General features: G+C 43.0%; 3 protein-coding genes across 3 annotated transcripts; all 3 read right to left on the bottom strand.

Moving 5' to 3' along the window:
• Window positions 1-10,696: 10,696 nt before the first annotated feature.
• LOC308076884 (uncharacterized protein) lies at window positions 10,697-18,601 on the bottom strand (the record flags this gene model as incomplete). Its single annotated transcript, XM_080417403.1, has 11 exons — window positions 10,697-10,706; window positions 10,829-10,953; window positions 12,127-12,273; window positions 12,471-12,550; window positions 13,454-13,523; window positions 13,780-13,920; window positions 14,073-14,161; window positions 17,480-17,600; window positions 18,032-18,181; window positions 18,348-18,421; window positions 18,586-18,601. The coding sequence occupies 11 exons, from the start codon at window positions 18,599-18,601 to the stop codon at window positions 10,697-10,699; spliced, it is 1,023 nt and encodes a 340-aa protein (XP_080273529.1).
• A 22,390-nt stretch (window positions 18,602-40,991) lies between these two features.
• Window positions 40,992-67,483, bottom strand: LOC308076883 (uncharacterized protein; the record flags this gene model as incomplete). Its single annotated transcript, XM_080417402.1, has 21 exons — window positions 40,992-41,671; window positions 41,933-42,098; window positions 43,271-43,367; window positions 43,612-43,660; window positions 44,252-44,365; window positions 44,546-44,658; window positions 46,139-46,253; window positions 46,990-47,079; window positions 48,669-48,767; window positions 49,826-49,999; window positions 52,128-52,334; window positions 52,588-52,773; window positions 53,696-54,028; window positions 54,626-54,898; window positions 57,496-57,632; window positions 58,573-58,724; window positions 59,933-60,074; window positions 64,533-64,649; window positions 65,250-66,293; window positions 66,559-66,748; window positions 67,448-67,483. 21 exons carry the CDS (start codon window positions 67,481-67,483, stop codon window positions 41,624-41,626), a joined length of 3,882 nt encoding a protein of 1,293 aa, XP_080273528.1. The 3' UTR covers window positions 40,992-41,623.
• On the bottom strand, window positions 61,157-64,349 carry LOC308077541 (uncharacterized protein; the record flags this gene model as incomplete). Its single annotated transcript, XM_080418290.1, has 4 exons — window positions 61,157-61,168; window positions 62,867-63,382; window positions 63,578-63,829; window positions 64,338-64,349. 4 exons carry the CDS (start codon window positions 64,347-64,349, stop codon window positions 61,157-61,159), a joined length of 792 nt encoding a protein of 263 aa, XP_080274416.1.
• Window positions 67,484-72,089: the final 4,606 nt, after the last annotated feature.

Here is a 72,089-nt window from a genome sequence, read left to right as displayed (position 1 = left end):
TGTATTAACAATACCTCTGAAATTCGGCCTGATGAAAGGCTTCAACTGCAAAACATTAGTTCTCTGTTTCAGCTGAACGCCCTTCATGCTCGACAGAGTCGCCACACCCTTTGTAGAAATGGAGTTGACAACATACGGTCCAAACCGATTGCCCTCCAGTCGCCCTCCTCTTCGGCCTTCCTTCCTCTTATTTGCTTTGAGGACCTCTTCGCCAACTTTAACGGAGAACGATTTCACGTTTCTGCCTTTTCTTTTCTCAAACGACTTCTTTTGAATGTCCTGTGCACTCTTAATGTTCTGGTAGATCTGAAAAAGAAAAAAGAAAATGCTTATAATTAACACCAAATGTGGCATTGTGCAGGACAGCAGATATACGCACATCACAAAAATGCAGGTGCAAGACTGTCAAAAAGCAACATAGGACAAAAATAGGTAGTGCCTGCACACTGCTCCATGACGCAATTTATAATTTTGCCATTTCACCATCATCACCTTTGCATGCATATCTGAAACTTCTTTCATCTTGGTCTCCAGCTGCTCCTCCGTCTCATCTATCACATCATAGACAGAGTTCCCTTCGTCCTCTTTTTGTGTGGCGTTAATGACACCAGGGACGCGAGGGTGTCGTCCAAACAGTGCACAATAAGGAGTATGCTTGGTTGACCTCTGTGTAAAAAAAAAGAACAATAATTTGATTTTACAGTTTCTCCATCTCTGTTAAATATAAAGTACCGGTAGTTTCCATCTGCTGTAGTTAGAATATGACCTGTTTTGATGTGTTGATGGCTGCCACAATGCCCCTTAAATGGACATCCCAGTCATTTTGATCATCCCCGCAGTATTTTGACACAGCATCCTTGATGTTCTGGTTGGTTCTCTCATTCTGTCCATTGGACTGTGGATGGTAGGCTGATGTGATGCAGTCTTTAACACCCAGAGCCTCCAAAACGCCACGGTTGAGCTGCAGACATATTCATATATGCAAATAACATTGACGGATACGTCATGATTTGATAACAGTCATTCACTATCACACATACACTTTAAATACTTACTTCATTTACAAACTCGCGTCCTTGGTCTGTAATTATCCGCTGTACCAGGCCTAGGTCCAGGAGAATGTTTACTATCTTCCTGGACACCTCAGCTGCTGTTTCTGTGTACAGGGATTTCGCCACAACCCACTTTGTGAATAGATCTGTGGCTGTCAGAATGAATCTGCAACACAATAAATCATACATACATGTAAATAAATGCTACATTCCTGACGGTCACTTTTTAATCCAAAGAAATGCATTTAAAAAAGGAACAGTTCACCCAAAAATCATGTCATCATCTACTCACCCTCATGCCAATTAAAATACAGGTGCAGTTTGTCCATAACACACAGAGGGAGGTTACCAGCACTACTGGAGAGCAAGTGGGTCTCCATTGACTTTAGTACAGTACATAATATAAAGTCAATGTAGACCCACTTGCTCTCGACCAGTGATGTAACCCCTCTTGTGTTTTATGGACAAACTGCACCGGTGTTTTAACTAGCATGAGGGTGAGCAGATGACAGAATTTTCATTTTTGGGTGAACTGTTCCTTCAAAGAGGGTTACAACACCAACACTTCACACAATATGATGATACCTCTTCCCCTTTGCGGTTGTGGGAAGCGGACCGATCAGATCCACCCCAAGGACACTCCACGCTTCTTTGACACAGATTGGATTTGGATGAAGGACAGGTGCGACTGTCTTGATCTTTTCATGGTGCTGGCAGCGATCACACTCATCAACCTTTAAAACAGGGTATTAAAAGTAATTTTTTAACAAGTATACTTGTTATACGTGGAGCGATGTGAGGACTGTGAGGAAAATTCCGTGAATACATCACTATTTTTGTAAAACTTTAAGGCATCTGATCGAACGGGGAGCATACAAATTACAATGAATAAAGCAACTACATTTCTTTCAGAAGCAAAGCTTACTCCATCAAAATCTCTCACCCATTTATCTACATCCGCCTTCAAGGTTTGCCAGTGGTATGACGTAGAAACCTTTTCATACGTTCTACGTCTCCCTGGATGCCCCCCCGTACCAATGTTGTCATGACACTCCTTCAGCACCTGACAGACCTCATCTTTGGTGAACACCACCAGGCGGAGTTTTCCCTGCTGTTTGTAGAACAGCTTTTCATCTGATGAAGTAGGAAAACACAACATTCATTCAGTGTGTATGTGAGTCATTCTTACAATTCGGTGCCGTTTCAGCCTAGTAACTTTCTTCAAAACTAAATTTGACAGGATTTTTACATTTTCCCTGAAAGAGGGGATGTTCAGCTGTCAGGAAAACATATTTACCTAAATGAATGAATTATTCCATAATATGCATGACCAAATTCATCACACATGAAGTGGGACAAATGTCCTCCTGTACATACACAAGTGTGTGTGTGTGTGTGTGTGTGTGTGTGTGTGTGTGTGTGTGTGTGTGTGTGTGTGTGTGTGTGTGTGTGTGTGTGTGTGTGCACCTGAGTGTGTGTGTGTGTGTGTGTGTGTGTGTGTGTGTGTGTGTGTGTGTGTGTGTGTGTGCGTGCGCGCACACACACACACACACACACACACACACACACACACACATATAAAAGTGTTTTCAATGCATAATTATTATAATATTCACATCTTTAAAGAGATCAGATGTCTATTCACATGACTATTCCTCTAGTCATGTGACTAGAGGAATAGTCATTGGACATGTACAGGTGGATTGGTCTAATCAGGGACACACATTGATTTGAAGGTGTTAAGCAGTAAAAAATAAATCACAATTGGTGAGAAACATTTAGAACCAATACTATATCATAATAATGAGATATCTTGATTTTGTTTTACTTTTATCTGTAACTGAAGCTTAAAACATGATTGGGACATAGCATTTTAGCTACTTCTACTCAAATAAAAGTGATTATTTTATTTTAAACATTGAGGTACTGTGGTAGAGAGGCTTTAACAGTGTGAGATAAGCTTCATGGAATTATTGTTTTAGCATTTTTTTCAGTGGTGTAAAGTAACTACATTTACTCAAATACTGTACAATTTTGAGGTACCTTAAATTTACTTGACTATTTCAAATTGTCTATACTTTTACTTCTACTCCACTACATCTCAGAGGCAAACATTGTACTTTTACTCCACTACAATTATTTGAAAACTTTAGTTACTACTTACTTTGCAGATATAAATTACTACAATATAAAAAACTAGGCCATTTGAAAATAGCAGATCTACAAGCTCACAACAAGTCGCATCGCGGGGCGTTGTGAGCTTGTAGATCTGCTAGTTTAAAACATTTTAGTACTTTTGGTACTTTAAGTTCGTTTTTATACCAATACTTTTGCTCTTTTACTCAAGTAAATTTTGAATTCGGGACTTTTACATGTAATAGAGTACTTCTACATTGCAGTATTGATACTTTTACTTAAGTAAAACATTTGAGTACCTTTTCCACCACTGCATATTTTACACAAGATATGCTGTTGCAAGTGGGTGGAATATAACATCTACTATCACTTATAGTACTTACATTCACTTGAATCAAAGAAAACAACAACGGGGATGGTTGAAACTAGCCGACTGTACTTAAGCTAAGCTAAGCTAAGCCTAAAGCTCCCGATAGACCCAGTTTAACTTACCTTTCATCATATATGTTTTGGCCGCCTTCCGAATGACAGCCTTTCGGCTCTCCGGATTGGCATGGTCACGCGTGGAGCTATGGTACGCAGAATTTATCAGATAATATCTGATTTCTTCCTGATAAGTAGCCATGATAACACGATGTGATGTCTTTCTTATCTTCGCTGGGACTGGGAGAGAACGAGGTTAGTATTTTCCAGTATATAAGCCCAAAGCCAATCACAATGTGTAAGACCATAGGCCACCAGCGCCAGCTGTGGTGCTTGCTTGCTTGTTAATAAATACAGCTTCTATACAAAAACCTGTCTTGAATTAACCTCGCATCACCAGTCTTTCCACCTCGGAGGAAAGCCTGGTCTGCGTTACTAAAGACCCATATGATCCGGTCTGGGCCACGCCTACTGAAATCCTCTTTCCGGATTCTGCCCATCCGGTTTTGCGGTGCCGCTTTGTTTTGGTTCCCCAATCCCTATTTAAATGGAATAGAATTTCCCCGTGGGATAATACCTATGGATAATACAGACGCTAAATAGTCTCCGGATAGTGCACGCACATTTACATTTTTAAAAATAAGCTAAACTATGCCGCATCAAGGATTTTATTAGGACGGACCTATTTTGGGGTGAGACGTCTTTCCGGTTCTGCCCATCCGGCCACTTTTTTTTTTTTTTTTACTTCCGCTCCCGACCGGATCATATACCCGAAAAGGAATGCTGCCCAGGCTAGTCTTGAATGCTGTGCTTCAACTTTGAGGACAGAAATGTGGTTGTTTGGTGCCCTCTGTTGGTCAATACACTGCATGGGCATTGATTAGAGCACATGAGTTTATTCAAGAGAAACAGAGAAACATGTTTAGGCAATAATCATATGCTAGATGGTTCTCTGCCACTCATGAATACAAAAAGGACTCAAAGGTGGAATGCCTGGTGTTGTAGGCTACTCCATTGTTCAGACCACCGAAACATGAATATGTTGTTTAAGTAACATGCAAAAAGAAAATAACCCATAACTTTGAGTGTACATGATGGAGCCTGAACCTTGAAAAACTACAAATGTACCCATGTCTCCACATGAAGAACTGTTCTATAAAGCAAAACTGTGGCAGGGATCATTATAGCTATATTGCTGAGCTTCCCACACCAGTTGTTCTCAAAGTGGGGTCTGGGGACCCCCAAGGTTCCTTGAGGGTGTTCCAGGGAGTCCCTATAGAAAAATGAACATTTTAACTATTAAGCCCTATTTTATACTTAATCAAAAATAGATAAAATAGCCAATCTATTGGATCATACTGTGATCTATACTGTCGATAGGCTATTTTCCTATATGCATAAATGCCTATATGCATAAAATGCATATAGGCATTCTATGCCTATATGGCATGGCCAAAACAGGAATGCCAGATTAAAGCGGTTAATTTAAGTCTTAATGAGAGACTATATAAGAATGAATGCCTATTCAGATTATATGTTTCACCATAAAGAGTTGAATAATTCTTTATCTAATCTACCAACAAAAATCTTGTTTTATGGGGGTCCCTGGCACAAAATCTCCTCAAATGCGGGTCCATGGCCTAATACGTATCGCTTTGGGGATTCTTGACATTAAAATGTTTGAGAACCACGCCAATCACTAATCCTCCAATCATATCCTCTGATTTACAAATAATTTGATTTATGGTACTTTAATTCTTTCTATAGATTGATAAGACCCTAGAGTCCCTATAGCAACGTTTACTATGGGAATATAAAGCTATTTAACCCTTATTTTAACAAGGTGGACAAAAATGACCAAAGAATTCAACTACATCACTAGTTTGCTACCCAGAGGAAGTTTGGTGTAGGACTGGACGGGACCGTACCTATGTTCCCCAGGTTCTATGTTCCCCAGGTTCTATGTTCCCCACAAAAAAGGTTGTTGTTCCCCACTTACCAAAAAAGGTTCTATGTTCCCTGGGTTCTATGTTCCCCTTTTACCTAAAAAAAAGGTTGTTCCCCGTTTACCCCAAAAAAGGTTCTATGTTCCCCATTAACAAAAAAAAGGTTCTATGTTCCCCGCTCACCCAAAAATGCAGGAAACATACATTTCTAATTTCCAATTATTAATAACATCTCTGAACACACACAACTGAACATAATGGGGAGAAATTACTATCAGAAACTTGCCCGCCCCTTTCCCCTGGTGGCCATCTTGGTGATATAGAGCACCTTGTAGCAACTCATAATGTAATATCATGGTCTCATCATGTATCATTGTCAGTATCATGTCAGTACCATGTCAATATCATGTCAGTATCATGGTAGTATCATGGTAGTATCATGGTCAGTATCATGGTCAGTATCATGTTAGTATCATGGTCAGTATCATGGTCAGTATCATGGTCAGTATCATGTCAATGTCATGTCAGTATCATGGTAGTATCATGGTCAGTATCATGGTCAGTATCATGGTCAGTATTAGGGGTGTCACGATACGCCTAATCCACGATTCGATTCGACTTTCGATATTAAGATCACGATTCGATTCGATTTTCGATACGATATATATTTTTAAAACTTCCTTTTTTTCAGCTTTGAGGGCTATATGATTATTACTTTAGGCTATTGTCTTGATTTGTAAAGAAAAACACATGTTTCTCAATAAGTCCCTTTTATTTGAATAATATCAAATGAGAATGAGAATAACAAAAAGGGTTTTATGCCCTTACAACAACTGTCATTTTCAGATTCTTCTTTAAGGTGAGTTAACAACAAGAAGCTCTATAACTAAATAAAATCTAAATACAAAGTTGAACATGTAAGAAAAAAGGATCCAAAGACAACTGTTATTTGGCTACATGTTCTTAAACATCTTAAAGTATGTTCACATTGTTTGAACAGGTAAGAGCTTTAACAAACAAGAAATGTGAATAATAAGCTACGCCAGGGGTCTTCAACAGGTTTTTTTTTTTTACCTTAACCCCATCCCTTTTCTGAGGTGAACTTTAGCCAAAAATAGCAGATCTACAAGCTCACAACACCTCGCGCTGTGAGGCGTTGTGAGCTTGTAGATCGGCGATGTTTGGCCGTGAGGTATAGGTGTAGAGGGGAAAAAGAGAAGACGGAGCAACTATCAATGTGAGTCAGTCAACAACAACAACAAAAGCAAAACAACACCAGAACTATACTAAAATTGAAGAAATTCCAGTAAAAATTTTAAGATATGCCTATCAAATTTGGCAAAATAAAAAATGTACACGGTCTAGCCCATGTAAATGATACGGCTGACAGCCCTCCAGTATGAAGGCAGATCTCTGTGGCCCTGATTGTATTGCGGTTAAACATGAGGTATCATGTCAGTATCATGTCAGTATCATGGTCAGTAACATGTCAGTATCATGTCAGTATCATGTCAGTATCATGGTCAGTATCATGGTCAGTATCATGTCAGTATCATGTCAGTATCATGTCAGTATCGTGTTCAGTATCATGGTCAGTATCATGTCAGTATCATGTGTCATGTCAGTATCATGGTCAGTATCATGTCAGTATCATGGTCATATGATATGACCATGTGATCATGGTCATATAGAAAGGCATGGCGAGAGAGTATGTTTTACCCCCTGTACGTCCGTTCGTCCGTCCGTCCGTCTGTGTGTCCTGTCCGTGTGTTACCAGCTAATCTCCGGCACCATTGGCCCGCTTGCTGCGAAACTGTGCACACACACTCCCTCGATACCAATTCAGAACCTCTGCCCCACATTTTTCACATGGGCCTGTTATAGCGCCACCAGGAGGCCAATTTGTGCAAAACCCATTTTTTGACATTACTCCTACAGATTTTATCCAAACGTCATGCAAATCGGTACATAGTATCTCTATAGTCATGTGATCAACCCGGATTTGTCCGATTTCCTGTAAAGGTTGGCTTCCAAAGTTTGCAGGATTGGTCCGTTTTGAACAAAATGCCTCGAATCATGAACGCAGCTTGCAATTTCCGTGAAATTTCACACGCACATTCCCACTAGGCCGAGGAAGAAATGCCACCCATTTCACATTGGCCTGTTATAGCGCCACCAGCAGGTCTAATTTAGCAAAACACATTTTTGGAACAAAATGCCACAAATCATAAATGCAGTGTCCGATTGCCGTGAAAGGCCTAGGAAGAAATGGCACCCTTTTCACATTGGCCTATTATACCGCCACCAGGAGGCTACAATAACGTACCTGACCTGGCGTAGACCTGTGCTCCGGGGAGCACTTTTTCTAGTAACTTTTTTTATATGCTTTATAAATTAAGCACTTTGAAACTGAAGATGATGGCCAATGTTGATGATAGCAAAAATGATAATATCGTATCGATATTGTGAGCCCAATATCGTGTATCGTATCATATGTACCGTGAAATTAATGTATCGTGACACCCCTAAATAGATTTTGAGTCATGTCAAAGAAGTTTTCAAAACATGTTATTTTGACACTTTAAAAACTGAAAAATTACAAATAACTAATGGGTATAAATACATGTATTTAAACCTTTTTAATTGTCTCACCATTTCCTGCATTTTTGGGTGAGCGGGGAACATAGAACCTTTTTTTGGTTGAGTGGGGAACATAGAACCTTTTTTAGAACCTTTTTTGGTTGAGTGGGGAACATAGAACCTTTTTTTGGATGAGTGGGGAACATAGAACCCTTTTTTGGTTGAGCGGGGAACATAGAACCTTTTTTTGGGGGGGGAGGGGAACATAGAACCTGGGGAACATAGGTACGGTCCCGACTGGACCTACTTACCTGTATGTGCACAGTTGTGTTGATGAGTTGGAAGTGCCTGGAATAACCTGGTACATTCATCTCTTTGTACAGCAATCAATATACAACACAATGAAACTGCAGATAACGACTGGAAAATCGTATTGCGTGGAATAATTGCCATTACAACACTAATAATTAACTTTTTTTATTCATTCCCTTCCACGGAACATGACAGCCTTGAAAATGAAATGTCAAATATGTAATTCTTATGTCCCTTAATTGGAGTCTTTCACAGTCTCCCATAGATCGACCGCACCCGTGCACACCAAACTGCTACTGTATAAGGACTGTGTAAATACATGATCAAACCATTATTGAATTTATACATGTTTCACATGCCAAAATGTTCATAATGAAGGTATAATTTGTGAAAACTAACAGAGGAATACAGAGGAGCTCATCTGACCTTGTTCCCCCAAAATTCCGCTCAAACATGGGGAAAAATGCATTCTACTGTGGTGCCACCAAAATGTGGAATGCCTTATCAAAAGGCATTAAAGATCTCAACTCCCTACCCAAACTCAAAACTAACCTAAAGGAATGTCTGTCCAAATTAAAGCAGATCAGTCAGTCTATGAAATTGGCTCAAACTAAATTGAGAAGCATGAATTGACCAGTCATCTACATGTGTGTGTTGTGTTTTGCACTCCATGCAACTGTGCACTTGCACTTCCTAGAGGGTCCTCAGAGTTACTACAGGGGGCGGGGGACCACATTATTGTGAGATAGGAAGATTGTTCCCCCCCCCAAAAATTGGAATGTCTGAAATCCGCATGAACAGAGATAAGATGGGGATCCTAATAAACTCAATAAACATTGATGAGACAATCAGCTAAATATGGTGAGCTAGCTTTGAAAGCCTCTTATCAAGTTGCATGGAAGGCTTTCAACAACAACAAAACAGTTTTATACAACACAATTTTATTCAGCACATGTAGTGGGGGTCCCTGCTTCATTTCTCTATCAGCTAAGGCAGTGGTTCTCAACCTTTTCAGGCCATGACCCCCCAAAATAATCATATTTCAACTGGGGACCCCCCACCCTGATAAGCACTTGGAATGTAGGAGTTGAGGCATTGCATTTAGTTTGACTCGGTTCCACAGATAAATATTGTGAAAATAGTCGATCTACAAGCTCACAACGCCTCGCAACATCTATTTCTTATATTATTTGACAATTTGCTATCTATAAACTATAATTATTGGTTGGCAATAAATAAATAAATAAATAAAATTCCCTCCGGCCCATGGACTGACAAGCCCACCAGGAAATTTCCCGAACTTCTCGATGGCAAGTCCGTGCCTGGTTCTGACCATTCATCAAGTGACTTTTAAAACAAACACATGTTTACATTGTTAGAATACGAACAGTTAAAACATTTTGTTGGCTCTATAACATCTTCCCTTTGTTGTCCACGAGTGCAGTAGCTGTTGGATCTCATCTCCCGTAGAGAGTTTACATCTCACAGCCTGAGAAGATGTATCCAAAACTCAACAGATGTCAACTCATATGTCACCCGTAAAAAAAAGGCTGAAAGAAAAAAGAAAGGAAACTTCCAGAAAGGATACTCTTTTTGTGTCCTTATACTCCAAAAACTTGGGGAGCATCCTCTCTCCTCGAGAAGCAAATTATGAATTGGAGTGTCCTTTAAGGTTGTGGAATGCGTCGAGTTCCGGGTCAGCTGGAGGACGGAGGAGGCGGAAAAATAAGAATCCCAATTTGGCCATGGTCTTTACTACCTGTTCTTATAGTCCATAGGCTCCTGTAAAAGGAAACGTTTGGTCACAACATTAGTGTTTGCGTGTAGATGCATGGAGTGCACTAGAAAGGTTTCCAACACTCTGCCAAGCAGCATCAACTACTACAACAACCTCAAAGGGAGCTCCTTGCAACACTGTGACAAACATTTGGCAATTAACCCATTAAGGCCTGGAACGCATCTGTGTCACTTTAGATTTCTTTGGCTATTCAAAAATAGCAGATATACAAGCTCATAGTGCGGCACCGCACATTTCTTTTGGTCTTTTTTCAAAAAACTGTTAGAATTTAGATTTTTTTTTAAAGAATCGTCTCAAATGGTTTGTAAAAATAGTAAAAAAAAAAAAAACTGTGTGTGTGTGTGTGTGTGTGTGTGTGTGTGTGTGTGAGTCATTGACCTGCAGGGTTCTGCATCCCGTTAATCATCTGATTGGCTCTGGTGGTTCGGCTAATGTAGGGGTCAGCGCCGTTAGGAACACCTGACAGAGAGTTAACAACATAGCAAGTGAAGGGGTGACAAAGTGAGCCTCTTGTCTTGATCAACAAAAACAGATCAAGTGAATATAACGTTTGTGTGTGTTTACCTGGCGGTTGTCTGGACGCCATGGGCTGATGATGGCCCATGGCGGAGTGGCCCTGTGGCAGCCCTGAGAGAGGCATGCCAGGCTGGATGGGCATCATGCCCTGCTTCTGGAGTTGCATCCGCCTGACCTCCTCCATTTTATTCTGAAAGTGAGGTAAAGATTGGCAATGTTTCAGTCACCTTAACCATCGCTAATTTGATTCCTATAGGCATCTTAATTGATGACAAATCCAGCTGGAGTCCTCACATAAAAGACATTTAATCTAAAATTGCCAACAAATACTGCAATTTTAAGTTAACTTCATTACATGCTTGGCAAAGCACGGTTTTACCTTAAATGAAATACTGGGAAATCATTTGGGCCAGCACTCATACTGTACTAAACTGCACTGTATATTTCTTCAAAAACAGATTCTCTCTTCAAGAAATCAGCTATACTCAACAATCTATCACGCAAATATCCTTCACACAGCACAATTTGACTTCAAATTAAATAATCAGTCAAATCAGAGTAAAATCATAACAACACATAATGCAAGCACCAATTTCTTGTCTCACACTAGAACAGCCAAAGCCCAGTTCAGTCTTCACTTTAAAGGAGCAATCGTTTTTAATAAGCTTCCACCTATACTTTGACCTCAAAGATCTCAAAATCTGTAGTCTAAGAACACTAATTGTTTCTTTAAGTTTTGTTTTATATGCATGCATATTTTTGGTCTATTTGCATTTACAATGTGATCATTCCAATGCATCCATGACAAATTATGTATTTTTTTCTCCCTTTTTTTTTAACTCAGTCTGCCTGGTATCTACATAAAATCTGTATTTTACTGAGGCTGTCTTGAAGCTGGTGGGAAGAAAACTGAAGAAAAGCTGGATTAAAAGCACGAATTTTGGCTAAGCTTCATTTTTTACAAAATGATAGTGTTGTCACCTACAAAATCTACACATTGTGGTAGTGCCTTTTCTTCCGTCCGTTGCAGCAGTAGTGAGTCATTGAGACATTTTCAATATTCTATTATCCGTCCTTAGGAACAGTAGATTATTCAAAAAGGATTTGGGTCGGTCATGCATATCTCTTGGCCTGGTAAACCATCCCGGTCGCGTGAATTCACATTTCCATGTGTCTTCTGCATAATAGTAAAAAAAAAAAATCTGGAATAAACAAAGACGTCACAACTTCCTCCAACATGGAAAAAATGCTGGAAGTGGATTTGTAAAGTTTAGTGCAGAAGGAGAACAGCAGTCTGAGAGGAAGCTGCTCAGACTGGGGAAGCTGCAATGACAGCAATGACAGCATTCTATCTGGTTCTTACATGTGCCATGCCCCCATGTGCTCCTGGCTGGTTCACACCAACAGGACCAGAAACAACACTGGACCCATAAAACTGGCCTGGAGGGAGGTACTGGTTCTGTAACTGGACAACGTTGTGCTGACCCACCCTCCCTGCTCCCATGCCCATCTGGAGACCACACAACACAAGAATATGTGAGAGATTAGATTTTACGATGCTCACTCTACAATCAGGGCAACGCTGGGTTATCTGATTGGTGACTTGGCATTGTGAATGCATAAAGATTTTTTTAACAAAGTTATTAATCCATTATTTTTGGATATACAGAGACCTTTAATACAGTTTCCAATTGTAGTAAAACTGACCTGGTTCATTGGAGCGCCAAGGGGAACAGGAGGTGTCGATCTCTGACCCATAGACTGCTTATGAACAGACTGATTCATCACTACAGAAGAACAAACATAGATTCATTAGTATATGGAAGACATTAGGTCTGGTTAAACTTGTTCTCAGTGCTTACATAGAGATGTATCGTGTGTGTGTGTGTGTGTGTGTGTGTGTGTGTGTGTGTGTGTGTGTGTGTGTGTGTGTGTGTGTGTGTGTGTGTGTGTGTGTGTGTGTGTGCGGGCGCGCGCACGTGTGTGTGTGTGTGTGTGTGTGTGTGTGTGTGTGTTCAAGTGTTGAAAGTTCCAGTCACTAGGTGTGCTAAGTGTTAACATAATTGTCCCCAAAACTTCAGTGGTCCTCAAACTTTTTGATGTCAAGGACACCCAAAATGATATGTATTTGGCCGCCGAGCGCCGACCCCCATCTCAAAATATTTAGTTCCAGAAGCAATAATTTGAGTTACAAATGTTCGCTTTAAAAATATACATATTCAAAGATTTGCACACATTTTCACGATTTTTCAAAAATAGCAGATCTACAAGCTCGTAGCGCGGCACTCCGCGCTATGAGCTTGTAGATCTGCTATTTTTGAATAGCCAAAAGTGTAAAATATGGCTTTTTAGCTCAAATCTAAAAATGACACAGATGCGTCCCAGGTCTATAATGGGTTAAAATGATTTTGCAGTTAGCATGGTCTAACTAGCTACAGTGTGTTAGTTATCATCAGAGACAATTTCACCAAAATAACTACTGGAAGTTATAGCTTCAGTATCTAGCTAAGCAACAGCTCACCAATGAGATGGTGGTTTCTGTTGTGTTTTTTTTGTTGTTGTTTTATTTGGTATCCAGGACAGAGAACAGAAGATCACATGAGTTGAAGAGTTGGCTGTCGTTATTAAACTCTCATATACTCATACGTATTAGTGTGTCTTTTTAAGTAGTTAAAAGTATGTGTGTTTACTTGGGGGGTGCCCAGGGGTCATCATGCCCTGCTTCTGGAGTTGCATCCGCCTGCCCTCCTCCATTTTATTCTGAAAGTCAGGTAGACAATGTTTCAATGAACGTAACCTCATTAATTAGATTCCTAGGCATCTTAATTGATTACAAATCAAGACGGAATCCTCACATTAAATAAGAGAATTAATCTAAAAAAACAAAAACAAAAAAAACATAGCTAGCACTCATCATCACACTAAACTCTTCAAGAAATGTAACCAACATTTACAACAATAATAATAATAGATAAGTGACACAGGAGCATTCTATCTAACCTAATCTGGTTCTTACATGAGCCATGCCTCCGTGTGCTCCTGGCTGGTTCATACCAACAAGACCAGGAACAAGACCTGAACTGGACCCAGGAAACTGGCCTGGAGGGAGGTACTGGACAACGTTGGGCGGACCCATCCTCCCTGCTCCCATGCCCATCTGGAGACCACAGAACACAAGAACATGTGAGAGATTTGATTTTACAATCATGTGATTTTATGTGAACATGAATTAATCATTAAGATTAATCCATTAAGCATTTTCCTCAAAAACAGAGACCTTTAATAAAGTTTCTAATGAGTAAAACTGACCTGGTTCATTGGAGCGCCAAGAGGAAGGCCATGTGTCGATCTCTGACCCAGCATGGGCTGCATCCCCATATGAACAGAATGGTTCAACACTACAGATTAATGAAACAACAAACATTCATTATACATGAGTACAACAGGAATGAAGTCTGGTCCATTGTTTTGTGACTGTACTTAACCCATGATCTGTGTCACTTTTTGACTTGAGCTAAAAAGCATTATTTTACACTTATTTTACACTTTGGCTATTCAAATCTACAAGCTCATAGCGCGGCACTCTGTGCCGCGCTATGAGCTTGTATATCTGCTATTTTTGAAAAATTGTGAAAATGTGTGCAAATCTTTGAATATATTTTTAAATCTTCTGGGGGTCCGGAACAAAATATTTTCAGATGGGAGTCCACGGCCAAATACATATAATTTTGGAGGTCCTTGACATGAAACAAGATTGAGCACCACTGATATAGAAACGTACGTTTTTCAGAATACTGTTGGGATTTAGGAGACATGTAGAATCGGCTTCAGGTCTTAATGGGTTAAGGCCATTGTGCTCTTACTTCATACTTTGAAGTGCGAAGTAAGTTTTAATGTGTATGTGCAGAGAGAGCGAGAGAGAGAGAGAGAGAGAGAGAGTGAGAGAGAGAGCGAGCGAGAGAGAGTTTGCTCTCGTGCACAATGGGTCTGGCCTAAAGCTCCACTTAAAGTTGCCTTTTGCCCAGTCCTGCACCTGAAATGATTTTGACACCTCTGCTGCTATGTGAACTATTTAAGCAGTATAAGAAACATTGTGTTGGCTGACTTTGTCCATGTTGATTACAGGTAGGGTAAGTGATATTTTCTTGTTAAAACAAAAAGTATTTTGTAAAAAAGTTAAAGCTCTATATTCTGATAGTAATTGTTCCTAGTGTGTTAGTCCAGCAACAGGGGTGTCCTGTGTCTCCAGCTCTTTTGTGAACAGAAAATACATTTTCAGGTGGGTTGCCCATTTCAACCAATCAGGAGAGAGTACAGCCAGTTATCAGCTTAGATTTTATACTGTTCCAGTTTCAATTTGTCTGCTCATTTCTTTGTGTCATCACTTCCAATTTCACTTATTGTCTCCGCCGAAGGTGGAGAATATGTTTTCGCTTCGTCCCGCCGTGTGTGAGCAAACATTGTTAGCCAAGCTAACATTGGGCAAGCTCCACGTGACACGTGTCAATTTGTTGACACCAATGCCTCTGATTGGCTAGAGGGACGCGTGACGAAATAAAATTCTATAAATAGGTGTGTCACTTCAAAAAGCCTCTACTTTTTGAAGTGAGGTAAAACAGGATCAATCAGACTTGATTGGAACAGTACCTTCAGTAAGTCCAAATCACCCGTCTGTGCGTGTGTGTTTCCCTCTGAGAACACCTAACATTGGTCAAGCAAAGGCGCAGAAGGCCAAAGCTAAGAAAGCATACTCATCTACAATTGTAACACAGAAGAGGACTAGAGTTGAAATGATCCCACAACAAAGCTGAAGTCTTAATACGTGTCAATATGTTGACATCAATGTCTCTGATTGGCTAGAGGGACGCATGACGAAATACAATCCTATAAATAGGTGTGTCACTTCAAAAAGCCGTTTACATTTTTGAAGCGAGGTAAGACAGGATCAATCAGTCTTGATTGGAACAGTATCTTCTAGTCCAAATCACCCGTCCGTGCGTGTGTGTGTCCCTCTGAGAACACCTAACATTGGTCAAGCAAAGGTGCAGAAGGCCAAAGCTAAGAAAGCATACTCATCTACAACAGTAACACAGAAGAGGACTAGAGTTGAATTGATCCCACAACAAGGCCGAAGTCTTAATACGTGTTAATATGTTGACACCAATGCCTTTTATTGGCTAGAGGGATGCATGAGGGATGCATGACGAAATACAATTCTATAAATAGGTGTGTCAACTGACCGCTTCTAAGGATGAGAACGCCATCAGTAAATCTGAAAGACACTACATATTCAGTCGCCCCTGCAGAACACCAAAAACCACGCGCATTCTATCTAGACGACAAGTTTGAAGAATTGGCAAATCCATCAAAGTACCCTTATGGCCGTGGTGGTTTAAAAACAGAAAGAGAAAAAGACATCACACAGAGAAAATATTTTAACCAACGCCTTTTGCATTATGATGATGATATTATGAAATTAGAACATTCCTAGAGAACTATGGTTAAAGATAGGGTAGGTGATTTCATTTGATTAAAATAGCACGGGTCCGCTGGCGGAGACTTGTGCTCCGAGGAGCACATTTTCTAGTTTATCCTGTGGTCCCTGTGTTAGTTCTCTCTTCTGATAAAATTGGTATCCCACCCTGATAGTACATGTTCTGTTCACTAATGAGTGACAGGGACAGCCCCTGTTACTGAATAAACATCCTTAGCAATAATAATCAGAATAGAGCTATTAATTTAACACTCGTTTTAACATTAGAAAATCACTTACTGCACCTTTAAGTACAGTATGTGTGTATGAGTCTTTAGATGGATTTATCCAAATGTTCTCACGTTGCTAAGAGACAAAACCCTTGGACACATGAAGTTGGCTGTATAGGTTGGTTCATATTATTTTGTAGTTACATAGTGAAACTCTAAGTTATTATCACTCAGTTAGCATAACATTATTAGCTAACAATAGCAGGTGCTGGGCAGAAAGAAGCCCATATGACAATTTCATTTAATCTCACCAAAATAATGCCTGGATGAGGATGTTATAGCTAGCTAGCTGCGCTTACGGCTGACCAATGAGAGTGAGACACATTTTTATTTGGTATCCAGGACTCAGAATGGAAGCTCACGTGGGTTAAAGAGTTGACTATTGTTATTGTCAGTTGAAACTGTCTATCAGTGGTGTAAAGTAACTAAGTACATTTACTCAGTACTGTACTTAAGTACAATTTTGACATATTTTTTACTTTACTTGAGTATTTCCAATTTTCAATACTTTTACTTCTACTTCACTACATTTCAGAGGGAAATATTATACTTTTACTCCACCACAATTCTGTGAAAACTTTCGTTACTTTGTAGATTTTTTATTATTATTACAAAATATACATTAATCACTTCAGCACAATTTCGGCCATTTGAAAATAGCAGATCTACAAGCTCACAATGTGTCGCGCTGCGACGCATTGTGAGCTTGTAGATCTGCTATTTTCAAAGTATTTTTATGAATCTTATACATTTGAAAACTTGTGGAATGGGACATTCTGCACAATGAGTACTTTTACTTTTGATACTTTAAGTACATTTTGATACAAATACTTTTGTACTTTTACTCAAGTACATTTTGAATTCCAAACGTTTACTTGTAACAGAGTAATCCACCACGGCTGCCTATATATTTTTTTGTTTCATTAAGTGGTTCAAAGTGTGCGTGTGTTTACTTGGGGGTTGTCCGGGGGCCATGGCCAGATGCCCCATACTGGAGTGGCCCTGTGGTATGCCAGAGGAAGTCATCATGCCCTGCTTCTGAAGCTGCATCCGCCTGACCTCCTCCATTTGTTTCTGAATGTGAGGTAAAGATTGGCAATGTTTCAATGAACTAATTAAACACATTCATTAGATTCCTAAGCATCTCAATTGATGACAGATGTAGCTTGAATCCTCCCATTAAAGAGAGTTCATCTCAAATTGCCAAACAAATACTGGCATTCTAAGTAAACTTTGTTAAATGCTTGACAAAAAAACATCACAGAAATGGTATTACTCTATGGTTTCCCCTTACAATAGTGTAAAATCATAATATAATTTGAACCAGCAATCATCATACTAAACTGCACTGTATCTATCTTCTTCAAAAACATTGCACTCAAAGCATACGATAAGGAGATTACACAGCTCACACCCTTTCTTCATGAAATTAGCAATACTCAATATTTATAATAATAACAACAACAACAACAGCAAATACGCTCCAATTACACAAGCGTTCTTACATGTGCCATGCCTCCGTGTGCTCCTGGCTGGTTCACACCAACAGGACCAGAAACAACACTGGACCCATGAAACTGGCCTGGAGGGAGGTACTGGTTCTGTAACTGATGGACAACGTTGTGCTGACCCATCCTCCCTGCTCCCATGCCCATCTGGAGACCACACAGCAACCAACCATACAACAACATGTGAGAGATTTGATCGTTTTAGAATCAGGACTACATTGGGTTATTTGATTAATGCCTTGGTATTTTGAATGCATTAAGATTTTTCCTAAACACAGAGTTAATACACATTTTGAATTGCAGTAAAACTGACCTGGTTCATTGGAGCGGCAAGAGGAGGGGCGTGACCCATGGACCACATCCCCATCTGACCAAACTGGTTCATCACTACAGAGCAACAGACAACCTAACAGTCATTACACAGGAAAATGGTAGACCTGTGTGTGTGTGTGTGTGTGTGTGTGTGTGTGTGTGTGTGTGTGTGTGTGTGTGTGTGTGTGTGTGTGTGTGTGTGTGTGTGTGCGTGCGCGTGTCAGTGGCTAGAACCTGACCTGCAGGGTTCTGCATCCTGATAACCGTGGTATTGGTTCTGGGGGGTCAGATCCTGGATGGAGAGGTTAGCATCAGGACCACCTGACGGAGACAGGACAAGCACCAGTCATCAAAATGGACTAAATGTGCATGGTTCACATTATTATTCACAACTATGCTCCAAACTACTTGAGAAAATACTTTCCATTTTGTAGGAGGTCACACACTATCTGGTTATGGATAGATTTAGTATAGTATGCTAGTATATATCTCTCTGCTGTCCGGCAGAAACCAGCTAACTCCAAAATGTTCATTTTTCAGGAAAAACGAAAAAAACAAAACAAAAAGTGGACTTAGGAGGTTTTGTCCATCTTTGATAAGAACAGCTGAATGGACCTCCAAGCTCACAATGAGGTTGGAGGTCAAAAGGGGGTGGAGCCTGGAGTCAGCAAAACCAGCTAACTCCACCCCCCTTTGGTGGACTTAGCTGGTTTAGCAGAAAGTTTGAGGAGCCAATGGTTTTGTCAGAAGCGCTTTTTAAAACATTTCATTTGTTTAATATTTTTTAACCAACACACAGGGTGTTTAATAGCACTGATTTATAGAAAAAGTTTCTGCCCGACAGCAACAATATGTATGTTAATTTAATGGTCCCAGGGTGAGGGTTTGAAAATATTGTAGCGACCCTGCTGGAATAATGACAGAGACTTGTGGGAGGGGGGGGTTTTGATGGGGGGAGGAGGTGCCTAGTTCAGGTATGCAGTTTAGGTCAGGCTGAGAAGGGGTAACACATGATCAAAGGGGGTGGGTAAAGGAGAAGCCCGCGAAGAGGAACAAGGAAGTGGCAGAGACACTATGGTGGCACAGTGTGTGGAGAGACTCAAACTAGACAGACAGCGCAGCCTCTTTGTTGTTTTACGGCACCCTCCCAACCCAGTTTTAGCCTGTATTGAAAGGGCAATAAAACCCGGTTCTCCGGTTAAAACGTCAATCCATGTTTCCTCCTTTTATTTAAGTTAGTGAGTTAGCTGTGAGGGACCGCAAACGCTACATTGGTGTCTGAACGTGGGTTTGCCAAGCCTCTATTCCCCGGAATACAGCTACCTACGCTCGCTAACAACCACCGAGGGAACGAGATGGACGAACGGATGAAAAAAAGTGACTTTTACTCTCTGAACACTCCACCAGAAACGCCGGTGGGGAAACACACCGACGAGGGTCAGGTTGTACGAAGTAAGACTCACTCACCTGCTACGTTGCTTATGGCCCCCCCCAGCGACATGGAAAATAGCCCATTCAGCATTGCTCTGCCTGTAGATGCACGCTCCAGACCGGGAGCAAGGAATGTAAAGAATGTAAACACTACAGCACATGGACTTCCCACAGACAACGCGGACGGCGATGATGTCACAACCCTGGCTGATCTCAAAGGTAAAATGGATGGCCAACCAGGCTCTATTGCAGAGTTAGAGAAGGACATTACAGCTAAAAGAGAGGATGGTTTTATGCAAAGAATGGCCATTGCAATGGAGCATGCTTTTGGCAATTTCCTGAATAACTCCAGGGGCAAGTTTGTGGCTATGATGGAGGAAGAAACACAACGTTATGTGACTGAACCTTATGATTTGGGGGACAATGTGAAGGCTAACCTGGCTGACAAAAATACTGCAAATGTGGACACCGACAATACAAGCGGCAAGACTGTCATAGTTAAGGATGCTAGTGTTAATGTTAATGTGCCACATGCAAGACCAACACGCCATACAGATGAGAGCGCCGGTGCAGTTGGTTACTCTATGGGGGGTCGTGACCAGCGCAGCTCTATTACTACAGCCCCAGTTAGTTCACCTGCTGCTGCTAACCAGTTAGCTGACCTGGTACCTGCTCTGACTGCTGCATTCACTACAGCGTTGACTAACACACAGCAGCCTCCCCCAGCCCCCAGGGTTGGCCGCTTGCAAGTTGGGCACTACGATGGGCTCACATCCTGGGAAACGTACTGGGCCCAGTTTGATCTTCTGGCAACAGCCAATGGCTGGACCCCTACAGAGAGAGCGGTCCAACTGGTCTCAGCATTGCAAGGCGAGGCTAGGAAAGTGCTGCTGGATGTAACTGCCGCTGACTTGAAGAATCCACAAGCTATATCCAGGGCCTTAGAGAGACGCTTCGGGAATACTACACCCGCCGTTGTTATACGGCAGAGGTTCAACGAGCGTGTGCGGGCACCTGGGGAAAAGTTGGGAGTGTTTGCGGCGGAGCTACGCTACCTCGCTCAAAGAGGATTTCCTGATTTTGATGATACATCACGCTTGGTGCTAACCAAAGAAGCATTCATTCGTGGCCTCCTACCCCCTCCCTTACGTCAACAAGTCCGACTTGCGGATCCGCAGACCCTGGAGGAAGCATTGGAGAAAGCTTTGGCGGTGGAAGAGATCCTCATAGAAGGTTTCGAACAGCCCCCTGGTAAGGTTTTGAATTACCCCCAGCCCCGGCCCACCCAATCCCCGAGATCAATTCCCCCTGCCAGGGCCTCAGGCCGCCCGCAAATGTCACCAGGAGATCAAGATAATAGGCTCTGTTGGAGGTGCAACCAGAGAGGTCACACACAGTGGTCTTGTACAGTCCCTGATTCAGCCTTGAATGCACCGGGATCGGGAAACGCACAGGGCTCGGCTTAGAGGGGAGCGAGCCGAGCCATATTCCACTTCCCAGAGACTGTGGCACTCAGTCTGCGACAGACATGCCCCATCTCCCTGTTAACCATGCCCTTTGCACCCCCAACCCGTTTAGTGATGGCTGCTGCAGAGTACCGGCAGTAATTAATGGTCAGTTGGTACACGCCCTTATTGACACAGGCTCAAATGCAAGTCTCCTCCACCCCGATCTTCTGCCGCCGGGGACCCAAACTCAAGCTACCGATGTTCCCCTCATCACAGTCACGGGGGAAAGGGCTCTCATGTTGGGGAGGTGTGAAGCGCAGATCCAGGTGGGGGTCTACTCTACCTGCCAACCCTTCTGGGTGGCCGAAGTGAAAGAGATGTGCTTACTTGGACTGGACTTTATGTGTGAAGCGGGGTTGGTACTAGACTTCAACAGACAGATCCTCTTGTTTCCGGACGGAACTTGCATCCCCTTTCTGAGTGACTCACCCGCACCTGAAATGACAGAAAATGTATCAGGGAACAACGACGTGCGGGGAGAAGCAACTGATTATGCTGACCCGCCTCAGTGGGAGCCCCCTTATGCAGACTGCCCTCTTCCACTGCCTGCTGACAGTCTCCTGGTTCCGGAGATGCGTGCCCAGTCGCACTTTCCTGCTGCTATACGTTCAGCGAGTGTGGCCCCTGTCTCGGAGAAGGAGACAGCGGCCAGCACCATTGTCAAGGACATTTGGGAGAGGAATCGGGGGGGGATGGACTCAAGACAGCAAGATGAGCTCATGTGTATCCTGTATGAGTATCGACACTGTTTCGCCACGAGTCCCCATGATGTGGGCCGCACACACTTGGTCCAACACTCTATTGATACGGGAAATGCACGACCGGTTCGACAGCGGCCTCGTCGAATGCCTTATGCCCGCCAAGCTGCTGCCAATCGGCTGTTGCGGGAAATGGAGGATGCTGGCATCATCGAGCCATCAGAGAGCCCATGGGTGTCACCAGTCGTTATGGTTCCGAAGAAAGATGGGTCCTGGAGGTTGTGTGTTGACTACCGGCCCTTGAATGACAGAACAGAGAAGGACTCTTATCCGCTGCCAAGGATAGACGAGTCTCTTGACTATGTGGCCGGGTCTGCCTGGTTTTCCTCACTGGACCTACAGAGCGGATATTGGCAGGTGGCTCTGGCCGCTGAAGCCAAGGCGAAGACTGCATTCACGACGGGACGTGGCCTGTGGCAGTTCACCACCATGCCATTCGGGCTGTGCAACGCCCCAGCGACGTTTGAGAGGCTTATGGAGAGGGTTCTGGTGGGGGTGCCACCTGAACGCTGCCTTGTATACTTGGACGACATTCTAGTCCACGGCCCCAGTTTTGAGTCAGCACTTGCGAGCCTGAGAGAGGTGCTTGAGCGGATCAAGTGCGCAGGCCTGAAGCTTCACCCTGCAAAGTGCAACTTCCTGCAACAAGAGGTCTCCTTCTTAGGTCACAGAGTCAGTGGAGCTGGCATCATGACGGAGCCAGACAAGGTGGCAGCTGTCCGAGATTGGCCTGCCCCCACTGATGTCCACCAGTTAAGGTCGTTTCTGGGCCTGGCGTCCTATTATAGACGTTTTGTGGCTGGGTTCTCTTCGGTGGCTGCACCTATGTTCCAGTTGCTGCATAAAGACGCGTCTTATGTATGGGGGCCGGACCAAGAGGCAGCCTTCCAGATGCTGAAACAGGCCTTATGTAAGGATCCGGTGCTGGTTGCACCCAACCCTGAGCTTCCCCTTGTTCTTGACACGGACGCTAGCAACACCGGCCTTGGTGCCGTGCTCTCGCAGCTGACCCCGGAGGGGGAGCGTGTTATTGCCTATCACAGTCGCACCTTTGACAAACCAGAGAAGAACTACTGTGTCACTCGCAGGGAACTGTTGGCGGTGATCGACGCGGTGGAGCACTTCAAACACATCCTCTGTGGCCTTCCATTCACCATCCGTACTGACCATGCTGCGTTGAAGTGGCTCATGTCATTCAAGGAGCCGGAGGGACAAGTTGCGAGATGGATCGAGCAGCTGCAGGCCTTTCAGTTCACCATAGAGCACAGAGCGGGTGTGAGCCACACGAATGCAGACAGTCTCTCGCGCCGACCATGTGTCCCAGGCTGTGGCCACTGTGGCCGGGCTGAACGACGTGAAGCGGAAAATCTACGGGCTGGCGAGGTTGTCTGTCGGGCCCTGTTACCAGTGAGAGAGAGAGGGTGGGGAGACCTGCAACTCGAAGACCCGGACCTCAAAATGGTCATGGGGTGGCTGGAGACGAACGCCCGGCCCCCCTGGGGAGATGTGGTTGCTCATTCTGCCACCGTGAGAGGCCTTTGGTCTCAGTGGCCAGGAGTGAAGTTGGAGGATGGGGTCCTGAAGCGGTGCTGGTGTAAGCCATCCACTGGGGAGCCCCACTGGCAGGTGGTTGTGCCCAGGGACCTACGCGAAAAGGTGCTTGAGGTGCATCATGGCCCTCCTGGAGTCGGTCACTTTGGGGTGACGAAGACGTTGAGGCGGTTGAGACAGACGTACTACTGGGGCCTGTGCAGGAGGGATGTGGAGGACTACTGCCGCCGCTGTGATGCTTGTACAGCCCGTAAAGGGCCCCAAGGCCAGTCGCATGCACCCTTGCAGCTGCACCGGGTGGGTGCACCCATGGACAGGGTAGCGGTCGATGTGCTGGGTCCGCTCCCCCGTACCAGTAGGGGAAACCGTTACGTTCTTGTCGCAATCGACTACTTCACGAAGTGGCCTGAAGCATACGCCCTTCCGGACCAGGAGGCAGCGACTTTGGCGGAGGCCCTGGTGCAGGGAATATTCAGCCGCTTCGGGGCCCCCTCGGAGCTCCACTCAGACCAGGGGCGCAACTTTGAGTCACAAGTGTTCAAGGCGTTGTGTAGCCAACTGAACATCCATAAGACTAGGACTACTCCGCTTCATCCACAAAGCGATGGCCTCGTGGAGCGTTTCATGCGGACCCTAGGTGCCCAGTTGTCTCTCACCACTGCCCCTGATCAGAGTGATTGGGACTTGCAGATACCGCTTATCCTCATGGCGTGTCGAAGTGCTGTCCAAGAGTCCACTGGTTGTACTCCTGCCTTGTTGATGTTGGGCAGGGAGCTGAGGACGCCGCCTGACCTGGCCTATGGGCGGCCACCCGATGCGCCAGACGCTTTGGCTGGGCCGGAATATGCCAGGAAGTTACAGGACCGGATGGAACTGGCCCACGGATTCGCCAGGCAGCAGGCTGAACAGGCGGGAGCCCGTCAGAAGCGCGGACATGACGCATTCGTCAAGGGTCAGGACTTCCAGGCTGGAGACATGGTCTGGGTGTATGGGCCGAAGAGAGTGAAGGGCCGCTGCCCTAAGTTGGACAGCAAATGGATTGGGCCCTGCTATGTGGTCGAGAGAGTGGGGGAGGTGGTGTATCGTGTGAAGCTGGCTCCTAGGGGTCGCACGGTGGTCCTGCACCGTGACAGGATGGCTCCATATCGGGGGACTCAGCAGCCAGCCTTTCCAGTGACTCCCACCAGAGCGCGGGTCGGGTCACCTCGCCACAGAGGAAGACCACCAGGACGGCAGCAGGGTGTCCCTCCTGGGGAAGTGATAACTCCGCTTGGTGCGGTGGTGCCGAGGACTGTCACCCCCGCCCCCATCCCCGGGCCCCCCGCAGTGGATCAAAGAGTCGGAAGGCCACGGAGGGAACGGCGGCTGCCGGGTCGCTTTCGGGACTTTATGGTCCTCGGGGACGAGGACTTAGAGGGGGGGGCAATGTAGCGACCCTGCTGGAATAATGACAGAGACTTGTGGGAGGGGGGGGTTTTGATGGGGGGAGGAGGTGCCTAGTTCAGGTATGCAGTTTAGGTCAGGCTGAGAAGGGGTAACACATGATCAAAGGGGGTGGGTAAAGGAGAAGCCCGCGAAGAGGAACAAGGAAGTGGCAGAGACACTATGGTGGCACAGTGTGTGGAGAGACTCAAACTAGACAGACAGCGCAGCCTCTTTGTTGTTTTACGGCACCCTCCCAACCCAGTTTTAGCCTGTATTGAAAGGGCAATAAAACCCGGTTCTCCGGTTAAAACGTCAATCCATGTTTCCTCCTTTTATTTAAGTTAGTGAGTTAGCTGTGAGGGACCGCAAACGCTACAATATGGTTGCATATACAGAAAGTTTTGATGGATTGATTGATTGATTGATTGATTGATGAGAGAGCGAAACAGCAGTATGGCTTCTTGTCATAACCTTTGGAATTCTTCATGTTGGGGTAATTTTACATGATACCTCACAGTGGAAACATCCTTTTCTGTTGACTAAGGAATTAGCTGATTTAGTCGCTATGTGACGCCTTTTCAGTTTGTAGGCTATTTTTGCTACTTTTGTGTGACACTGTAGTATGAAGAAGTAGGGCATTAATTTAGGAAAAAACATCAGTTAAAAATATGGAGATAAGAGCAATGTTATGTTACTACTTTTGTTGCCACAAAAATCCCTCCACTCTATTCTGCTGTCCAGAATGATTTATTCATTAATGGTTTCTCATGATGGTGGAGCATGTCGTCCAACAAAGCTTGTGAATGTTTAAATAGTGACACCTTAAGGCTCCAATTCTCTACTGTATGAATGATTAATTTCATGCAATGATTAGATTCTCTCTCTCCCTCCATCTCTCTCCCCATCTCCCCATCTCCCCCCTCTTCTCTCTCCCCGCCCCTCGCTCTTTCCCCATCTCTTTCTCTCTCTCCCTTGGCAGTGGTGGAAAAAGTACTCAAATTCTTTACTTAAGTAAAAGTACCAATACTGCAATATAGAAATACTCTGTTACAAGTATAAAAGTCCAGAATTCAAAATTTACTTGAGTAAAAGTACAAAAGTATTGGCATCAAAATGTACTTAAAGTACCAAAAGTAAAAGTACTAAAATGTTTGAAAATAGCCGATCTACAAGCTCACAACGCATCGAGACGCATTGTGAGCTTGTAGATCGGCTATTACGTCATACAATAGCCTATGTATAAATTAGGGCTAAAGTGGTTAATGTATGTTTCATAATATCATAATTTTAAAATAACTAGTGTCTAAAGTTTTCAAATAATTGCAGTGGAGTAAAAGTACAATATTTGCCTCTGAGATGTAGTGTAGTAGAAGTAAAAGTATTGGAAATTGGAAATACTCAAGTAAAGTACAAAATTTTACTTACGTACAGTACTTAAGTACATGTACTGTACTTAGTTACTTTCCATCACTGAAGTCCATCCCTATCTTTCCCTCTCTCCCCCCCTCCTCACTTGCGGCAAGGTGGCTTCAGTGTGGTGTTCAATTTAGTTTTAGCATCTTCACATCAGCTGTCATCTGATGCCATGCAACAGCAGACAAGCGTTTGACACGGCTCGAGAGAAAAAATTAATAATGTATCATCGTTATGCAATAGAATCCCTGTGGCTGTGTTACCGCCCATCACTCAACACACTCAACAGATATACATCACGAGATAGAGGGTGGTAATGTAGAAGATGATCCAAGCAAGGCAAATGAGGACGATATGTAAGACAAGCTGATCGATGCTTTGCCACGTGTCAATCAGCTTGTCCTGGTGTCTGTCTTGCAGGATTATGCAAGGCTAAAATGTAACTTAGGTCATTGGTTCTCAAAGTGGGATCCGGGGACCCCCAGGGGTACTTGAGGGGGTTCCAGGGGGTCCCCAGCTAAATGATGGATAGGAACCAAATGGACCCTTATGGGTCTGTAACTCTGAGAGTGTCCAAATGGAACCAAATGGACCCGTTAGGGTCCATTTGGTTCCATTTGGACACTCTCAGAGTTAAATTAACATTGATTTTACAATATAAATTGGGGTCCCAGAGATATAAATGCCATTAAATGGGGGTCCGTAGCCTAATGCATGTCAAACTGGGGGTCCTTGAAATTAAAATGGTTGAGAATCACTGCTAGAGCCGTAAAAATCGTCTCTTATGGGGGGTCCCTGGCATATCTTTTCAAATGGGGGTCCGCGGGCTAATAAGTGTCAATTTGGGGGGTCCTTGACATGAAAAAGTTTCAGAACCACTGACTTAGGTAGCATGTTATGTAGACAGATGCCAGGTCATTGTTGACCTGGCATCCTATGGTGTGTATAGTTTCAATGTATGGCTGATGATAGGTTTTTGGTTTACCTATGTACTATTAGATTATTGGTTTTCTTGTGTATTACTTTATTAGATACTATTTCTATGCATTTGATGTATTATTGATTATTATGATGTATTATCTTGTGTCCTTGCTTACTGTAAATCGCTCTGGATTAAGAGCGTCTGCTAAATGCCTAAACTGTAAACTGTCTTTATCGGAACCCAGAGATGCCCAGGTTAGTGCGTGGTAGTTTGCTAGGTTATTAAAGTTTTACATTTTTTTATTTAGTTTTGATTTTTTCAGTTAGTTTTAATTTGTGTGTTTGGTAGTTGGTAGTTTTTATTTTGGAGGAACATTTTTGTTTTGGTTTCGTTTTTGGTTATTGGGGGTAGTCAGGGGCGACATTCAAAAAGATCAGGAAAATATAGGGAAAATAGCTGATCTACAAGCTCACAGCGCGCCACGATGAGACGTGCTGTGGCTTAACTAGATTAGTTATTTTCACAATTTCTGACTAAGACAAGACAAAACAAAAGAAATGTTCTGTTCTGTTATTTTAGTTCACACAATAGTGTTTGAGTTAGGTATATAGTTTTGTATAGCCTCTGTTTTTTTTAATTCAACTAAAAAAAAATCTAGTATTTGTTTTGATTAGTTTTAGTTAATAACTATATTAACCCTGGACGGCAGAACAGGACATCAGTACTGTGAAGTCAGGCATGCCCATATTTGGGCATAACCTGGATGGACAGGCAGGCACCCACCACAGACAGGCAACTTCAACATATATTTGTCCAGTCACACACCCACAGGTTTTATCATTGGCAGACTACTTCTGAGGTTACATTTGAAGCAATCAAATTGAGTTTAAAATAGAGCCAAATGGACCACTAGGGCCCCACATGGACCCTAGAAACCCCCTTGTTAACTGAGAGTACAGCCTACAAAGAGAAGGGTCCGTTTGGAGTTACATTAACACTGGAGAATTTACTGGGAATAAGGATGCTCCTGATCTCTCCCAAATTACATCAATATATAATAACCAGTGGTGTAAAGTAACTAAGTACATTTACTCAAGTACTGTACTTAAGTACAATTTTGAAATATTTTTTACTTTATTGGAGTATTTACAAATTTCAGTACTTTTACTTCTACTCCGCTACATCTCAGAGGCAAATATTGTACTTTTACTCCACTACAATTATGTGAAAAATGTAGTTACCAGTTACTTTGTAGATTTAATTATCATTACAAAACATACATTAACCACTTCAGCCCTATGTACATTTCAGCCAATTGAAAATAGCAGATCTACAAGCTCACAATGCGTCGTGATGCGACGCATTGTGAGCTTGTAGATCTGCTATTTTCAAAGTGCATTTTGATGCCAATACCTTTGTACTTTGTAACAGACTTTTACTTGTAACAGAGTATTTCTACATTGCAGTATTGATACTTTTACGTAAGTAAAACATTTGATTACTTTTTCCACCACTGATAACAACACACCTAGGTTCAGATAAAGATGAAATCATTATCATCCTGATTCAGAAGGAAAAAAAAGATCTCACCTTATCCAGACAGTTGACTTTCTCTGTCGGGTAGCGAGCACACTGAGGGTTCATTTCATCAATTCCTACTCCAACTGTTGTTGTACGGGTTTATTCCTGTTAACAATCAGAACTCTCTACAAACACACACACTCCTCTTCACACTGCAGTTGAGTCCTACTGAAACCTCATACACACTGCACAAGAGACAGAGAGAGGGAGGGAGGGGAGAGAGAGAAATAGAGAGGTGTGTGTGCGTGCGTGCGTGCGTGCGTGCGTGCGTGAACCAAATGTATACTGTTTTATAAAACTTGAAATACTAGATGCAGGTTCAGGGAAGAGAGTTTTATAGGACTCCGGATACCACACTACTCATGTTCTACAGTGGTTCTCAAAGTGTGGTCCGGGGACCCCCAGGCGTCCTTGATGGGCTTCCAGGGAGTCCCCAGCAAAATATATTATTATATTATATTATATTAATATAGTATCAATATCAGGTAAACCTCTTTAACCCTATTATATACACTGTACATCGGTTATTTGAAAATAGCCGATCTACAAGCTCACAACATATCGCAATATATAGATGCGACGTATTGAGCTTGTAGATCGGCTATTGGTTTGGAAAGTGGTTTCCAAAGGTTTCCAAATCTTTAAAACCTTTTTAACAACACAAATCTAGGCATCCCCGTCACAACAACAATATTTTCAGATGTCAGATTGGTCTGCGGCCAAATATTAATTCTGGGGTCCTTTACATGAAAATGTTTGAGAACCATTGTTCTAAACTAGTGCTAAATTAGTCCATTGTTTTAGAAGCAGAATGGCCTTTTCACAGCTATGTACCCAAACTCCCCATTGCAGTGAGAAGTGCAGACCAGTGGTGAAAAAGGTACTCACATTTTTTACGAATTAAAAGTATCAATACTGCAATATAGAAATACCCCGTTACAAGTAAAAGTCCAGAATTCTAAATGCACTTGATTAAAAGTACAAAAGGTATTAGCATCAAAATGTACTTAATGTACCAAAAGTAAAAGTACTCATTATGCAGAAAAGTACAAATACCTCAAAATTGTACTTAAAGTACAGTAAATGTACTTCGTTACTTTCCACCACTGCTGCAGACCCACTTGCCCATTTTCCGCCGTAGTCTGAAGACTGTGGCTCATCAGCTTTATACCTCTGTACATCCCTCATGTTCTTGACAATCGGTACCAGTATACCATTTCTCCACTGTTCAGGCGTCTTCTCACCTTCCAAGATGTTGAACAATCTAGTGAGGCGGCGCCATAGCATATAGACTAGAAATTGACTGTAGCTCAAACTCAAAAGTTCAGGTGTCACCCTGACATGATGGTCATAATGCATGACTCACAAAGTGCATTTACTTGAGTACTGTACTTTTGGGGAATTTTTATATATGTACTGTATTCGCATTTTTAGATACTTTTACTCCACTACATTTCAATGACAGTGGAGGAAGGGGAAAAGTACAATATAAATTAACCACTTAAGCTGTAACAGCGAAAATAGCAGATCTATAATCTAACAGCTCACAACACCTCATGATACGACATGTGTGCTTGTAGATCTTCTATTTTCACTATTATTGATCAATTTGTTTAAAATGTCTAGAAAATCTTAAGCTTTTTTTGGGCGGGGGGAAATACATTTTAATAACAATGCATTGATATTAAAGGGGAACTTCGCCGATTTTGCTGCCCATAGCGTCAAATGACGTTTTCCGCGGGTTCTCACCTATGTCCGCACTACATGGTGTCTCAGTGAGACCAACCCCACACACACCCCAAGGGGTGTCTCCCAAAGAGTGGGATCAGCCTTCTTTCTCCCTGATCGCGTCGGTAAACACTCCGTGGGAGGAATACTAACACAACAGATATTTATTTGAACCATAAAACACAGAAGAGCAGCTCCACCGCAGAGGAATTCAACAGGCTGTATGCTGAAATCATGCTGGACACAGCTTGGATTAATTACTTTATAGAGTAAGTAATGATTGCTGTAAACGTTATGCCAATTTGACATAATAATCCAAGTGTAATTGTACTTGATTGCTTTAATGTTAGAGATTAATAAAGTTAGGGTAGTAGTATACAATGTGTAGTTGACTTCTGATAGACGCATGCACGCAGAGCAGTGTTGTTTACATTGTCGTTCCATAGCTAGCCAAATGCAAAGCTAAACCACTTGTGTGACAAGCCAAATGTATGCTTTGTCTCTTGTCAGATTTCAAATATAAAGTGCTTATGCCATGGCCACGGATGTTACAATTTGAATCGGCTGGGTGCAAGTACCCGTATCTTCCGTATTGTTTAAATAAAAGCATTTTAATCTGATCGGTGGTCATTTTCTCATAAACCTCCCAACCGATCGCATAAGGGTCGCATAATAAATGGCCACTGATCGGATTAAAATGCTTTTTTATTAAACAATACGGAAGATACTGGTACTTAGACCCACCCGATTCAAATTGTAACATCCGTGGTCATGGGATAAGCACTTTTTATTTGAAATCCGAACGTTTATGTAGATGTACGGATTGTACATGTAGAAAGTGCAAACACCAGGTTGAAGTTCCCCCATGACAGTCATGTTTCAGGGCTACGTCGCCGGGTCCCGAAAATAGCAGATCTACAAGCTCACAACGCGTCAGACTCGACACTTTGTGAGCTTGTAGGTCTGCTATTTGCGGCTTGCATGCAATATTAGTATAGATTAGGCTTCACGTGGGATGATATCTATTTAATCTACAAGTGTAATCTAATGTGTTCTTTTCAACAGGACAGAATGTTGTTTCGCCTGCCTGCGGAAATGGAGTAACGTTCGGCTGATGAAGACCCCTGGGACTCGCCTTTTGAGATACAACCATATTCTTTTTCTAAATAAAACGATTACATTTACACCCTGCTTGCTCTACTCATTGATCACGGTACATTCTACATTGTATAAGCATTCATAATGACAAAATGTGAACCCCAATTCTATAAGGGTTCTTTTGAACTGTTTCATGATAGGAGATGGTCTTTCATTTGGCAGAATGGTACATAATTGCATTACAGATATAATAGTGAAAAACTCTTGTACATTCTGTTAGTATTTACTTCTACATGTAATCATAATTTTTCTGGGGACCCCAGCACATTGGATTCAACTTTACTGGTCTTAGATACAATAGGCTATAGTAAAACCTAATATTATCCATATACACCAATTGAAAGCATGAAACGGTCTCATTTGAAAAAAGAGAAAAAAAACGATTAGGCTGTGTGTATGACAAGAGTATTTGAACATTAGCATGTCATTCTAAAGTAATGCCCATGTTTTCTATAAGTTTAGTCCAAAGAATATAACTGGAAATGACAGTGAAACATTATGCTCTCAGAAATAAGGAGTCACACATGACATGAGTATGAAACGTTTTGTTTTATTATTATATTGTTGTCTACTATGCTGCATCTCCATGGATGTCCCGACTCCCCAGTAGAAGATGGACGTCACATCACCAGCACCGGACTGTCTACATGGTGGGATGGAATGTAGAAAAAAAATTGATGCACGTGCGCGCGCGCACACAGACACACACGTTTAGTGTTACTATGCTAATTTATACATGATATATTTAGTTTACTATAAGATACAATCAAATCAATACATATATATATATATAACAGCAGCCAAGACTAATAGTTTCACCTTGGCTTGCTGGCGCAACAAAGACACGGTGATGATGGGACTGACATCCTGGTATAGATATAGCAAACTTGCAATGGGTATTTCACGTGATCCAAGAAAGAACATGGCTTCGATGTCGTGTTTTGTGATCCAAAGGTAGACAAAAAAGTCGGAAAAGTTGGAACGTAACATTCAGTGTTGCCAGATCTTGTGAGAGAAATAAGCAACCAGGTATATGAAAACAAGCCCAAAAGAAAATACCTGTGCCAAGAGCACTTGAAACCTAGACATGGGTTATTTGAAAATTGCCGATCTACAAGCTCACAACGCGTAACGATGTGACGCAGTGTGAGCTTGTAGATCTGCTATTTTCCAAAAAATCTTGAGGGGAAAAAAGTGCAAAATGTGGAATATTTTTTAAACATTTTAACAACACATTTTTGGTAGGGTCTCCCTGGCAAATATGTTGGCGCGCAGTGCACAGATGAGGGTCCGTGGAAAAGTACATGAACATGTTTGAGAACCACTGGTTTAAACAACAATCAAAACATTTGGAAACAAGCCCAAATATCAACTACATTTTAGAAACCAGCCGCTTATAATAAGCAGACATGGCAACACTGGCCAATGCAATGTGCTGTATGTGTTTGTTGATGTTGTTGTAGTGAGAACTGGGAGGGGAAAGTTACAACGTAGACCACGCCCCCACGCAGCCTCCTCCCCACAAGGAAGTGCAGTGCCCCAAAGCATTGTGGTCATTGTAGTAATGCAGCCAAACCCCAGTCATCCAGTCAAAGTCAAGACTTCTATATTTTTCTGGCCATAGGGTGCAAATTTGAAATTTTGCTACTGTTATCTACTATATTATAATAGATCATTAATATATATATGATTAACATTGAGTGACTGCAAGTTCTTCCAGGGGTGTAATGCTCCTTTAAACGATGCTATCATTGATTGTCACAAAATGTGTATTTGCAGGATCTGCCATCGATTCCAGAGATATTGTGGATGGACACAGGGAAAAGACATTGAGCCTCCTCTGGAAAATCATCTTTGCCTTCCAGGTGTGTACCCAATTCTGCCCACGAGTATTTAAAACAAATGGATTACACATGTAAAATCCCACAATCCGTTTCAGTTTGGGTAGAAGAGATGTTCTACTCACTCCTCTAAGGTACATCCCTGGTACAATGTAGCAGCTATAGCTACTAGTACTTTATCATATCGTATCATGTGCCCTCAAATTCCTGCTTTAGGTGGAGGTGATTTTGGATGAGGAACAGCTGAGGGAGGAGATAGATTTCCTGAAGAGAACCTGGAGCACTAAACAGAGGCGGGCCTCTCTGAGGGCTGATAAGGGCCTAACGTTGAGCAGTGCAAAGGTCAGGACGCCATACAAACACAGCAGCACCAAGATCGCCCTTCTGATGGACTGGGTTAATGCTGTCTGCGACTTCTATGGCCTGAAGGTGAGAAGAATGATGACTCTTGGCTCATAGTGGGCATGCTGTGCACACAGCCACACACTTTAGAAAAAGGGTACATTTTCTTGGTGTAGACATTTGAATAATGCTTTATGTACTGTATCTTTTGATGTATCCTCTAAATCAGGGATGCACAAACCTTTTCAGCAGTGACCCAGTCACCCAGTAATTGATCCAAGCTTATTTAGTCCAGTAATATTGGCACTTGACCTCCCACTAATTGCAACAAAAACAAACTCAACTGATTTTGTGTCCTAAATATGTCCTGAATGAGAGGAAAAAAGTCGCAAGGAATTGCATGTAGGGAAATTTCAAAATGGCCGCCATCCACACTGTTATTACACATACAATTATATATCTTGAAAACCGAACACTGTATGAAGTCGACATTTGGCAGGTGTGTTGCTGAGGACCCAGAGAAATGCAGTATCAAGTTTGAACTTGTTTGGATGAGCGGTTCTTAAGAAAGCTGCAATTAAGTGGCCCATTCTAAACGGGCATATTAAGTATAGGCATTCTATGGACAATAAGGGGTTAACCTAGGACAAATTGCAACAGAAACTCTTTCAACTTTTTTTGTTTCATAAATATGTTAGTTATAACATATCAAAAGTCCTAAGAAATCCCAGTGGTGGAACATATTGAAAAATGCTTAAATAGGTGATGTGCTGATGTCACAATTTCCCATTGACGCCCATGTTAAAAAAGATTTAACTATGTTTCCTTGTCTAATTTCCACACAAAAGGTTCAATACTGTCCACTATCAACCAGAAACTGTGTTGGATGCATTACAGTGCTTGTTTAAAAAAAAGAAGAAGAAACTAATCTTAACCCTTCAAGTGCCATTTCTGTATGTTATGCATTATGCATTTGTATGCACTCGGTTTTCATGTTCATTTCATATACATTCTTATGTGAAGCACTGCGCATGTGATTTTGTTGATGTAAAGCACTGCATTTTGTTGTGAAGATACCATCTTCTCTGTTGCGAAGATGGTATGCCGCCAACACTGTCTTGCCAATGCTGAGCTGCAAACGCCACCTGTGGAGGTAGGCTACCATGGTGCCCATGTCTTGGTTGAGACCGTCTTCCATCACCTTCAATTATAATTAGACCTATTTGATCCCGTGGGAGAAATTAAGTTTCAGAAGTGTTCAGTGTATTGTCATCGGGACACATCAACAACTTGGCAGGGCCGGGAATCGAACTTGAGACCTTCTGCTTCTGAGGCTGGCTCTCTACCCATTCAGTTATGGCCATCCTGTTGGTCTTTGCTTCCATGTTAGTCATCTCAGCATGATGGCTAGGTCGTCCACATAACCATATTTTTTTCATGTTGTAAATGGTGCATTTGTATAGCGCTTTTATCCAAAGCGCTTTACATAGATTGTGCATTCCATTCACCCATTCACACACACATTCATACACCGATGGCGGAGGAAACCATGCAAGGCACCAACAATTAGGGGTTCAGCGTCTTGCTCAAGGACACTTCGACACTAGCTGGTGTGTAACAGGTGTCAACTACCAGTTTGTAGTTAATGGTATTGGTAATAATTGATCACAAGACTGTGAGCTCCTCTGAAATCAGTGCTTTAGCCTGGAAGGTTTACAGTGCAAGAGAGAGACCCGGCCTCCTTGCTAAGCAGTACCTTTTAAAAACCACACCTTGACACTGGGATGCAGCCAGTTACATTGTAGTTTGATACACATTGAACATGCTACAGATGTGGTGTGTGTGTGTGTGTGTGTGTGTGTGTGTGTGTGTGTGTGTGTGTGTGTGTGTGTGTGTGTGTGTGTGTGAGACTTGAAAATTGACTACTGGGGAAAAAAGGCCATCCTTACCACCAATGTTTTATGTTCTTGTGTTATACACAGGTCAAGAATATTCCTCTTCGGACTACAAAGAGCTCCTGGAGAATGAGAAAAACAACTTCAAATTGATAATCAGGAACTTTACCAGGTCAGTTAATCACGTCGATGTGTTCAAAGAACAATAAGAAACACCCTCATTTCCCCATACTGGAGAATACACCACAAAAAGAAACGAAGGCTTTTGATGTTTACCTGCTATCCTACTTACTTTGTTGCAATGCACTATGACTTGTTTTCTTGGCACTCTGATAACTAACTTACTCATAACCATTTAATCCAGCGGTTTTCAACCCTTTTCATATCAAGGTCCATTATTTATTCGGCATTTGAGTCATGGACCACCATTTGATGAGATTTAGACTCTCAGACCCAAAACTTAGAATATTTTGTTGTCGTTTGATAATATTTTGTCCACATTTCCATGCTGTGTTGATGTTAGTACCATAGGAGAGATGACAGGCAGACTTTGATCAAAATAACAATTCTTTAATTACGTAATGCAGATGTTTAGCAATAATTTAACTCTTGAGATCGTAAATTGAACAAATGGACCCGTAAGGGTCGCTCTCAAGGGTTAAAGATCTATAAGGGTCCATTTGGTTATACCAACTCCATCATTTAGCTGGGGACCACCTGGAACCCCCTCAAGGACCACTGGTGGTCCTCGGACCACTGGTTGAGAACCACTGATATAACCTATTAATGGTTCATGGCGCTTAGTGCTCACTCTTATTAGGGTTGAATTTATCAGGGTTAGGGTTGAATTTAGCCTGGGATGCCTAAATTGCAAACATAATCTGTTTGCTAAAATGCAGAATTTTGCTGCCATTGCCATCCAGGCAAGATGGAGGGGTTATGCAGCCCGCAATGCTCTGAGGCTGAAGGAGGAGGCTCAACGCCAGGCTCTGAGATGCAACGCAGCCACGGTCATCCAGGTAGGATTTTTATATTCACATTTTGAAGGTAAAGAAGAATGTTTTGTGGTTGGCGAAAGGGCCTACTCTGTGTGGAGTTTGCATGTTCTCCCTGTGTCTCCTAGGGTAGTTAATACCCTCACAAAAACGTGTAGTAATCCTGGTCACTATACTGCCTCCCCCTGGTCAGCCAGGGCCCCTGATGGAGGGCAAGGGAACTGGTTGGAATAACGTGTTCCTTCCACGCGCTACGTCCAACCAGGGAAACTCCCCCCTGTCAGGTGACGAGAAGGTCAGTTGGCTCTCATGCATTGAAGGAGGCATGAGCTCGGCCCTGGCCTCCCTAGGCTGGTGGGGGAGTGTAGTGCCCAGGATCACTTAGAAAATTGGCACCGGGTGAAAAAAGGGTTACAAAATCGAGGGATAAAAATTTTATATATAAAAAAAATAAGAATGTTTTGAGATGTAGGAAACGTACAGGAGTAGCCAAAGAGACATTTATCTTCACCCAACAAATCTTTTTAAACCACACATGAATAAAGTATACATTATTGTTCAGGCTTGTGTAATTCAGTGGATCTCAACCTGGGGGTCAAGACCCCATATGATTCTTTTTTTTTGGCGGGGGTCCCCATATGACAATTTAAGGACTTTTAAGACTTTTTGGGCGGTGAAACCGCCCCTATATGTGAGGTTTGGATATTTGCACACCAAATCCTGCGCTGTGATTGGCCACAAATGTACCCCCCTAACCCTGCACCGTGATTGGCCAATCACAGTCTATTCAGGACTGTGATTGGCTAGGGAAACATGACACATGTGCATAGCCCTATAAATAGGACCATAACTTTAAAAAAAACCATAGATGTGTTTTTTTTAAGTTATGGTTTCTTCCATCACTTCTTCCATCACTTCTTCCATCACTTCTTCCATCACTGTGATGACCACTGTGACCACACCGCCCACTTCACACTGGGTGTGATTTTTTTAATACCTAAAAGAAAAACACCATTACTGCATCAATAGTAATCAACAAACTAAACTATAAAAACTGGTCAAACATTAGCCAAATTGTCAAATAATATAAGAAAGAGGAACATTTTTTAAATTAGCCGATCTACAAGCTCACAACGCCTCGCAGTGTGAGGCGTTGTGAGCTTGTAGATCTGCTATTTTCAAAATTTCAACTTTGAGTATCAACTATAAGCTAATCGTGAATAAGTTCAATAGCTCATACTCTACAATAATTATTTGTCCACTGCAGGCTCAGTGGAGGATGTACACAGCTAGGGGGGCCTACCAGCACCTCAACTATAGTGCCATTGTTGTTCAAGCTCATTGGCGGATGAGGAGGGCGTCCTCTGCCTATGCCAGAATGCTGTGGGCTGCGGCAGTTATTCAGAAGTACACAAGAGCATGGACCACAGCAAGAAGAGAGCGGCAGCAATACATCTCACTTAGAACGTCAGTCGTCCAGCTCCAGAGGAACTACCGGAGACGGAAGGCCCAGCGACTGGAGAGGTTGAACCAAGCGGTACAAGTGATACAAACTGCATTCTGGAAATGGCACAAGGAAAGGATGGCGCGAAGAACTGCTGCTGCCCTGAAGATTCAGTCTTGGTACCGAATGCACATGTGTCTCCTTCGTTATGCAAAAATCAAGAGGACTGCTCTCGTCATTCAGGCTCACTACAGAGGTCACATGCAGAGGCGCTGCTTTCAAAGGTTGAGGCTTCGGCAACTTTCTGCCATTGTCATCCAGAGTGCCCTCAGAGGGCATGTTGTCAGAAAAGGGCTAACTGTGATGAGACAAGCTTCTGTCGTGATCCAACGCTGGTTCAATGCCTCTGTGAAAAGAGATCTCGACAGGAAGAATTTTGTTAAGGCGAGAGTTGCTGCTACCGCATCCCTAGTGTAGTACCTGAGCTTTGATGATGCCTCTCTGGAGCCTCCTCTGTCGCTTGAGAAGGAATGTCTTGGCAGCACGCTGGATGACGGCGGCAGCATGGCGGCGATGGGCTAACCAGTGCCTGACAGCTCTCTGAGTGATCACTACTTTCCTCCTCTTGGCCAGGAAACGCGTCCTCTCCTGCCTCGCTCGGACCCATCGCTGGCGAGACAAGGGAAATAAATGTAAGTCTTGATAGTTGGAATCGTCGCGGAGCAACTCTTATACTGAAACTGACCTGAACTCCTCTTTAAGATATAGAAGTACCTGTACGGCGATGACCGAGTGGATTTGTTTCTTTGCTGACTGCAGGGCCCAGTGGGCTCTCAGGGATCTCTGGATCCTTATGGCACTGAGGTGGTGGAAGGCAGCTGCAGCAAAACGTAGCCTCTTCTGTGCCTCGCCTGCCTCTTGTACCTAGAAAACCATAGTAGAGTTACATGTAATTGTACACAAGTCAAAGTCATAGAACCAGTTTTGATTTAAAGTAGAAATTTGAAAAATAAAGTAATTCAGTGTAATATGGGTGACTGCTACCGTTACCTGACGTCTTGTAATCCAGCGTCGACAGTAGAACTGCAGCGTAATGGCGGCACTTCTCATGCGGTTGTAGTTGTCCCGCTCTGTCCTAGCTAGCCAGACTGCCCGGACCTTCCGCTGTAGAACCACAGTTGCCTCCCTCTGCCTCTTGAAAGTACGCCTCTGGACCGAGCATCGCCAGCAGGACTGTATCAAGGTGGCGGCTTGATTTTGTCGGGCTATCTCTCTTCTAGCCTGATGGCCTCTTACGTACTTTCGGACGAGGGACACAATGGTTATTGCTGCCATGCGTTCGGTATGCATCTGCTGCCTGACAACCATCCCTCTGTAGGTCTGGATGGATATTATTGCCCTGCGCCTCATCAGATAATTCAATTTGTTTTTTTTGCCAGGTTAATTGCTCTGTATTTTTGCTGACAGAAAACAGCAGCACATTTGATCGCCAAGAAGCGTTTTCGGTCCTTTAGGGTATGGAACCTTCTCTGAAGGACAATGGCGGCTCTGTGCATCTCCGCCACCTCAAGTCTCGCTCTGTGACCACGGTATGCAGTCTGGATGACGACAGTAGCAGACCTCATGGTTCTGTACCTCTGCACCCGCTCGTTTCTAAGCCTTTGGGCCCTGTAGCGCTCCTGCACAACAACAGCAGCACACTTGGTGGCAAGGTAGGCCACGCGCACTTTGTGCATTCTGAAGTGAGCTTGAATGACAGTGGCAGCGTCTTTCTTCTGCTTTAGATCTTCTCGAACTCTGAAACCTCGGTAGGCTGCTTGTATCTTCATGATGCCCTGCCTTAGCCGTCTGTACTCCCGTTGTTGTTCTTTGCCCTCCCGGAGAGCCCTGTATCGGATTTGGATGATGATGGTTGCACTCTGGAGGAGCAAGTATCGTTTTCTACATCTCGTCATTCTCACCGCAGACTGAATAACAGTAGCAGCCTGTCGTGTTTCCCTCAGCTCTCTTCTAACTTTCATGCCTCGGAACCCTACTTGGAGAATGACAGCAGCTCCCTTCACCTGCAGGTAGTCTGCCCTCATCACCTTGCCAGCCATGTAAGCTCTGAACTGCCTCTGCATCACTATGGCTGCTGCTTTTCTTGACTTACTGTAGCTAGTTAGTTAGCCAGCCAGCCAGCCAGCCAACCAACAAACCAGCCAGCCAACCAACCAGCTATTGGTACAATTTCAAGGTGACTTTAAAAAGAAAATGTAATGAGACAGTCATTAGTGTATAATAACCATCATAATTACAACAAAATGGTGAGTCTGACAAGAACATGGTATTTGTCTGAGTCTGACTATTATGCCCATGACCTTCTTGTCTCTTTTGTTGTGGCGGGATGTAACACATATTTAGGGGCCAACGCAGCACAATTCTGTATTTCACCCAGAGCAGTGATTTCTTCCATCCTGTTGCCTCGGAGTCGTCAGTTGATAATGATAGTTCTTTATGTTGTTGCTTTGTTGTCACTTCCGTCTTCCTCTAATACATTTATGTGCAAAAGTTGCTTGTAAAACACCTGGCACTGAGAAAATAATGTTTTTAGGTTTTTATTATCATCACAAAACATTTGAAGATTAACAACCATTTTCATTTGTTACCTTCCTTTAGAGTCCTGTAGAGATAATCTTTGCAAAATAATTACATAAACCACTTAAACCCTATATATTTTGTTGACCGGGGTACCACAGGGATCTGGCTCTCCTTTTTATCCCCACTACAGTGACGCGTTGGAAGCTTGTAGATCATTTATTTTCACAGAATCTTTGCCTATTTTCGCTGAATGTTTGCATATTATGACATGCCCAGAATATTAGGGACGCTAGGGTTCACGTCTATGTTTTCTCTCAGAACTTCTCCTCTGAAAGTGAGCTCCTCTCTCTCACTATCACAGGTATGTGGTCACATAAATAAGGCTATAGTCCTACCTGCATGATCGCGGTTCAAATCGGACCTGAAGGTTTTTCCTGCATGTCACCCCCACCTGTCCCGTCTCTCTGTTTACTGTCCTGTCTGAATAAAGCATTTAAAGTGCCCCAAAAATATCCCATCCTTCAAAAAATAATAACAAGAATGACATTTATAAGGAACAGCCATTGACAAGTCTTTGTAGAGAAAAATAGATCAGAGGTTGATAAATGTCCAAAAATAATGCTTCACAATATGATTGGTAGATTAGAAACCTTTTCTTTCTTTCTTTCTTTTTTCATAAAATAAACCGATCAGGTTGAGTTATCTTCATTTGCGTCCGGGAACCTTTTCTCCAAGAGGAACTTCCATTAGTTTCTGCAAATTAGGGCGAAAAATGCAAAGTACAAATTTATTGAAACATTACAGCATGTTAGAATCGAGAAGCGTTTTCTTTATCATTCTGTCACAACACGCTGAACCCCAAATTTGCTCCCGATGAGCAGGTTGGTGCCTTGCATGGTTTCCTAACCCGGTTGACTTTCAGATTACCAGGCAGCCTCTCTACCCACTAAACTGCAGCTTAAGTTATGGCTTAAGTTTCAGTCAAGTACAACAATAATTCAAATCCAGCCTCACCTTGAGCAGTCGAGCGGCGTGCACGTTGTCCTCCTCGTTCTCGGCCCTCTGTCGGTCCACCTGGTAGCGGTCGCAGGCCACCGCCAGCTCCTGGGGATCGTAGAGGACGGCGGGGTCCAGGGAGTGGCTGTTGATCAGGCTCACCAGGTACTCCTTGTAGTGCTTCCTGTGAAAACACAGGAAGTGACATTTGATACGTTATAGTCTACAATTTAGGCGTGGACTTATCCAGGGGCAACATACAATGTGCAAGATCAGAGTAACTGGCTCCCCAGTGAACAAATGACAGATAAATGATGGATTTAGTGCTACAAATCAACTAGAATACCGGGTAAACATCAAACCTAGCATCTGTCTAAAGTAACTACATGCTATCTAAATAACATTGTATAACTAGAATCTATTTAAAACAAAAAAGGTGACAAGAAGCGATACAAGAAAGGAGGAGTGCTAGGGGGGGTGAGATGGAGTGAAGAGGTGAGTTTTCAGACTGTGGTTGAAAATGGGGAGTGAGTGTGTGCATTCCTGGCTGGAGTGGTGGTCTTTCCACGGTTTGAGTGCCAGGAAGGGGGAAGAGTCTAGGCCAGTGGTTCCCAAAAGACCCAAAAGAGAAATTAAGACGTTTGCCTGGGACCCAAACTAGAGAAAATAGCAGATGTACAAGCTCACAACGCATAGCTTCGCGCCGTGTTGTGAGTTTGTAGATTGGCTATTTTCATTACTTCTGAAACTTTTTAAAAATGTATTATGAAATTCTGTTTTATTCATTTTATTTATCAAATACTTTAGAAAAATGTTGGAATTGTTTTGAATTGATGAAAAGTTGTGATTTTCTTTTTTTTTAAGCGGAAAAAGGGGATATTTACTCGCGACCCATACAAATTGGTCCGTACTGTTTGGGAAACAGTGGTCTAGGGGGCTGCTTGGAACGTTGGCCAGGGCGTTTTAGGCGTTTTAGGTTTGAACAGACTTCCTGTCCTGATCTAAGTGTGAGGGAAGGTGTTAGGAAGGATCTTGTCCTGAAGGTACGGGGGTGCCATGCCCTTGAGGGTCATCACCAGTGTCTTAATGTCTGTTGTGCTCTTACATGGACGACATATTCCTGTAAAAGCTGAACAAATGACGATGAAGACATGGTAACGTCTAGCTGGCTGCAACACCAATGTATGTGTCCAAACGTTGCTAATAAATATTTCTAAAGGGAGCAAATATCCAGAGTATCCAGTATATTTCCTACATGGTCTGACTCTGTAACAAGCACCTGGGAAACAGTTTCACTGAGATGTACATTGCAGAGGATTTTTGAATAAAAAAAATAAATGAAGAATGTGAACTGACTCGCAGAGGCCTGCTTGGTCTGGCTGGGTCCTGATCCCACAGGGAGAGTCCAACTGCTGGCCACCTTCATCCTTCTGTTCCATCACACCACAGGCGTCTGGGGTGGGGAACAACAAAACACTTCAAACAAATATTCAGAGTGAAAAAAAACAACTGTTCAGGATCAAACACAACTGTTCAGAGTGAAAAACAATGGAGTGAGAAACGGTCAAATGGGACTCTGAAGCAAAGTAACGTATAGATCAATCAATACAAAAATGATTTCTGTGACGCAGATAATAATAATTCTAATAATAATAATATAAAGTAAATGAAGTAGTGTGTATAGGAAGTTGTCTTACCAGTCTGTGTTCCATTAGGAGGGTCAATGTTGAACTCCACAACATTCTTCTGAGAAACAACATCAAGACACATGATTACATCACACACAGAGATGTAAGATTCAAGAGTTGTTTTGGTACATCTCATGTATGAGTACAGACAGTATGTCACACACACACACACACACACACACACACACACACACACACACACACACACACACACACACACACACACACACACACACACACACACACACGTGACAGGAAGAAAAAGTAGTGAGTGGGGAGAGAGAGACATAGACACAGTTAATAATTCTAACATATCAGTAGAAGAGGTTATTCATACATTTAAAAAGAAAAAGATCATCAGTTGTTTTGTCATTCATTGTCAGGTTACATTTGTACTCTCTCAGAGTTAAATTGACACTGGGTGAGAGATACATAGTGGAATGTGCGTCCTCAAGGACAGAGGACCGCTCAATCTACCGTCAACGCTGTAGCCTTGACATTCCTGTTATGTCTGCCAGGAAATGCTCCATCTACGATAATCCTCAACTCCCTCTACACAAAGACCCTCTCAGTATCAGACCACAAGTTTCATTAAGACGCACATATGTACTGTAATTTATACAATTTATCTATTCAACCAGATAAATACCTGCAGCAAGGCCTGCAGTCTAGCTGGTTCCCAGTCTCTGAGGTAGAACAAACAGTCCCGAGGGTGATGAGCATGAAGGCCTGTGATCTTACATTGAGCGGTCTTACATGCCGTCTGACGCACGCGCACACACACACACCCCCCCCCCCCCCCCACACACACACACACACACACACACACACACACAGTTATTATTTACAGAGAAAAATAAAAAGATAATCGGTTGTACTGGTTCATTTGCATTGTATGTGAGTAAATAATAAAGTAATGAAGTAATAAAGTATGTGAACTGACAGTGTGGAAGGGGTTGTTGCAGCCGCTGCAGAACTGGTATCTGCACTGGGAACAGCTGAAATGGATGCATCCTCCCTTTGTTAATGCATACTGGAACCTACAATGAGGACATGCTGGAGAGAGAGAGAGAGAGAGAGAGAGAGGGGGAGAGAGACAGTAGTTACATTAATAACAGGTCCATGTATTCCATTTACAGTACATGCTAACCTCTTGGTTGACTCTTTTATCCCGAGTGACAAAGCATTTTTCACCACGAATAAAAGCATGAACCTGTATGAATGAGGCATCATCGAATTGATGGTTTGATGAGAAATGTTCGCGTATGCATTTACAGATTGCTTATCCTGCAAATGACCTGACTACACTTCTTTCGTAACAGTTGCATGCCAACTTGTGCGTACATTGCAACCTCCTTTTAACCTCGTTATTCTCCACATGTGGTCTCTTACTCCCCTTATGCTGGTGTGGTGGTAAATCTGACACAGTTTGGTGTCAACCATTTAGAATGAACATGATTGATGATCTTAAAGGGGTAGTTCACCCCCAAAATAACTTTTTTTCTATTGATTACTCACCCCATGGAGCCTTGAATTCATGGATATTTTTTTGTTTTTGTCGCATTCCTTCCTTTATTATTTGATTATAATAAATTTAGCCCCATTGATTCCGGTAGGAGACACAAATGCATTTGTGTCTCCTACCGGAATCAATGGGGACAAATTTATTATAATCAAATTATTGGCTTAGGAATGTGACAAAAACAAAAAAATATCTATGAATTCAAGGCTCCATGGGGTGAGTAATCAATAGAAAAAAATATATTTTGGGGGTGAACTACCCCTTTAAGGTCTCTTTATCTTGGAGCTTATCTAGTCATAATAATATACACGTCGGAGAACTGCACTGCCACTGACCTGTGTGTCTGATGTACTTCTAACTATAACTCCTACAGGTACAAAATAGAACTGTTAACACAGAGACGGGCGCGCTTATAATTTCTATTTCTACAGGTACAATATAGCAGTGGTTCTCAACCTTTTCAGGCCATGATCCCCCAAAATAATAATATTTGAACTGGGAACCCTCCAACCCTTCCAACCCTCCCTGAAAAGCACTTGGAAATGTAGGAGTTGAGGGATAACATTTTAGTTTGACTTGCTTCCACAGATAAAAATGGTGAAAATAGACTATCGACAAGCTCACAACGCCTCGCAACAACATTTTTGTCTTATTTTATTTGACAATTTGGACAGTGTTTGGACAGTTTTTGTTTTATAGTATAGTTTGTTGATTACTTTTGATGCAGTAATGGTCTTTTTTCTTGAGGTATTAAAAAGGTCTTAAAAGTCCTTCAATTGGGGTGCCCGCTGGCCTAGCGGTCCAGGCGCATATCACATATAGGCTCTAATGCAGCCTGACAGCGGGTCGCGGGTTCGAATCCCGATCCCAATGACCTTTTCTGCGTATCACTGCCCGTCTCTCTCTCCCTGTTTCTCTACATTATGTACTATCAATAAAGGCAGAAAGTCCTTAAATAGGACCACAGGTTGAGAACCGCAGCACTAATAGAACGGCGTTATTATAGCGACTGACTGATGCCGTTGTCTCTGAGGAAACCGGCGAGGCCTTGCTTCTGATACTCGGGATCGTTGTCTCTCTTCCACTGCTGGAACTGATCGCAGGTCACGTCCTGATGCTGCACTTCCCACTGGGAGAGGAGGAGAACCAACGTTACATTTATTATAATAACACTATCAATACTAAACACAATCAATACAACCGAATGACAACATGACAAGAGCTTCAACTAAACAGATCTACAACAGCGAGTACGATTTTAACCTATTTAGACTGGGAACGCATCTGTATCATTTTAAGATTTCTTTGGGATATTCAAAAAATAGCAGATATACAAGCCCGAGTGCCGCGCTATGAGCTTGTAGATCTGCTATTTTTTTAAAACATTTTGAAAATGTGTGCAAATCTTCAAATATATATATTTTTTAAAGCAAACATTTGTAACTCAAATCTTTGCTTCTGGGGGATTCTACAAATGTCTTCTAAATACTAACAGTTTTTTTGGAACGTATGTTGCTATAATATCAGTGGTTCTCAAACTTTTTCATGCCAAGGGCCCCCAAAATTATATGTATTTGGCCGCGGACACCCATCTCAAAATATTTAGTTCCAGGGACCCCCATGAAGCAAAGATTTGAGTTACAAATGTTCACTTAAAAAATATATATATATTCAAAGTTTTGCACACATTTTCATGATTTTTCAAAAATAGCAGATCTACAAGCTCTGCTATTTTTGAATAGCCCAAAGTATAAAATAATGGTTAAAGTGGTTCAAATCTAAAACGACAGATGCTTTCCCGGGCCTTAATGGGTTAAGAACAGACTTGAGGACAAGGTGAGTAAAAACCCAGTGGTCGTACTTACGGGCTTCTTACACCGAGCACAGAAACTCTTGTTACAGGACAGACAGGTGACCTTCAACTGGTCTCCGTCATAGATGAAGCCAAATGTGCACTGTGGAGAGACAGAAAGAACAACACACACACACACACACACACACACACACACACACACACACACACACACACACACACACACGCACACACACACACACACACACACACACACACACACACACGCACGTGTGTGAACACAGGAGTGCAGTGTGGAAACAGTGCCTCCTGGTGAATCAACCACTGAGGGTGAGAAATGCATAAAATGCAACATCATGGTTTTGAGCCATGATGTCACACTATCCTCTATTCCTACGCTGTACTACGTGGCGTGGAATTCTGGATCAATCAGCAAATCGATAAGGAATTCGAGACAATATTCTAGGTGGTGGTGGTTATGCTTTAGGTACATAATATTGTGGTCAGAAGTACATTAACACTCATGTCAGTGGTACGGTAGTTCTGCCTCGAGCACAGGGCAGAGATCATAGTTATACTGTTAGCTGCCTGAAGGACAAACTGAACCATAATAATCAGATAGGCTGTACCAAAACAATAGCTATTAGGCCTAGTGGAGACATTTAGGCTCTTACAAGCTGTATCGTAGAAGTGTTATAAGTGATGGTATAATATAAAGGTTAGATATAAGCAGCCATGTAACTTCTTCATCATGCGCCACTACAGCAAACATATAAACAAAGGTATATATGACAAAATATCACAGAAGGAAAAAGTGGTGCTTGGAAAGACTGTCACAGCATACAGAGGGCCTCGCATGAAACATATTCATACAGATTATTTACTAGTGAAGACTAGAATAGATCTGACAACTGAAGGACTGAAGGACATGGCAAGAGGCCGTTGTGAGTAGAGGTCCTGGTTAATTGTGTCAGTTATTTCTGTGCTGCTTATTGTCACACAATATAATATAGTGGGTAGTGAAGGATCTCCTCACTCAACCTCTCCTCAAACAGAGGGTCTATTTTTTTGCATTGACACAACATCTTGGATGCACGTGGATGTCCAAGCAGACATGAGATGGCGAGGACATTTAAATCACACTGACCCTAGCGGATCCTCTCACGGCTAAGCGGATGCGTAAAGTATAATTTGGCCGTAAGTCTTGCGTTTAAACTTTTATTCATACAGGGTAGACTGCCAAGCATGTAGCACCCTGTTCCACAATCACACAGTTACACAACACACAACATTGCCAAAAATAACAGTGCCGGCAGAGAGGAGAGGCAATGTGTGAGAAAGGTTCTCAGATTTTTGGAACCCTGGATGTTCGCAGGTTATGTGGTCAATTTATTAGCTGGTTGAGCGACTCATCTAATCTCTTTTGCTATCAGACATTATCTGATTTCAGACTAGAGAAGGGAAGAAGGAAGACATGGATCCAGAAATATGAAGACAATGACAAGCTCTGGGCGCAGTGGGCGGGAAAAAATAGTTTTTCCGCATGCATTCTCACTGAAATGCATTGACCAGACATCCTGTCGGGCACAAACCTGTGTGCACAATAATGCGAGTGAGCAACGCTTTTTTTGGTGGGTTCCCAGCGTTAGACAGTACACGTAGCAGTCTTACATGACAACAGCACACTTAAAATGACAATGCCATGTTGAATCAGCTAGCATGCACACTTACGAGGCAGCACCATAGGAACTTGGGGTCCATCATCAGAGTGTGCTCCGTCAGTTTTTTATGATAGAGGTGGTAGACATCATTGTCCAGACAGGCCTTCAGCTATCCAAAGAAATTCAATATTATCAATAAATCATGTCCTATCATTTAACATCATATAAATCAGTGATTTTCAACAGTTTCAATTTCAAGGACCTACAGTAAGATATGCATTAGGCCACAGACCCCATTTGATAAGATACTTGTATCTCTTGGAGACTCTGCTTCTTCAGAAGCTGTGTGCCATTTCAGCTTGGGTCTCTTGGTACAGAGCTGGCAGCAATGTTTGACTAAAGCCAAGTTAGCTGCTAAGCTAAATGGCAAGGCTATGATGCTCAGCCAACAACAATGGGTTAGACATTTAGCTAAATAACCAAGCTATCTACGAGAGAGTCGCTAAAAAGTAGAGTGAAGCTGTTACACTCTCATCGCTGTGCTGATCAAACAAAACAACACAATTTTAAGCATGAATACCTATGGTAGATGCCGTCAAAGGCCCACAATAATATTGAGACATTTTTGTTACGGCGATATCACAATAACGACAATATTGTTACTCTTGACATCCCTTGTTGTTCTGACATCCCTGGAACTAAATATTTTGAGATGGGGGGGGATCCGCGGTCAAATACATATAATTTCCTTGACATGAAAAAGTTTGAGAACCACTGATATTATAGCAACATAATTTTTTTCAAAAAAACTGTTTATTGTTTACTGTATTTAGAAGACATTTGTAGAATCCCCCAGAAGCAAAGAGTGTATGTGTATGTGTGTGTGTGTGTGTGTGTGTGTGTGTGTGTGTGTGTGTGTGTGTGTGTGTGTGTGTGTGTGTGTGTGTGTGTGTGTGTGTGTAGTCGCTTCACTTTGTAGACCAGCCTGTATTCATTGAATTCCTGTATTATTGCCTAAACTGTAATAACTCCTTGTATGTATTGAACGCCACTGAACTTGATAATATTAATAGTTCAGTTTTATGAAATATTAAATAATAGTAATAATAATCTGGCCGACCCAGGGAATGTTTAGCCGACACAAACTGGACAAATCTTTTACGCTCCTGCTCCATGGCTCGGGAACCATTGGTTCCCAAAGGCTATTAACTTATTGTAGCTAATTACCTGTATATCCAGGGTTGAGAAGTAACTGTCCAGCTGTTCAGCATCGTTGATGTCTGGACCGGAGCATACAGGACACACCATGTCTCTGATGTGCTTCTCTTTCACAGCGATGGTGAAGTGCTGCGAGAAACACTCATGACACACTAAGCACTGGCACGACGTCAGGCACTGCATCTATCAGGGTCCACACACACACACACACACACACACACACACACACACACACACACACACACACACACACACACACATTGATGTTGCAAGGGTAAAACCGTAGTTCAGAACAAAGATTTAAGACGGATTTAAACATTGCAGGGAAAGATTGAAGCGGTCTGAATCACCCTGTTGCAGGTCGGCTGACTGCCGGCTGATTGAATAAAAAGGTTATTATTTTGTTGTTGTTATTATTATTATATTACATATCGTCGCTGTCGGGCAGAAACCTTGTATCTTCATATTTCAACATTTTGTTTTTTTCTAAAATCAATGCCCTACTATGTTGTCCAACATTGTCACGCAAAAGTAGCAAAAATAGCCGATCTAAAAGCTCGCATTTTGCTATTTTAGATTTATTTTTGAATAGTTAAAGTGAAAGTGATTAATTGTGTCTGTGGGTTTTATGAATATTGAAGAATGAAAAGGATTAACAAGAGCTTGTGACTAATAACTACATGGGATTCATTGGAACATTGAATGGAACACATTTTTTTAATTTCCTGAAAAGTAACAGTTTTGGACATACAGTACACAGTTTCCAACCAACAGCAACGATATCCAAATATCTAAACCAAACTATGTTATAATGTACTACAACAAACAGTCGTACATTACTATATAAGACAGGCATGTCCAAAGTCCGGCCTGGGGGCCAATCGTGGCACGAGGGCAGGTTTTAATTGCAGCTTCCTTCCTAAAATGTATTATTTATGGCCCACCAGTAGAGTCATGTGAAACTCATACATTGATATGTTTGTGTTTTGAAATGAACCTGGGCAGATAGGAGGATTCCTACCTAACTGCTTGTTCCCTGTGTTGTTTCATTCCATTCTCAAGAATATTTTAATTAAATAGTTTTTGTATGTAGAGACTTCTTCACACCAACTTTGGCTACACTGTCATTTGAACAAAATACTATTTATCGGACTGTAAATAGAATAGCAATACAGTGCATGCATGTGGGGGGGAAAAGGCTGAATTGTTTTTGTTTTGATCACAGCACAGATGAGTAGGGTTGGGACCCGAAACCGGTTATTTTTCCGATCCGGTTCCGAGATTGAAGAACCGGAGCCGGTTCCATCGTATTTGCATTAACGGTTGCCGCAAACGGTCCTGGAATTTCTCATCTGTCTTCATTTGGCTCAGCTGTGTGCATGCAAGCCCACTGATCTAGGATCAGAATAGTAGTGTCCTTTGAGTGTGACGGAGTGAATATTGTCAGGACAGCAGCATATCGAAAACACAAAAATCCTCACAACACAAGTGTGGTTGGACTTTACAAGAGAGGAAAATGAGCATGCAAAGTGCATGAAATACAGTGCAATCCTTTCGTACAAAGGTGGTAGCACGTCGACTTTAAGTAAATCTCTCCACCAGAGACACAAAGGTTAATCATATCTAGTCATTGTACCGTATCGAGTCTCCGGAAAACTGTACGAGGCAACTCTCCGTCTCCTCCGTTTCACTCGCCCCTAAACACGGTCGCCCCGGATCGCAACGAACGGTCTGGGTGAGCGAGCTGCTCCTAACTTTCTCGCCCCTAAACACGGTCGCCCCGGATCGCAACGAACGGTTTGGGGTGAGCGATCTGCTCCTAAACAGGTGGAGAGCGTTTATTTGTTAAGGACGCCCATGCATTCTCCACTGTTGAACGTGCACCCTTTAAGTGCATATCTGCATGCACATAGTTATATTGTTGTTGTGGTTAAGTTGAAATAATAGTTGTACAAGTTGTAATAATAGTGATCAAGGAATCACTTAATTATAATATAAGTATAATGAATGACAGAACATATATATGGTTCTGAGTGGAAAAAGTAAAAAAAAAAAAAAAAAAAATCTAAGTTGGAACTGAAAAACGGGAGGGATTGTACCGCTAGTGACGTCACTTTCGGGGCCAAATCAGTTTGGCCTGTTTTGAGACCAATTTACATAAAACCCCAGATATGCTGTGAAAGCCTGAGTGCTCAAACTGGGGTATTTTTTGGGATAGAAGAGAGGTAGGGGAGACCAAAAACACACAACAAAGATGGAAAAGTTAAAATTCATGGTGTAGTCCCTTTAAATGGTGTGCACGCACACCTACCTTGCTGCGGGGGAAGATGCTCATGCAGCAGGGACATTCATTGTTGAGGAGTCGTCTGATGAAGTCCCGGTCCTGGGACTCCTTCACGGCCTGCACCACGTCCTCCAGCGAGCAGGACACGTCCGCCTCCTGCAGCAGAGACAGCGCCAGCTCACAGCCCCCCCAGCTGGGCAGCTCGTACAGCGCCAGCAGCCGTCTGCACAGCCTCTGTGGAGAGGAACAGAGATGGTGCATTTATATACCACCGTACCACCAGCGTCTCTGTGTGGTTTCGCGACCGTGCGCATGCCTGCACACGCATATTCGTACATGTGACTGTCATTAAAATAGCGTATGCCTATCTTTAGAATCAGGACACAACACTGGCGAAGACATAACACCATGCCAACACAGGCACCAGGTGTAAACATGAATTGGCCTGGGGCTGTTTGTGGTGTTTTTAATCACCAGACTGGCTAACCTGTTTGTCAGGATGTTTGGCGTCGAATGGAGCCTCCGGCTGCTCGCTCCAGATGCGCTGGTGGATGGGCTCCAGGAGGGGGCGCTGGAGCAGAGACAGCGCCTCTCTGATGTCACCTCCGCTCAGCCGCAGAGCCTCCTCGCACTGAGACGTCTCCCGGAAACCCAGGGCACGCAGCTCTCTCATCTAACACACGCACACACACACACACACACACACACACACACACACACACACACACACACACACACACACACACACACACACACACACACACACACACACACACACACACACACACACACACACACACACACACACACACACAGATTAATGTTTCTCTCCAACATAAATACAGACTTTTCTTTTATATGATCTTGGCTACTGTAATGTAAGGCAAGAGAGAGAGAAAGAGAGAGAGAAATATGTCAAGAAAGAAAGTCACAGTCCTAGACCGGGAAAGCATCGGTGTAATTTTAGATTTTTGCACTCATTGCAAAACGTTTGAGAACTACTCATTTAGACAGCATTTGTAGAGTCGGCCTCAGGTCTTAATGGGTTAATAGCACATGAGAGGGGCACGGTGGCGCAGTCGGTAGTGCTGTCGCCTCACAGCTAGAAGGTCCTGGGTTCGATTCCCGCTGGGGGCGTGTCTTCTCCTCCGCGTCATCAGCGCCCATACCCTAGGTGGGGTTGGCGAAAGGGCCTACTCTGTGTGGAGTTTGCATGTTCTCCCCGTGTCTCCCAGGGTAGTTAATACCCTCACAAAAACATGTAGTAATCCTGGTCACTATACCGCCTCCCCCATGACAGCCGGGGCGCCTGATGGAGGGGAAGGGAACTGGTTGGAATAACGTGTTCCTTCCACGCGCTACGTCCAACTAGGAAACTCCCCCCTGTCAGGTGATAAGGTGGTCAGTTGGCTCTCATGCATTGAAGGAGGCATGAGCTCGGCCCTGGCCTCCCTAGGCTGGTGGGGGGAGTGTAGTGCCCAGGATCACTTAGCAAATTGGCACCGGGTGAAAAAAAAGGGTTACAAAAATCGAGGGATAAAAATTATTTTAAAAAAAATAGCACATGAGACAGTAGTAGCATCAGATCCTGTTACCTTGGCCTGTCTGTCTCTCAGCAGCTGTGTCACTGCTTTCTCAGTGTCGCCCCCTACTGCCAGCCATGCCTGCTTGGCCTCAGCCCTGGACAGCCGGAGGGCGATGTCTGGACTACACAGCGCCAATGTCCCTCCATCCCTCTCCACGGCATCCTCCGTCCCAGAATCCCTTGCGTTGTGGTTTTGCTGGACCGAAATGGCCATGGCGCAGATCTCGTCCAGCAGGTGAGGCAGCTCCGACGTCAGCCAATCACAGGGGTTGATGTCACTTCCTCCGCAGACGCAGAGGGCGGCGTACAGTTCCTCTGGACTGACCCCTTTCTTTCCTGCTTCCTGAGGGTCAAAGGTCACAGACAATAGCACATACTCACGTACTTGGGAAACCCAGTCAACCAAGTATATAGGATTTAAGTTGTTAACACATTCCCTGCCATTGACGGAGATCTCCGTCCATTAAAAAAAAAATGTAGAGGGCGCACTTCCCCAACTTATGAATGATGCCTTTACTGCGAGAGAACGATAGAACCGGAAATGGCGTCATCCAAGAAAAAAAAAACCTGTCCACTCCAATGTTATGAGATTTAGAAAAACACATGTAGCTCGGATTTCTTCTCCCAGACTGTGTTTTTTTGGTGGAAAAGAACGAGCTATATTCAACAGCCGATAACAACAGAACGGACGATCGCGGTTACAATGTTTTTGTTTCCGGTGGAAAGAGGAGAGACTCGCCTTAACACGGAGACATCGTTTGTTTACATCCGTGTTGAAAAAAAATGATCGTGGATCTTCAAAAAGACACAAAATAAGGTAAAACAGCTGGCAGTGGCGGATTAATTAATGAATTAATAATACCAGTGAATGTGTTAATATGATTAATTTCCTGTTGATCAATATATTTTTTGATTTTCGATTTTTTTTTATGAATCCTACTCTTATCTGATTTATCAGTTTGAGGCCGTCGTCCCTCATCAGCTTCTGTCTGTTCAGGTCCGGGAGGACTCTGGGTTTGGGCTGCGGGGCGGTCGGCAGCTCCTTCTCCCTGCTGGAGGAGCGCTGGATGATGGAGGAGGCCTGGATGATGGAGGAGGCCTGGATGATGGAGGAGGCTGCTGCTGCTGCTGCTGGCTCCTTGCAGGGGGAGGCGCACATCTCACACTGCAGGACCGGCTTGAGGTTGACGTACGTGCACTCCTGACACATCCACTGTTACACAGGAGACAAGAGTGAGCAGCTCACAAAGGGCTTTAGAACGCGATCCGAATAGAAGTCCTCATCATTAGAATGCATTGAAGTTCTCTATTGTGTATGACAGAAACCTTGTATCTCTACATTTCATTGTTTTATCATAAACGTATGCCCTATTGTATGGCGACTATCAAACTAACTTATTTAGTCACCGAGAGGCTAAATCGGGGAAAACGTTTACCTGCCAGACGCGGCGCTTGTCAAGAAACCACTTTTCCAGGGTGCTGCGTTTTGTTCATTTTATTAAAGTTTAAATCATTTCATTTTAGCGACATCATGACAAAGTGAATCATAGGCTTGCGTTTGCGTACGCTATATCGTGCGGTCAGTAAAGTTGGACTTCTCCCATTCACCCCCTCTCCATTTCATTTATAAAAACCGCAGGTGAACAGCTGACTTTACCACTGACTGACTGACTGACGTACTGTAGCACCAACACCACGTGACCCCTTTGTGAATGGCATGATCAATGAATCAATTAAAAACCCTAACAACCCATTATAGCCGTTTATACCTGTCACCAACACCTATTTTTATACTCATATGACAGTGTCGCACAAAAGTATTGGAAATAGCGTATCTACAAGCTCATGTGTCATGTAGATCAGCTAATTTGCTATTTTATAGTTTCAACTATAATGCCCATAACAGGGAGGCCAAGTTGAAAGTGGTTAAGTGGGTCTATGGATTTTATAAATATTAAACCAATGAAAAGTACTAACAAGATCTCGTGACTATAGATAATAACTACATTGGATCCATTGGAACACAGGTTATTTTTTCCATTTCATGAACTGTAACAATTTTAGACAAATAAGGGTTTCCGCTAGTGTTGGTCGGGTTTTTTCATGACCCGCCCCGCCCCGCCACGGAACCGAACCCGCCTCAACCCGCGCCGCAAAACGATATATAAATCAACGACTCGACCCGCCCCGCGACCCACGGTGAAAAAAAAAAGAAGATAATCATGAGTGAGTGTGTGTGTCACCAACTTTCACCACTTTATCCATTGCAGACAGACAGTGTGCTTGCTTGTATAATATCCACGACCCATACGAGTTCTGGTTTTGACGGGTTTTATTATCGTCAAGTGGGTCCGGCTTGGTTTATATTCTATCACTTCGGGACCCCGGTTCTGTTTATCATTACACCCGAGCGAACCACCCGTACGCAGCGCTGATTAGGAGGAGATGCAGCTGTGTAAAGCTTCATTTGTGCTTCGCCGTATGGCGGTGTTGTTGCGTATCGAAAATAGCAGACATACAAGCTCACAACGCAGCGCGTTGCGACGTGTTGTGAGCTTGTAGGTCTGATATTTTCAACGCGCAACACCATGGTACGAAGAATAGGCTGATCTATCGGATAACTGCAGCGCTGTGAGACAGCAGCACCAGGCTGTCGGGAATGAACCCACACTGACATTGTCAGATCATGATAAAAACTTTAAATAATTATGATGGGTTTTAATGGTAGTTTTATCCAAATATTAATATCAATACAGTAATAGGCTTAAATGTGATTTTTTTTGCGTGTGAGAGTGGTGTTGATCAAGGGCGTACCGTCATAGAGGCCAATGGGGCCATGGCTTGGTCTGGAAAACTCTGCTCCCCTATTTTTTTATATATAAAAAAAAAAAAAAAAAAAAAAAACGTCTTTTTTTTCCTCTACTGGCGCAGTAGCTCCGCAGCCTCCGCCCACCCCAACGTTCCCATTGTCAAGCGGCCCCAGCCAGACATGCTAATAAACAAGTCGTGATCTCTGTGGCTGTGCTAAACATGTTCTGCAGGTTTTGGCTCTGCCGTCTGCCCTTATTGAAATGAAGGGTCGCTATGCTGTGTCCCTCGACTCCCTCGTCCTGTGTGCACTAACAGTCACTGCATGCACTGAATACCAGTGGTGGAAAAAGTACTCAAATGTTTTACTTAAACAAAAGTATCAATTCTGTGATGTAAAAATACTCTGTTACAAGTAAAAGTAAGGTATTCAAAATGTACTTGAGTAAAAGTAGAAAAGTTTTGGTATCAAAATGTATTTAAAGTACCAAAAGTAAAAGTAGGCTACTCATTATGCAGAAGGTCCCATTTCACAAGTTTTCAAATGTGAAAAAAAAGTTTTCTAACCCTTGATACTTTTACTTAAGTAAAACATTTGAGGATGGAACACACTGAGGGATGGGTAGAGTGTTGTTAATGTTGTTTTATGGTCATTTAATGAATTAATTAAGCAAAAAAATCGCGCTCGCTTCGCGCGCGTACATGCCCGCGACGCAGTGGGTGGGGGGCCGGGGGGAAGGGGGGAGTCATTAAGAATCTTGCCCGGTCCACGTTAGAACCCACCATACGCGCCTGGTGTTGATGACCCGCAACACCCGCATAATTGCCTCTGAAATCTTGACTGTACGCCCGCGCCGCGGGTTGACCCGCGGGTAACTAGTTTCCGCCCCACAGCGTAAAAATATAGCTCATATCCTAGAAGTCATGGAACTCCACTATTGTCAACATTTACATTGAGAATGTACAACAACAAAAAAGAGGCTGAACCTAGTGAAGACCAACCTGGACGCCCAGAGATCCCGGGGTGGAGGAGGAGAGCGGGGTGACAGGAGGACGAGTGGCCAGGCGGGGGCGCTCACACACCTCACACAGGATGCTGCTGCCCTGGTTCACCACTGTACAGCTCTTACACTGCCACTCTGTCATCACAACACAACACACCACCATTCACACTCGGTTTAGTCTCCTTGTCTCGTTCACACAAGGTACCAGTCTGAAAACTCACCTCTTCAGACTCTACCTCTCTCCCTAGCACTCCTCTCAGCCTCTAGCTCACCCCCTGTACATGGCTCAGAATAAGTTCATGAAAACAAAGAGGTCACCAGAACATTTTTTTTTAACCTAATAGTAGTTTCACACAGCCAGTGGTGTAAAGTAACTGAGTACATTTACTCAAGTACTGTACTTAAGTACAATTTTTAGGTACTTTTACTTTACTGGAGTTTTTACAAATTGTTTATACTTCTACTTCTACTCCACTACATCTCAGACAAATATTGTACTTTTACGCCACTACAATTATTTGAAAACTTTAGTTACTAGTTTGCAGATATAAAACATACATTAACCACTTTAGCCCTATTTTATACTTACGCTATTTGAAAATAGAAGACGCGTTGTTGAGCTTGATCTACTATGTTCAAACATTTTAGTACTTTCACTTTTGGTACTTTAAGTACATGTTGATACTAATACTTTTGTACTTTTAAATTTTGAATTACTTGTAACAGTACTTCTACATTGCAGTATTGATACTTTTACTTAAGTAAAACATTTGAGTACTTTTTCCACCACTGCACGTAGCCAGATAATCTGCCATCTCCTCCAATCGATGGAAATGACTGGTAACATGCCTACTCCTACTGCTTTGAAATCAAAAATCACCAACCCAGTATGAAGGCCAGCCCTAAAAGGTCTTTGCATTGGTTCTACGACACAGTTGTTTTTTAAATCACGGTCTTAGCCTTAGATGTCTTAGATGTCAGCAATCATTACGGTAGGCGGAGATCTCTGATGGATACGTCAGATTAACCATATAGAGAGAAAGGCAGGTTTCAGCTGGTCTTCAATTGGACCAACCTGTGTTGAGGGACGAGGGGATGGACATGGACTCTTCCTGAGCGCTGGAGGTGGCCGTGGCCAGGCGTGGTCGTTCACAGGTCGTGCAGAGCACAGCCCGAACCTCATTCACCGTCGTACAGTGAGAACACTCCCATGGAGAGAGAGATGGGCTGGACAGGAAGAGAGGAGAAACAACACCACACATACACATTTAGTTTAGTAACTAAGGGTTTCTCAACCCATGGGTTAGAACCTAATAGTGGGCCATGAGATGGTGTAGGCGGCCGTAGCTTAGTGGTTAGAAATACTCCTCATTGATTTACATTGTACGGTAAAACAGCTCTCAAAGTCAATCTTTTAGCACAGAAATGAACGCAAACAAAGTTGATTCAGACAATATAGAACATCACAAAACCCAGTACTGTTTTTTTTTTTAAATAAAAAAGTTTTTTTTGTTTCCTGTTGATTTTGCTATTTTTATTAAGAAGAAACCACGGACTGGATCCGTGGATCCAGATCCGGATCCTTCAAATAGTAAGGTTGACATTTTTATAACAAAATAAACAGTACTGGGTTTGGTGATGTTCTATATTGTCTGAATCAGCTTTGTTTGCGTTCGTTTACGTACTAAAAGAGCGACTTTGAGAGCTGTTTCAGCGTATAATGTAAGTCAATGAGGAGCATATTTTGAATTATCAATTTCTAATCAATGGAGCAATTATTTTTGATTTCTTGTCCACCTTTGGAGTTACATCATGGCAAGGTAACTACACAACCCAAACCTCTACCAAAGTGGTCTTGCCCTTTAAGCCCTTTTTTTATACTTCATCGTACGATGGTGTCACGCAGCAAGAATATCCAATCTATAAGTTACATTTATAAATTGCTTGTAGGTCTACAATTTTTGTTTGAGCATATTTTAATAATTTTCCCTATAATAATATGACAAGACTAGATCAAGACTAATCAGATTTGTATACTGTATGGCTACTAGGGGTGGGACGATATATCGATATCGCGATACTTTGTCCCGCGATAAATAATCGTTATACTGCCGGAAAAAAACGATAAAAAAAAAAAGAAAAAAAGCTTGTGATACGTTGTTTTTCCGACTCTGTATTTGTGTAATGATGATTTTGAACTGTTTGGTGCTATTTTAAGTGTTTATGAATTGAATACAAGGACTATTGTGATATATCGTTTCATGCAATATATTGTGATATCGCAATATATCGCAATATATCGAATATCGTGATATTATCGTTATCGAGGTCCTAATATCGCAATAGATATCGTATCGTGAGATACCCATATCGTCCCACCCCTAATGGCTACACCAGCCCCATCCCATCTTGTCTCATATGTGGTGTGGTCTCACCAGGAAGGCTTGGCAGGTGTGATGGTGGTTCTGTTGTGCGCTGTGCGGTTTGGTTTTGGTTTGTGGCCCACAGGGGGCGGTCGGGAGCCTACAGGCTTCTGGACCGGCAGGGGAGGAGGAGCAGAGAAGTCCAGTGACTCATCTAAGACAGGTAAAATATTACTTGGTAAGTATTTTCAACAGTAAAAAAAAATCAGCTAAATTCCTCAACTTAGTTTACTTATATAGTGAGGTGACTCCATCTTGTGTGTACTTTATGCCTTTATTCAACCACAAAATTATATTTTCTCTCAAGTACAAATAAGGGCTTATTTTCATTATATTACATTCTCATTATAAAACTATTGCAGGATAGTCTCTAGTGGGTAAGGCCTGGCTTAATACCTCAAGTGTGATAGGGATGTAGGAGATGTTGTTGGTTAAAATAAGTGTTAACTAGTATTATATTCTGATAGTAATCATTGCTATAGACTAGAGTGTTTGTTCAGTAACATGGGTCTCTCCAGCTCTTTAGTAGACAGAAATTTCACCTAATCAGGAGAGAGAACTCATACACAGGATACAGGATGACATTATGCAAGAAGACATTTATTGATGATCTAAAAAAAGATAACGTGCTACAAGCACTAGCAGAACGCTTATAACATTGTAGAGGTTTTTTATATAATTTAGCTAATTATATCTTTTTGTCTATTTTAATTGTGGAGGATCCTTCTCGCTCCCTCTCTCTGTCTCTCTTGTTGACTGTGCTGTGCCTTCGGTGCTATACTTAAAATAATCAGACAACTTGTCTTAAAATCAGTTAAAAATAATGGCAGTAAAATGGGATTTATCAGCCAGTGGTTTTCAACCTTTTTCATGCCAAGGACCCCTACATTGCTGCTTACTATACTTAAAGGCTATACTTAAAATAATCACACAACTTGTTTTTACTTGAATTACTTTATTTATAGCATGAAAATTAAAACCACCTTAAACAGTTTAATTATTTTAGAGATTTGAGCTAAAGGTAAAGGGGGTAAAATAAACTTTACAGTAATTGCAATCAAACAAACAAAAAAAACACCTTAAACAGTTTAATTATTTTATAGATTTGAGCTGCACTCATGTTATGAAAGGTGCTATTTTCGTTTCATTTTAGTTATACTGTACAGTAAAATCAATCAAACTAAAAGAATTCAAAGAAACAAGAAGAATCAGGTTTAATTGTCACATTAGGACGGTTTACACATCAAACTACAGAGCAGGTTTACAAGGGCTGGGTGAGGTTGTTACATTCCTACATTCCTGCGCTATTGTTCTATAGGTGTTAACGGCCGGCTCGTTGAATGCGTCTCTCTCGCGGCCGGCCGTCGCGGGCAACATTTGAATTTGAATGGAATTAAATTGGGCCCCACACTGAAATGATGAGGGGGCTCATCATTTGACTGTGGGGGCTCTAGCCCCGGTGCCCCCACGTCATCGGCGCCCATGTGCAAAAGGATTATTTATTTATTGTCCATCAGACCTGCCATTCCTTCGTTTTGGAGAAGTTATGAATGCTTTCAGAAAGAGACAGACAGACAGACACACACACACACACACACACACACACACACACACACACACACACACACACACACACACACACAATCAAGCATTCACAGCTGGTGTTAATTATTTTGCCCTGCGCACAGTGCGCAGGCTCTTACTATCGCTGGTTATCCTAATGTCACACCCTCTGACAAATGGATTCTAGTTTTCAAGATTAGAACAGCAACACTGGTTACAAAGTGGGGGGAGCGGGCTGTGGGGAGGAATGCAGCCACTCTCTACTCCTCCAGATGATCGAGAGACGCAACTGACATATACTTCTCCATACAACGGTGTTTTACCGGATTTGTGATGCTGTTGAAAAAGCGTTCTCTCAGGTAGAGTTGAATGGTGATGGTCCTCTGTATGTTAATGACCTTGGCTGTGGCTTCACGGCTTGGTCATTGTTCTCACATAACAAGTTTGTCCAGTATTCAACCCCCAGGCAGCCTCAGTAAGGAGCTGCTGGGCGCTGGCGTTTTTTTCTGCCTTTTTTTTTCTCTCTCGTTTTTTTTCCATTAGAGGTAGTATTAAATGCCGTTTTTTCAAATCACCTCGCGGGCCAGATTTGACGACGTCGCGGGCCACAAACGGCCCGCGAAACACCAGTTTGACATCACTGCTATAGAGTGTTTGTTCAGTAACATGGGTCTCTCCAGCTCTTTAGTAGACAGAAAATACATTTACATTTCACCTAATCAGGAGAGAGAACTCATACATTACATTACATTACATTACATTACAGTCATTTAGCAGACGCTTTTATCCAAAGCGACTTACAATAAGTGTATTCAACATAGGTAGGGAACGAAAACTACTAATCACCAGAAGTCTTTAGTGCATTATCTGCAAAAACAAGCAACCAAGAGTATACCTAGCGCCAAGGTAAAAGTGCAATATATCAGCTACCTATTTCCTTAAACAGATGAGACAAAATAGCTAAATCAAATGAGCATGAGCTAAAACAAATAAGTGAATCGACTAAACAAGATCCAATAAACAATCCAATAATCCAATAAACAATACAGCAATAGAAAACAAGCGTTCGTACAACTAGTTAACAACAAGTAGGTCAGGCAGAGAGGAAGGGTAGTGTTTCCTGAAGAGGTGAGTTTTCAGCCTGCGGCGAAATATGGGCAGTGACTCTGCTGTCCTAACATCAGTGGGAAGTTCATTCCACCACTGTGGGGCCAGAACAGAAAAGAGTCGTGACCGTGTGGATCGGCCAGAAGGACCCTTGAGTGACGAGGCAATCAGTCGCCCCGAGGTGGCAGACCGAAGTGGTCGGGCAGGGGTGTAGGCATCGACCATAGCCCGGAGGTAGGAAGGAGCTGTTCCTTTCACTGCCCTATAGGCTAGCACCAGGGTTTTGAACTGGATGCGAGCCGCTACGGGGAGCCAGTGTAGAGAGCGGAGAAGGATGGTTGTGTGGGAGAACTTGGGGCGGTTGAACACCAGACGAGCCGCAGCTTTCTGAACAAGCTCCAGGGGTTTGATGGCAGATGCCGGAGCACCAGCAAGGAGGGAGTTGCAGTAGTCCAGGCGGGAGATGACGAGAGCCTGGATGAGCACCTGGGCTGCCTTCTCCGTGAGGAAGGGGCGAATCCTCCTGATGTTGTAGAGCAGGAATCTGCAGGACCTCGTCACTGATGCGATGTTTGCCGAGAACGTCAGTTGATCGTCCAGGGTCACACCCAGATTCTTTGCAGTCCGAGTTGAGGTCACCACAGCATTATCAATGGTGATGGCCATGTCTCGGTGCGGACAGCCCTTCCCCGGGAGGAACATCAGCTCGGTCTTGTCCAGGTTGAGCTTCAGGTGGTTTGTCGACATCCACTCCGAGATGTCAGCCAGACAAGCAGCAATACGTGTCTCCACCTGGGTATCAGAGGGGGGAAATGAGAGGATTAGCTGGGTGTCATCGGCATAGCAGTGGTAGGAAAAGCCATGAGAGTGGATGACAGCACCCAGAGATGTAGTGTAGAGAGAGAAAAGAAGAGGACCCAGAACCGAGCCTTGGGGAACCCCAGTTGTGAGCCTGTGTGGTTCTGACACAGACCCTCTCAGCATCACCTGGTAGGAGCGACCCGTCAGGTAGGATGCAAACAGGGAGAGTGCAGAGCCTGAGACACCCATCCCCTCGAGGGTGGAGAGGAGGATCTGATGGTTCACCGTGTCGAACGCTGCAGACAGGTCCAGGAGTATCAGAACGGAGGAGAGAGAGTTCGCTCTAGCGGCATGGAGCGACTCCGTTACTGCCAGGAGGGCAGTCTCTGTCGAGTGACCCACTTTGAACCCAGACTGGTTGGAGTCCAGGAGGTCGTTCTGGTGGAGATAGAAGGACAGTTGTTTAAAGACAGCACGTTCGAGAGTTTTAGATAGGAAGGATAGAAGGGAAACCGGTCTGTACACAGGATCACAGGTCATACACAGGTCATACACAGGATACAGGATGACCAAGTGAAATTGGAAGTGATTACACAAAAATCAGCAGACAAAATTGCAACTGGAACACTGGGGTCTCTCTCCTGATTAGATAAAATTGGTGTCCCAGCTGAAAATGTATTTTCCATGTACTAAAGAACAGGACAGATGGGGAGATCGTTTCCTGGCAGTGAACAAACACTCTAGCTAGCCTATAGCAATGATTACCATCAGAATATAGAGTACTCTATAACATTTACTTTTTAACAAAAATCTTCTTTGTTTTAATCAAAATATATTTCAAAATGCTGAATCCATTTTCATGTACGTTTTGATGCATTTGTTGATTTTAATTAACAGTTTGTGGTTACAGAATATGGCAGTATTCAAATTCATGGTTTAACCTAACTTCATTCACCATATCGAATACAAATACTCTGCTCTACTCAAAGTAGTAAACAGTTGTACTCACATTATGTATAGAGTTTTGTTTATACCATTACATTTCTTCTCAACTTGTGACATTTAATGATGCGTCTCATACAACCAAATTCTTGCCAATATCCAGCCCTACAATGTAAAGTGACAGAGATGAGAGACTCACGTTGGGTAGCCTTGCTGGGTACTCTGATGGTGGTGGGTCTTCTCGTTACACTCTGTCTGGTGAAGGGGACGCTGGCAGCACTGTCCACACTGTGCTGAGGTTTCAATGGGGTAGGGTCTACAGACACAAAACGACAACAGACTGTCACTACTATACTATTTTATGTGCGTTGTGATAAGCAATAACGTCATCACATGTCTTTTTCTGAAATAAATGTTGATTTAATGGGTCTGGCTCAGTTAATATATAAAGTATTCTCTATAGATTTTGTTTAGACTGAGCATTGTGTTAGTGTAATACAATGCTTAAGTGTTACCACAGAGGACAGACAGACTTGTTCAGTCCTTCGTGCCGGTAGCCATGAGGGACTAGCAGGCATTCCAGCCGGTCCGTGGACTAATGACCAATGTGACTCATCTTTTTTTTTTTACCTGGCTGGTTATTTCTTTCCTCTGTTTTTGTGTTTTTATGACTGCTGTATTTGCCATGGCGACTCAATTTGCCTTATGGGATAAATAAAGGTCCATCTTTCTCTTATGTTTTATGTGTTATTGCAAGCTAATTTTCCAAAAGGACTTGGTTTCATAATTCTAATTATTCCATTAGGGTTTAGTCATATGATGTTATGTTGAACATTCAGCAGACAGAAGATACAGTATGACAGTGGTATACAGTTTCTTTTGTGGAATATATGGTTTTAAAAAGAATTATGCTCACTTGTGGGAGTTTCTACATATTCATTCTCCCTGACCAAAGAGGAGGAGTTGTGATTGTTGACATTCAGGTTGGGTTTAAGGGGCACCTTAGGAGGCTTTAGTGGAAGTGTCATGTCCTCATCCTGGAGATCAAAGATTTTGGCTCTGACAAGTACAGAGCGCCGTGAGGGGGGCAGAAGTGCCATCTTGGAGGGCACAGCCTCCGGTTCCTCTGTGCGTGACAGTCCCACAGGCTTCTTTGGAGGCTGAGGTCTAGCAGCTGGGGTGGGAATTTGGGGGAATATTGACAACACCTCTTGATTGTTGTTTTCTACATTGTAGTACTTGACTGAAGGTTTAGGGGTTACAGAAGGCTTGGCAGCGACAGGGGGCCTGTTTTGTAGGACTCTTGGTCGAGGCTGTGGCCGTTTCATAGGTTCTACCCCATCTCCCTCATCATTGCTCACCTGGCTTTCGAAGGCCAGGATACGGGCCCGCATATTGTGCTGATTGCTCATCTCACCGCCAGCATGTTCACTTTGCCCACTCTCGTCTAATTGGTCGTCAGCGTCAGAGCTCTGCACGCATTGGCTCTCCACGATAAACACCTCCAACAGTTCCTTTAAATATGTATTCGTTTGGACCTCTTCTGAGTCGGTGCAAGAAGTCACAACAGCGCTGTCGCCATTCTCACTGAGCCTGATCAATGTCTGAACTTTGACCTCAGCCTTGATTGGCTGCTTGAGGGATTTGGAACGACGGGGAAGTGGAACAGGGTGTTGGGTGGGCACGGGAGGAGGCTCTGTGGGGGAATGTGGTGAGTCTAATGTAACAGGAACAGATTCAGCGGGCTGTTCTGGGTAAACATCCCAGTGTACTGTGACAGATCTGATGCTGGTTGCGTGCGAGGAGTCTGGAGGGCTAGGTTTAAGGTCAGCGAGACTGTCAGTGTTGGTAGAGGTTGTGGTGGTTGTAGCTGCCTGCTTGTGAGGAGATGCATCTGTTGCAGTTTCTCTGCATGAAGGTTTGGGTAATGATGGTCTTGGTGGTTTTTGAGGCTGTTTAACTGTGAAGAAACAGATGCAAAGACCATATTAAGTTAACCACTTCCTACCTGCCGTACCTATTTTGAGCTTGTCATTATAGAAAAAACATTTTAAAAAATGTCAAGAATTTACAAGAATAGCGAAAATAGCAGATCTTGCCTGACTGGACAACTTTGAGCAAAGATGAGTACCTGGGTGATAATCTATGTCATTGAAATCTATGTATTATCAATATTCCTCACATACAACTTTTCTGCCCATCAGCAACGATATATGACTCACTACCTGGTTTCCTCTCTGTGGACTGTGGAGCTGCAGTGCATTGTGGGTCAGTGGCAGCAGAGGCGTTCCTTACAGGGTCAGTCTGGGTGGAGCTGCTGGTGGTGCACGTAGATTTACGGGGAGCCGCTACTGGCTGGGTAATGTGCTCCTCTTGTGTCTTCTCTTTGATCACCTGGTCATAGGATGGCGGGGGCTAAGACAGTGACACACATACTGTAAATTACGAACACACTCAGGGTTTTCTTCCCATAAATTATGTGGGCGTCAGACAAAAAGCTACACAAGTCACAAAGTGTTCAGCTTTTATTTTTGTTTAGTGAGGCACTTAATCAATCAATAAGCTTGATGAGAATTTTCCCCCAGTGAGATGACTTCATAAAAAAAATGTAAGGGTTTTAAACTGGTGATGTAACGCATCTGGGGAGAAATAACAGTGCTCCCTGTCCTTCTTTATGGTCCCATCTGGTTAATTACGTTGAGGAATTAAGCAGTTAGTAATTTTATTTGTATTTAGTTAAAATCAACAGATCAACTGTGCTCACTGCAATTGTTTAATGATTTAATAATTTTATATCACCGTCAGAGCTCTACAAAGTTGTTTACATAACTCCACTGAGATTTTCACATTCATTTACTACATAATATCACTGAGACCTGCAGTGCAAAGTTGTTTACATAATTTCACAAAGGTCTACACATTATTTGAGCAGGCCAGCAGCAACCTGGTATGTCTCCAAACAACAAAAACATTAGATTTTGGTCCATTCCTCAGTGCATTGTTTGCTCCATTCACAAAACCAACATCAGCAAATCAGGGTGTTAAAGGGACAGTAGCCCTTTTACACAGTTTCGCTTTCACATTTTCACAGTTGACTGATGAAGATCAACTTACCTGAATCAGAGTCAGAACAACTACTACCACATACATGGTTCACACAAGGTATTTACTTTGGCACATGATGCAGTGACTACCAAATATGTAGAAAACATTTTATGATGATTATCCAAGTCTACAAAGTATATGGTGCATAAACAGAACCAGGTTCTGAAAATGGATACTGAACATGGGCATCTTATAATGTGATTTTTATTGTTTGCCGTTATGTTGCTTAGAATGGCTTTATTTTGAAAGACAAAAGTACCCTTATATTGAAAGGCCCTCTTGACAAGAAGAGGCCACTGTGACTTTAGGTCCTCTTGATGATAAGAGGTCGTTAGTTAAGGCAGGTGTGTGAGTTTAGCTAATTGCACTGGATACAGAACAGCTGTGTGAGCCAGCAAAAAGCATTTTTATGTCAGTAGCAGCAGAGAGTGCATGTTCTCCATTGCTGTGTCCAATTCGGATGTTTTTCATCTTACCTTCAACATACCTTCCCCAGGAGGCAATGCTGTAAGTTAGAGTTCATGTGGAAGCTATCATTTCATGTTGTTGTGGTAATTTCATGTATGCTTAACTAAGACAATAAGTTAATGTTAAAAATGGCAGTTAATGGTTATTTTGTATTAAAAAATGATTGTATTTACAAGCCACTGTAAATAGAACAGGACAACATCTCATGATACATTGTATGTTACTTTTGTTTCCAGTTTTTACTCCATGACCTGTAATGATGAGGAATCTTCAGTAAAAAGAACAAGTCCAACGTCACGATTCTGTCATTATTGTTATGGGAAGTGGAGTTTAGCTCGCTGTTGAGCTGAAGTTCAGCATACACTTTGGCAGGAACAGCACAGTAAAAAAGCATACTTCAACTGGTGTTGCCAAGCGAAGGGAGATGCATCGAAGAAAAGTGACACAGCTTCAACTTCAAGCGGGAGGAGCTTACGGACATCAAGCTCATCGTCCAGTGCAGCTGCACGCGCCCGTGGAAGAGCGGAGGCTGCCAAAGTAAGAGCAGAATATGCAACACAAGAAGCTGAACTCAAGATGGAAAAGGCTGCTATGGAAGCAGATATGCACCAGCAAAAGGCTGCTATGGAAGCAGATATGCACCAGCAAAAGGCTGCTATGGAAGCAGAATTACAAAAAGAAAAGGCTGCTATGGAAGCAAAATTACAATTTGCAACAGCTAAACTCGAAGCTGAAATGGGAGTGCTCTCTTTCAAGCGTGAAGCAGACGCAGCTTTTGCAGAGGCAATAGTTTTGGAGATGGACAAAGTCTTCCACGACCCTATGGTGTTAGACGCTATCTCAGAAGAGGATAAAATGGAGCGGACAAGTGAGTTTGTAAAATCTCAACAAAAATTAAGCTCATCCGGTAATCAGCCATCCGCACAGGCGAATTCTCCACCGCAAGACTGTGTCGACGCCGATACTCCGACACAGCCAAGCACAACTGTCGTTTCTCCACCGACACAGCAAGGCCCAGCAAGAGATAGCGCACCACAGCACGCTAAATCCGGCAGCAAACAAGTGTTAGTCGAACACCGAATCAAAGATACAAGCACACCACGTCCTGTTAAAATGGAATACAAGTCCCCTAAAAGAGAGCATGATTATAAGGGACATTCAAGCAGGGATTACTCTAAGTTGAACGCTTCCGCCCTACCGTACACCCCCCAAGGTACACCAGCAGCTAATGCCAAGGCACCCACCACTGAACCACTGGCAAACTTCCTGGCTCGGCGAGACTTGGTGAGCTCAAGCCTATATCAGTTCGATGACAGGCCCGAAAACTACCGTGCTTGGCACTCATCCTACACCAACGCTATCAGAGGGTTAGGCCTCACAGCAACAGAGGAATTGGATTTAATGACAAGGTGGCTTGGTAAGGAATCCAGCGAACATGTCAAACGAATGCGCTCCGTGCATGTAAACAACCCAGCAGCAGCTCTTCAGAAGGCATGGGAAAGACTCCGTGAATGTTATGCAGCTCCCGAAATATTGGAGAACTCTCTTTTCAAGCGCCTGGATAACTTCCCACGAGTGACGGCGAAAGACCACAAAAAGCTACAAGACCTAGGAGATCTGCTCATGGAGCTCCAGGGTGCAAATGAGCACGGATACCTCAGGGGGCTGTCATATTTGGACACTCCACGGGGCATAAACCCCATTGTCGAGAAGCTACCTTACGGGCTCCAAGAAAAATGGATGTCTACCGGCTCCAAATGGAAGGAGGAAAACGGCGGCTGTTACCCTCCATTTCAGTATTTTGCCGGGTTTGTCTGTTACGAAGCACGAAAGCGTAACGACCCAAGCTTTTTTCTTTCCAGCAGTGACACTGCACCTGCAAAAACAGACAGACCTACCTTTAAAAGTCAAGGCTCCAGCTATCCAATCACGGTTCACCAGACCGATGTCTCCACAGCAGAAACTGATGCAAACAACCTTGTGAAAAGCGACAATGATCCACGTATAACATGCCCAATCCACGACCTTCCACATCCACTGAGGAAGTGCAGGACATTCAGAGATAAAACACTCTCGGACAGGAAGGCCTTTCTCATGGAAAAAGGAATATGTTTCAAATGTGTGTCCTCGGCCTCTCATCTAGCAAAGGACTGCAAAAATGCAGTAAAGTGTGAGGAATGTGACAGCGGCTTTCACGTAACAGCCATGCATCCCGGGCCAGTGCTTCATGCACGTTAACGAGAAAACCTGTCATGGCGGGGAGTCGCATGACAGTCTATTCAGGTTCAGCAAGAAGGCTGTAGTCTCACGCCCTCAAGGAGACTTCACAGACAAGGATGTCTACACCAAAACAGTGGAGGCAAATTCAGGAAAGATTACGCAATGTGGAAATGAAGACTATGGACCGAGGTTGTGCAAAGACTTTTTGTAGACTAGTCATAGTTCTGCTTCTACCTACAGAGGACTCATATTCAGAACCCGCAGTGTAAAAGATAAGATGGTGACCTCATAAAGGTCAAGCGGGGAGTGTCTTGTCTTATAATGTGATTTTTATTGTTTGCCGTTATGTTGCTTAGAATGGCTTTATTTTGAAAGACAAAAGTACCCTTATATTGAAAGGCCCTCTTGACAAGAAGAGGCCACTGTGACTTTAGGTCCTCTTGATGAGAAGAGGTCGTTAGTTAAGGCAGGTGTTAGTGATGGGCCGATACCACATTTCTTCAAGTCGATACGATACCGATATTTTTGGGGCCAATTTTCCGATACCGATACCGAAACCGGAAACAGAAACAAACCGGAAATGGGACCGGAAATGGTCATAAACCGGAAACGGAAGTACCAATGCGGAACCGGAAATGGTCGTAAAACGGAACCGGAAGTCCATTAAAAAAGTATCGATATTTTTTTTTAAAGTATCGATACTAAACGATATTCAGACAATCGATCGATATATCGATACAAGTATTGATATGCCCATCACTAGCAGGTGTGTGAGTTTAGCTAATTGCACTGGATACAGAACAGCTGTGTGAGCCAGCAAACAGCATTTTTATGTCAGTAGCAGCAGAGAGTGCATGTTCTCCATTGCTGTGTCCAATTCGGATGTTTTTCATCTTACCTTCAACATACCTTCCCCAGGAGGCAATGCTGTAAGTTAGAGTTCATGTGGAAGCTATCATTTCATGTTGTTGTGGTAATTTCATGTATGCTTAACTAAGACAATAAGTTAATGTTAAAATGTCAGTTAATGGTTATTTTGTATTAAAAAAATGATTGTATTTACAAGCCACTGTAAATAGAACAGGACAACATCTCATGATACATTGTATGTTACTTTTGTTTCCAGTTTTTACTCCATGACCTGTAATGATGAGGAATCTTCAGTAAAAAGAACAAGTCCAACGTCACGATTCTGTCATTATTGTTATGGGAAGTGGAGTTTAGCTCGCTGTTCAGCATACACTTTGGCAGGAACAGCACACCTAGTACTATTTTGTCTGAAGTCAGACATATCAAACAGGATTGAAATTAGGTCAACTGGAATAATCCTAGTGCTGGTTCAGATGTCATTACTTCCTGCATTGTCAGGGTAGTACCCTGGTTTGTCAACAAACAATGACAGATAGATAGATACTGGTGCCCAAAGAGGAATTCACTTCACATTCTGTACAGACGGACTGGTGTTCAATACCAAGCATGATGATCGAAACTGTACTTGTGACCAACCACACACACACACACACACACACACACACACACACACACACACACACACACACACACACACACACACACACACACACACACACACACACACACACACACACACACACACACACACACACACACACACACACACACACAAATCTTCAAATCAAATAATGGAGATGAGGTGAGCCGTCTATAAAGACTCCACTGAAACTATGGCTGGTTGTAGTCAGTACACAATCCACCTGTCACACCTGTTGCTTGTTATCAGTTATTGGCACCATAACACTGCCTCTTGTTACTATTCAGCGGCAAACCAGGGAATGCTTGAATGCCTTGACAGATATTATGCGATATGAGGTACATGCATTTAGGTTCAGAAAGATTGAAAGTATTTCCTAACATGGTTTTAGATAGCTTCACATTTGCATATCACAGATGTGTGTAGCGGCATGCCACAAATCATTAAACAGAG

This window comes from Gymnoscopelus braueri, assembly GCF_963280865.1.
Source record: "Gymnoscopelus braueri genome assembly, chromosome: 21".
Classification (NCBI taxonomy): Eukaryota; Metazoa; Chordata; class Actinopteri; order Myctophiformes; family Myctophidae; genus Gymnoscopelus; species Gymnoscopelus braueri.
The sequence above is the reverse complement of the archived record's forward strand: the minus strand, read 5'-3'. Positions and strand labels throughout refer to the sequence as shown.